The 72,089-nt window shown below is 38.1% G+C and overlaps 1 protein-coding gene and 1 pseudogene across 17 annotated transcripts; one reads left to right on the top strand and one right to left on the bottom strand.

The window, feature by feature from the left end:
* Positions 1-4,058: 4,058 nt before the first annotated feature.
* On the bottom strand, positions 4,059-6,726 carry LOC101425500 (myotubularin-related protein 10 pseudogene; annotated as a pseudogene).
* A 9,499-nt stretch (positions 6,727-16,225) lies between these two features.
* LOC101422108 (zinc finger protein 596-like) lies at positions 16,226-69,936 on the top strand. 17 transcript variants are annotated; one of them, XM_012525033.3, is made up of 9 exons: positions 16,226-16,443; positions 18,702-18,742; positions 38,916-39,173; positions 44,020-44,194; positions 57,060-57,238; positions 63,273-63,399; positions 64,166-64,258; positions 64,807-64,898; positions 65,347-69,936. In XM_012525033.3, the coding sequence occupies exons 5-9, from the start codon at positions 57,227-57,229 to the stop codon at positions 66,970-66,972; spliced, it is 1,950 nt and encodes a 649-aa protein (XP_012380487.1). In that variant the 5' UTR covers positions 16,226-16,443; positions 18,702-18,742; positions 38,916-39,173; positions 44,020-44,194; positions 57,060-57,226; the 3' UTR covers positions 66,973-69,936. The 17 variants fall into 17 exon arrangements, with proteins under 17 accessions (XP_012380487.1, XP_071068614.1, XP_004458308.1 ...); XM_012525035.3 differs by having other exon boundaries at positions 16,335-16,443; positions 38,928-39,173; XM_071212510.1 differs by having other exon boundaries at positions 16,335-16,443; positions 65,352-69,936.
* Positions 69,937-72,089: the final 2,153 nt, after the last annotated feature.

Below are 72,089 nucleotides of genomic sequence, written 5' to 3'. Positions count from 1 at the left end.
TGGTATTGTACTATAGAGCTATTGTGACTAGTAATGGAAGAAATTGTAGCACTGATGTGGAGAAAGTGGCTACGGTAGTTGCTGAGGGCAGGGAGAGGGAAGAAGAGATGTAATTTGGAGACATTTTGGGGACTTGGAGTTGTCCTAAATGATATTGCAGGGACAGATGCTGGACATTATATATCCTTCCATAACCCACTGAATGTACTAGGGGTGAGTTTACAATGTAAACTATTATCCTATAGGTTTTGACATATTGTGTTATCATTTTCATTCATCTCAAGATATTTGCTAAATTCTCCTGTAATTTCTGCTTTGACCCACTGATTATTTAAGTGTGTTGTTTAATCTCATATATTAATTTCTCTTTTACCATCTTTATCAATTTCCATCTTCATTCTGTTATGATCAGAGAAAGTGTTTTGTTTAATTTCAGTCTTTTAACATTTATTGAGATTTTCCTGTGACCTAGCGTGGGGTCTACCTTAGAGAAGGACACATGAGTGATTGAAAAAAGAAAGCTGTTTTGGGGTGCAATGCTCTGTAGATGTCTGTTAGGTCCAGTTAATTTATCTTATTATTCAAGTTCAATGTTTTTTTGTCCTCTGTCCAAATGTTCTATCTAATACTGAAAGTGATGTATCAAAGTCTCTAACTCTTAATGTAAAGACAGGTGTTTCTCCCTTTAGCTTTGCCAGTATGTGCCTCATGTATGTCAGAGTACTTGGCTCGGTATTTCTTCTTGGTGACTTGACCCTTTTATGAATATACAATGACCTTGCTCACCCCTTAAAACAGTTTTGCATTTAAATCTATTTTGTCAAACAGTAGTATCACTACTACAGCTTTTCTTGGTTATTTGCATGAAACAACATTTCACTTTTTATCAAGATTTGTCCTTATGTCTGATGTGAGTCTCTTGTAGACAAGGTATATTTATTTCATATTTTTTATCCATTCTATCAGTCTATTTCTTTTGATTGGGGTGTCCAAATAACATTCAAAATTATTAGTTTAAAGGCATTATTACTTCTTGCATTTTGTCCTTTTGCTTTGCACTGTCATATCATACTATTTGCACTTCAACTTACCCTTTCTAATAATCTTCATTTCTACATTCTTCTTAATCTCTTGCCTTTGTTTTTTCCCTTTCATGATGCAATACTCCCTTTGGCAGCTCTTGTAATTCTGATGTTTTGGTAAAATATTCTATCAGTTTTTGTTTGTCTGTGTAAAATTTGAAATTACCCTTATTTTTTTAAGGAGAGTTTTCTTGGACACAGAATTTTTGGCTGACAGTTTTTCCTTTTCAGTACCTTGGAAACATCATAGCATTTGTCCTCTCCTCCTTAATTTCTGAAGAGAAGTTAGCACTTAATCTCATTGCTGGTCCCTTATAAGTGATGCTTTGTTTTTCTCTTGCTGCTTTCAGAAGACTGTTTATCTCTGTATTTATCCTCTGAATAGTATCTGTCTTGAGGTAGGTCTATTCGGAATTATTCTGTGTGGAGTATCTTGTCCTTCTTGGCTATTGATATTTATGTCTTTCATAAGGGTTGGGAAGGTTGTGGTCATTATTTTCTTAAATATTCTTTCTGGGACTTTTCCATTCTCTTCTCCTTTTGGGATACCGATAATGTGAATGTTTGTGTCTTTGGCACTGTCACTCGATTCCATGACACCCTGTTTCATTTTTTCCATTCTCTTTTCTTTCTGTTTTCCTATCTTTTCCAGTTCAGATGCTTTACCTTTGAAATCACTAATTCTGCCTTTGAGCAATTCAAATCTGCTCTTATTGCCTCTAGTGTATTTTTTTAAGGATTTATTTTATTTAGTTTTCTCCCCTTCCCCCCTGTTTTTGTGTATTCTTCTGGGTCCACTTGTATTCTTGGTGGCACCAGGAATCTGTGTCTCTTTTTGGTTGTGTCATCTTGCTGCATCAGCTCTCTGTGTGTGCAGTGCCACTCCTGGGCAGGCTGTGCCTTTCTCATGCCAGTGACTTAATGTGGGGTGCACTCCTTGCACGTGGGGTTCCCCTACATGGGGAACAGCCTTGAGTGGCACAGCACTCCTTTGCCCATGGCAGCACTGCACGTGGGCCAGCTCACCACATGGGCCAGGAGGCCCTGGGTTTTAACCTTGGACCTCTCATATGGTAGGTGGATGCTCTATCAGTTGAGCCACGTCTGCTTCCCTCTAATGTATTTTTAACCTCATCCATCATGACTTTCATTTCCATAAGGCTTGTTACTTTTATTTTCTGTCTTTCACGTGGCTCTTTATGCTCACCCAGAGTCTTCTTAATATCTCTTATCCCTTTAGTCACACTTTCTTTCAACTCTTTGAATTGACTTAGGAGATTTGTGTGTTATCATATCTTGTCTTAAATCCCATATCTCTTCTGGATATTTGGTTTGTCCATTTGCCTGGGCAATCTCATCCTCTTTCCTGATATGGTCTGTAATTTTTGCTGATGTCTAGGCATCTAAATATGTTGGTGAATTTATTCTAATGATCAGTTTCTCTCTCTGGCCTATTGTTTCTTTTTTCACATACCTTCTTTGATATTTGGTTCAACTTACTCTATGCTTTCAAAAGTGCTCACCTTAAGTTATCAAAATTCAGCCAAGGACTCTTTAATGGTGTGCATATTTTCTCCTAGGAGTTATGGTACAGAGATATCTCAATGCAGTTTTTTTCCATGAAATTTCCATACATGCCTGAAGATGGCACTTGCCAGTGCACCATTTCACATAGGTGTTTTCTGTGTCTTTGGTGTGACTAAAACTGAGTTTGAAATCAGACTGTACTGGCTGAATTCACTGAAGAAATTTCCCCCAATCCCTTTTATTTTCCCTGTAATAGCTCACAGGTAGAAATATGTTCCTCTCTCAGTCAGCTGCAGTAAGTTTCCCAGTTTCATATCCTGGGGTTTGGAAATGGAGCCCTTCCAGGCTGCCACAAGTGTTTGGTAACTTATGTTTGTTGTTTTAAATTCACCTCTCTGTCCCTTTCTCTCCTGGGAATTGTGAATCACTGTCCTGGTTTGCTGACCCCAAAAGCAGACCCCTTGGACAGCTTTTGGCGCTTTCTCCATTGTTTTTGTGAGAGAGTTGAGCACTCCATGCCTCATATGATGCCATCTTCTCATAATTCTGATTTCTGTTGTATATTAGTCAGTCAAAGGGGTGTTGATGTAGAATACCAGAAATTGGTTGGTTTTTATAAAGGGTATTTATTTGGGGTAGGAGCTTACAGATACCAGGCCATAAAGCATAAGTTACTACCTTCACCAAAGTCTATTTTCATGTGTTGGAGCAAGATGGATGCTGATGTCTGTGAGGGTTTAGGCTTCCTGGGTTCCTCACTTCCTGGGGCTTGCCTCTCTTTCTTCTGCATGCTTACCTCCTGGAGCTCCAGCTTAAGGCTTCAACATCAAACTTTGACATAAAATTTCCAACATCTAAAATCCCTCAACTCTGTTTTGCCATACATTTTGTCTGTGAGTCCCCACACCTTGGTGGGTGGGGACTCAATTCTCTAATGACATGGCCCTATTAAAGCCCTAATCAGGCAGTGGACTTGGCCCAGTAGTTAGGGTGTCTGTCTACCATGTGGGAGGTCTGCAGTTCAAACCCTGGGCCTCCTTGACCCATGTGGAGCTGGCCCATGCACAGTGCTGATGTGCGCAAGGAGTGCCGGGCCACACAGGGGTGTCCCCTGCGTAGGGGAGCCCCATGTGCAAGGAGTGCACCCCGTAAGGAGAGCTGCCCAGTGTGAAAGAAAGTGCAGCCTGCCCAGGAATGGTGCCGCATACACGGAGAACTGACACAACAAGATGATGCAACACAGATTCCTGTGCCACTGACAGCAACAGAAGCAGACAAAGAACAAGCAGCAAGTAGACACAGAAAACAGACAACTGGGGTGGGGGAGGGAAAGGGAGAGAAATAAATAAATAAATCTTTAAAACAAATAGAGCCCTAATCATAACCACACCCAGGTACAGACAAGTTCACAACCATAACCTGATATGTTTTTTTGGATTCATAACCATATCAAACTGCTGCAAATTGTAATATTAAGAAATTTCTCCTTTGATGAAGTAATTAGTCACTGATGGGTCCATTCTTGAAGGAAGACAGCAGTCCTATTATTGTGAAGTTCTAGCTTATCTTTGCCCATTTTAAAGATTTCATAGAGCAATTCTGTATTCAAGGCATGGTCTTCCCAATGTATAAGGCATTACAGAAAAAGGTGTGATACTTCGCTGTAAATTGAAAAGACCAGTCCCAAACCAATGTGAATTTTAAGCCCTTTTCATCACCCAACTATTTTCATATTCTGTGGTTTGCTTCACCCATTGATGAGGACAGTTGAAAAGCGACATTCCTAACAATAAGATGTGGATACTGTTGTAAAGGTCCACTAAGGAAGCTTCAAAGAATTTGAACATGGCTGGATATTGTTCTAACAGTTGCCATGTGGCATCCAAGAATAGCAAAAATAAGGGAGATTCTTTTTCTGATCTCTTTAAATGGTCGCATCTCTCCAGGAACTGATGGCCAGCCATGATCCACTCCTTCTGTATCAGACACTGAAATACAGAAATTGTCCTAATGCAGGGATCCAGCATCACCTGAATAAGAGAAAATATGAAGTAACTCAAATCTACTATTCCTCCTATTGTAGGATTACAGTGGTATTTTTGCTCTCCAGCATATACATAAGTTCTACTGAATGTTTAAGTGATGCTATTACATATTACAACCACCTAGTACATTCCAATGAAGATAGACATTTCTGTTAAATTTCTTCAAAATGCATGTTAACAAATAGTTTTTGCTTAAGTTTTAACACCTTCTGTATTTCTTGGATATTAGACAAGGTCTTATTCAAATCCAATTTGTAAACATCACTTCTCAATGGGTGATTTATAGTTATTGCATTACTCTGATCAGTTTGAGTTATTGCATTACTACAATCAGAGTTATTGCATTACTCTGATCAAATTGATACTCTGATCAATTTTTCTCTGCAGCAACACATCTTTTGTGGGGGCCATTCTCACCAAGAACTGCCATAAGGTTGTCTCCAGCACAGGAGTGGCACCCTTCTTCCAACAAATAATGGGAAATTTACTTTGGTTCTTGAACTGCTAAAAAACTTGTCAGTACAAAGGATTCTGGAAGACAAGTGGATATCACATAACCCTTGATAATGGAACAAACTCTCCACACAGAAACACCCATCCTATTGATTTCTCTGTCCCATTCTGAGTAACTTCCAAACAACCAGCTTTAACACCTCCTCCTCCACCTCCTGAGGGTAATCTATTTATTTTGTTGACTGAGTTGTGGTATTTTTCCCAGCATATTCAAATATAAAGACAAGCTGCAGATTTGTTGGCTGGGAATAGTGAGATATTGCAAGTTATAGTTTTCTGGCAGTTTTGGGCTATGATTTATCAAAGCAAAATCTGACATTCCTGGAATCTTTACAAAAAATAACTATCTCTGTTGGATTAAATTTCGGTTTTTGCTTTAGGCCTAGGACTTTCTGCTTCTTTTTGTGGACATTTACGTTGACAGTTTGCTCAATATATTTCAAAGGAACATCATGTTCACCAAGAAGAAGGTTTTGTAATGAAATTTCTGTCATGGCATAGAATCATCTAGAATAAAGGAAATTTTTAAAAAACTTTTTAAAAATTGATGTTTATCATTCATAAATGAACATCCATAAACAATAAGTGTACAGTAAAAGTTGTGAATTTACAAAACAAACATGCATATCATTATTCAGGGCTCCCATATATTACCCCACCACTAACACCTTGCATTGTTGTGAAACAATGTTACAAACTATGAAAGAGCATCATCAAAGCTTTACTACTACCTATAGTGAGCATCTTACATTAGGTGTATTTTTCCCATGACCCACTGGTTACAGACACCCTGTATTAGTATTTTATACTTGTTATAGTTCATAGGAGAATGTTCTCATATTGGTTCATTTAACCACAATCCATCTTCCACCAAATATTTCATTGTGTTATACAGTCCCATGATTTGTACAATCCATCCAAAGTATACAATAAGTTGCTGTCATATTCATCACAGAGTTGTACTGTGTCATCACTCTATTTTCAATCATTTTCATGTCTCCAAAAAGAAAAATCCCATAACCCTTTCTACCCCCAGGAAATAGAATATGGGTTGAGAATGGAAGCTGATGCTTAATGTATGTAGACTTTTTAATAATGTTTACTGTAAATGTATGGAAATGAATAGATTTGATGGTAATACATTAGAGTGAGTATAAGTAACACTGCTGATTTATAAATGTGCTTGTGACTGAAAGAGGTAGTCCTGGATGTAATATTTTAATTGAAAGAAAGGTAGAGAATAATGAGGAGCTGTATAATATAGTGATTTTTGTGAGGTATGAAGATTTTGGTTAATAGTATAAGAATATTCTTTTATGAAGTGTTAATAAAGGAAACTTTAAAATTACTGGATATCAGCTTTCCCCACAAATCATATTGATTTGTGTCTGTTACAATGCATTTTTGTACAAAATTGACTTCATTTATATCAATTCTCCTGGCAAAAAGACCTGCTTCTGTTTTTTAATATTTGGTTCCAAATTAAATCTATCATCAGATCAGGTCAGCATTAGGGCATAGGATCTGAATGTGGGTCTGGGCAGCTTGAAGGAGAACATTTTGCCTCCACCTCTTCTCCCAGGATCTGCCACTACCAGTGGCAGCACTGAGGCCTCCCAACACCTCCAGACACCTCTGGGCATAGAGCTCCAGTTGCTGAGCCCTTGGTCTGTCTGGAGCATGGCTGTGCAGACTGACAGTCCAGGACATGAAGGAGCAACTGCCTAAGTGGAGCAGGGACAGGAGAAGGTCTATGTTGCTGTAGATGCCCATCATCTGAGGGGGCCTATCACCCCACTATGAGAGACTACACACAGGGCTTGTGACCTGCATCTCAGGACCTCTCACTGCTTGTATTTGAAGACCACATTGGGCAAAGTTTTTGACTTGCAAAAATCTATTAAATCAAGGGGCTTTGAGAGTGCAGGGCTAGCAAAGTTGATGTTGCTGTAATTTGACCAAAGAGCCAGAAACCAATTAGTAGAATGAAAGCCCCAATTAATGGCTGCTGAATGTAAAAGCTCCCAACAGTCCAAGGTTTTGCTCAGATAGGTGATGAGAAGGACTCTGTTGCAAAATGGTTTTAAATCATATGGCCAAATTTGGGAGTGTGTAGCTAATAATGTGTCAGTTTGTTTGGTAATTAAAATATTCGCGACTGATATTGGAACTCCAGCATTAGCCTGTAGTCAGCTCCTCCAATTTATCCAATTCCTGTGGGTCATTTGTGTCAATTGTTTGTTCAACTGGAGATAGTCAATTCAACAAGATATTTGTACTGCTGGGCTTGTATTGTCAAATTCGAGGGCATATGGATCTCAGCATTTGACATCTTTGTTAGTAAGAATGGCTTATTTGGAGGATTTGAGTCTCTGGATTGCAAATCAATGAAAGCATCCAAAATTATAATAATTTAAAAAACAATGGAATTGTGTAGCTCTGCATTCAATAGGCTTTTTCTTGGTTCATCATGTTTCCCTTCCTGGTATGAATTATTACCAATAATGATATTACAAATAAAAATATTGCTAATATTGTCTGGTTTCATCATAGTGGGAGAGGGTTTTTCCTCCACGTTATTTTCTAACGTGATTATCATTTACCAAGTGGAGTTGCTAATCTCCCTTCTTGGTGGCACATACCTTTAGGTAAATAGTCCTGGAGAACGAATTTAAATTTACTAAAGGATATTCATAGGGAAAGAGTAATCATCCATCTCATATATGCTGAAAAATATGTTACATTCCTAGGTGGTACGAATTTAGGTTTAAATGTGTCCTATAACAAATAGTCCCATAATATATCCTGCGACTGTATGATAATCTGTCATTAATGGGCCCAGGTGAGTACCTATCTCAATGTTTTCTCCAGTCCTTATCGGTTGTAGACAAAATAGAAAACTCATATTCATGAGGAAAGCTACTATGGAATGGTCTCATGTATACAGAATCCTCATAAAAATGAAGATGAGACATGCCCCTTTTAAATATAGAAAAGAAGAGTGGAAATATTTGTAAAAATTAGTAAGTGATGTAAGTCTTCCAAAAGGCCTAGGGTTAAGAGAAATTAAATTTTGGGCAAATGTGAAACCCAGGCTAGAAAAATCAATTCTGAGAGTTCTGGGAAGATGGCACCAGAGTAGCTCAAACAGGATGCAGATCTCATAAAATAATGAGAAAGCATAGATAACTTCCCAGGGAGATAGTTTGGGGACCTGCAGGAAAGAAGAGTGTAGCATTCATCATTTAAGAGAACTGGGGATGGAGAGACTACAGGCCCAAAAGGAAAACTTTGAGTTGCTGATTCCACAACTGGCACCCATCCCCCACCCTCAAGGAGAACAAGCTCCATAAAACCTGCAGCTCAGCATTGAACAGAGTGGGAAAAGGACATAACCCTCCCAGGGAAAAGAGAGGGTATAGCAGAGGCCTGAATGTAGTTTCTGTTAAGGAAGGTTAACAATATAGTTATTCTGAATCTGTGGCTCAGAAGTCAATGAAAATGGAAGGATTCATCACAGTGGAAAGATTTGACAAAGAACACCATCTTATGGCCAGCCAGGAAAACAAAAAAAAGACAGGCCTTTTTTGCCCCTGATTATTTCACAGTCACCTTAGATCTATTCTATGCTCCCATTAGTGGATCCCTTACCCTGTTTTGATAACTTAAACAGGGAAAACTTAAAGTTTTAGAAAAAAATTGAACCAGAAATTAAAGAAGAGTTGTGAAGAAACCACTAGATAAGAGAAACAAATTGATGAAGAGAGTAAGATCACCAAGATGATTATTGCCTAGATATCAACAAAAAAAAAATAAGAAAGCATACTAAGAAATAGGAATATATGGCCAAGCAAGGAAACAAACCAAGAATCCAGATGAGACAAAGGAGTAAAGATAACTAATCAGTGATGTTCACACAAATCTCCTTAATCAATTCAAGAAGTTGAAGGAAGGTATGACTAATGAAATGAAGATATTAAAGTGACACTGTGTGAGCATAAAGAACAATTTGAAAGCCTGTAAAGAAAAGTACAAAATTTATGGAAATGAAAGATACAATACAATAGATTAAAAATACATTAAAGGAATATAATAGCAGATTTGATTTGGTTGAGGACAGAATTAGTGAATTAGATGGTAGATGGTAGAGCATCTTAACTTGAAAAGACAGATGAACAGAAAGAGAAAAGAATGGAAAAGGTGAGTGTTTCCAGGATTAGTATGATAGCATGAAACACACAAACAAATGCATTATAGGGTTCCAAGAAGTAGGAGAGAATGGAAAAGGGGCAGAAAGAATTTTTAAGGAAATAATGACTGAAAAATTTCCAAACCTTATGAAAAACATGAATATCAATATTCCAGAATTACAACTAACCCTAAATAGAATAAATTTTAATATATTTTCTCAGAGACATATACTACTCAGAATTTCAAATACAAGAAATAAAGAGATTTCTTAGAGCAGCAAGAGAAAAGCAATTTATCACTGACATGATGGAGGAATAGAATATGGATTAGAGTGGACTTACTGATATTCTATTCATGAACTATTGTGATTAGTAATCGAAGAAAATGTGGCATTGGTATGGAGAAAGTGGCCATGGTGGCTGCTGGGCGTGGGGAATGGGAGGAAGAGATGAGATGTGGAGGCATTTTTGGGACTTGGAGTTGTCCTGGGTGGTGCTGCAGGGACAATTACCGGACATTGTATGTCCTCCCATGGCCCACTGGATGGAACGTGGGAGAGTGTGGGCTATGATGTGGACCATTGACCATGAAGTGCAGCAGTGCTCAGAGATGTATTCAACAAATGCAATGAACGTCTCATGATGATGGAGGAGAATGTTGCTATGGGGGCAGTAGTGAGGTAAGGGGGGTGGGGGGTATATGGGGACCTCATATTTTTTTAATGTAACATTAAAAAAATGAATAAAGACCTAAAAAAGTCTAAGTGCTGATGTCTCATCAGAAGCAATGGAGGTAAGGAAACAGTGACAATATATTTAAGATAATGAAAGATAAAACTTCCAGCCAAGAATTCTGTCTCCAGAAAAACTATCCTTAGGAAATGTTTGAAGTCTTCATGACAAAGAAAAACTGAGAGCATATTATGAAGAAACTGTTTCTACAAAAGATACTATATGGTATATTACAGCCTGAAAGGAAACAACAAGGGTGAGAGGCTTGGAGAAGAGTTTAATAATGAAGATAATAAATAAGGGTTATTGGAATGGTTAAGAAAGAAAATATTAAGATATGATAACAGAAAGCCAAGGCATAAAATGGACAAGAAAAGTAATGCCTTTACAGTAATAACATTGAATGCTAATTTATTGAACTCCTCAATCAAAAGACATAGAATGAGAGAATGAATAAAAAATATGAGTCATATGTTCATTGACTACAAGAGACTCACTTTATTTTTTTTTTAGTTTTATAAGGAGGTACTGGGAATTGAACCCAGAACCTCATACATGGGAAGCAGGCACTCAATGACTGAGCTACACCTACTGCCCAAAAGACTCACTTTAGATGCAAAGACACAATCAGGCTGGAAGTGAAAGTTTAGTAAGAGCTATTCCATGCAAATAGTAATCAAAAGAGATCTGCATTGAGCCTGGGACCTCATAAATGGGAAGCAGGTACTCAACCACGTGAGCTACATCCAACCAAAATGTATCCATAAAATGCAATGAATGTGCCACACCAATGAAAGAGATTGTTTTGTGGGAAGAGTCGGGGGGGGGGGGGAGTGGGGTATATGGGAACCTCATATTTTTTAAGTAAGATTTCCTGTAATCTATGTACTTTAAAAAAGATTTTAAAAATCTAGAATAGTGATACTAATATCAGACAGATTCTAAATGCAAAACTGCTATAATAGATGGAGAAGGTAACTATAAATTAATAAAAGGGAAAAGTAAACAAGAAGAAATAACAATAAATATTTATGCACCTAACTTAGTGCCCCAAAGTACATGAAGCAAACACTGAGAAAACTGTAAGAAGAAATTGATGTCTCTACTTTCAGAATTGAATAGAACACCTGGACAGAGGGTAAATAAGGAAAAAGAGAACTTGAATGAAATGATAAATGAAATAGATCTACGTTTATAGAACATTACACCCCAAAACAACATGATACACATTCTTCTCTAGTTCTCATTAATCTTTCTCCAGGAGAGACTTTTTGTTGGAACATAAGTCAGATATCAATAAATTTAAAACACTTGAAATTAGAGAAAAGACTGTCTCTGATCATCATGGAATTAAGTTGGAAATTAATAACAGTTGAAAAAAGGGAAAATTCACAAATATATTTAGATTAAACAATACACTTAAATAATAATTCAAAGAAGAAATTGCAAGCAAAGTCAGTAAATATCTCAATATGAGTGAAACAAAGACATACCATATAAATACATGACCGGGAAGCAGTTGTGGCTAAGGCAACTGGGCTCCTGCCTATCACATGGTGGGTCACTGTTTCAGATTCCCATGCCTCCCAAAGAAGACTGCACACTAGCAATGATGGGTAGGCATGGCAAGATAACAAAACAAGAAACACAAGAAGAAAAAGCATGGTGAGGGAAACAAAAGAAAAGTGAGCAGAGGTTTCTGGTACCTCCTAAAGAAGACAGCGAATTTATGTGATAGGCAGTCTTGGTAAGGGGATACAACAAGATGATGCAACAAGATATGTGGGGAGGAAAAGCAGAATAAGAGGCACAAAAAAGCAGGGAGCAGAGGTGGCTCTAGCAATTAGGCACCTCCCTCCCACATCAGAGGTCCTGATTTCAGCTCCCAGTGCCTCCTAAAGAATCAAGGATGGTGAACAGGCATAGCAAGTGAAAAACAAGGGGGTGGGCAGAAATAAATAAATAAATAAATCTTAAAAAAAAACTTAAAACAGGAGAGCAGATGTAGACTACATGGTTAAGCATCTGCTTCCCATGTATGAGGCCCTGGGTTAAATCCTCTGCACCTCCTAAAAAAATTATGGCATTGCTCAGAATGGAATTCATAGCCTTCAATGCTTAATTTAAAAAGAATAAAGAGCTAAAAATTAAGCCTAACTGTACAAGTGGAGGAAGTCAAAATAGAGCTGCAAACCACACCAAAAGCAAGCAGAAGAAAAGAAGCAAAGATCAGGGCAGGAATAAATAAAATAGCTAATAAAAATAGATAAGAGAGAGAATCAGCAGAACCAAAAGATGTTCTGCTGATTGGTGAATATTAAAAAAATATGTAAAAATCCTTAGCTATTATAACAAAGGAAAAAGAGAGACAATGCAAGTAAATAAAATCAGAAATGAGATGGGGGACATTATACTGAGTGAGCAGAAATTAAAATATCAAAGGACGGTACTATTAACAACTGTATGCCAACAAACTTGACAATGTTCATGAAATGGATGAATTCCTATAAATCCATGAAGCCTCACTGGCCCTAGAAGAAATCAAAGACCTCAATGAGCCAATGACAACAACAAAAATAACATTCTTCAGAAACCTCCCCAAAATGAAAAGCCCAAGTCCAGATTGCTTCACAGGGAATTCTGAATTCTACCAGTCATTCAAAGATGACATAATAATGGTCTTTTTCAACCTATTCCAAAATTTGAGCAGGAAGTACCACTACGAAACTCTGTCTCTGAAGCCATCACCTTAATACTAAAGCGAAATAGAGATAATATGAAAAAAGAAAATTATACACAAATATCTCTAATCAATATAGATGCAAAAATCTTCAACAAAATACTTCCTAACCAAATTAAAAAGCACATTAAAATTATACATCATGATAATATGGGTTGTTGTTTTTTTTGAGGTACTGGTGCCAGGGATTGAATATAGGAACTTGTATATGGGAAGCCAGGACTTACCCACTCAGTCACATTGGCTCCCCTGAGTTAGTTTTTTTAAATTTGTTTTCTTGTTTTAGTTTTTAGTAGGCACTGGGAACTGAATATGTGGGAAGCAGTTGCTTAACCATTTGACCAATATCCACACTCTGATCATATGGGTTTTATAACAGGTATGCAAGAATGGTTCAAACTAAAAAAATCAGTGTAATATACCACATTAATAAGTTGAAGATTAAAAAAATCACTTGATTATCTCAATTGATCCAGAAAAGGCTTTCACAAAATACAACATCACTTCTTGATAAAAACTCCTGAAATATAGCAACAGAAGGAATCTTTCTCAATAGGATAAAGGGCATATGTGAAAAACCCAAGACTAACATGATAATGAATGGTGAAAGATCATTTTTCCCAGTGAGATTGGGAAAAAAATAAGGATGTTCGCTATTTCTGCTGCTATTCAATATTGTGCCAGATGTTCTAACTAGAGCAATTATGCAAGTAAAACATATAGAAGGCACCCAAATAGGAAAGGAAGAAGTAAAACATTCACTATTCCCCATGATGATATGATCCTATCTTAGAATGTCCTGAAAAATACACAACAAAATTACTAGAACTAATAGACATTATCAGAAAGTGGCAGAATAACAGATTAATATGCAAAAAGTTAATACAGTTTCCATACACTACTAAAGAGCAAACTGAAGAGGAAGGTAGGGAAAAAATTCCATTTACAAGAGTGACTAAAAGAATCAAACATTGAGGAATAACCAACCAATGACAATTAAGGGCCCGTATTCAAAGAACTACAAAACATTTAAAAAAGAAACCAAGGATGAGTTCAATAAATTGAAGAACATTCCATGTTCATGCATTGGAAAACTAAATATCATTAACATGTCAGTTTTATCCAAAGAGAATGATAGATTTAAATGCAGTGCTGATAAAAGTTCAAACAGCCTTTTTTTTTAAATTGGAAAAGTCAGTTATCAAATTTATCTGGAAGGACATGTGCCCCTGAATAGTCAAAACTATCTTAAACTAGAAGAATGAAGTTGAAGGACTCTCACTTCCTGACTTGAAAGCATATTATTTACCTAAAGTGGCAAAAAACACACAAAACAACAAAACCCAACATGTACTTGTATAAAGATAGATAGAGTGATGGGATCAAATTAAGATTTCCAAAACAGACCATCATATCTATGGTCAAGTGATTTTTGATAAGGTTGTGAAACAAACAGCTGAATCAGAACCGCCTATTCAAGAAATAGTGCTGGGAAAACTGGATATCCATAACTTAAAGAAAGAAAAGGATCCCTATCTCACACCTTATATAAAAATTAACTCAAAATAGGTCAAGGTCCTAAATGTAAAAATTAGAATCATAAAACTCCTAGAAGAAAATGTAGGGAAACAACTATTAGATCTTGTGGTAACTGGTGGTTTCTTGGCCCTTACACCCAAAGAACAAGCAATAAAAGAAGAAATAGATTGAAAGGACTTAAGACTTCCTCAAAATTAAACATTTTTGTATTTCAAACAATTTTTGTAAGAGGGTGAAAAGGCATCATATTCACTGGGAGAAAAATCAACAAGGGTTTTATTTCCATGTTTTATAAATAGATCACATACCTCAATGACAAAAAGTCAAACAACCTAATTCAAAAATGGGCAAAAGAATTGAATAGACCTTTTTCCAATGAGGAAATACAAATGGCCAAAATAGCACTTGAAAAGATGCTCAGCATCACTAGCTATTGGGGAAATGCCGATCAAAACTACAATGTGATAATATTTCATGCCATACCGATTGGCAATTATTTTAAGGAAAAAAGAAAACTATGGTTGTTTGAAAGGATTTGGAGAAATATGAACACTATTTCATTGTTGGTGGGAATGTAAATAGCGTTGCCTCTGTGGAGGATGATCTGGTGGTCCCTCAGGCAGCTAAATATAGAAATGTTCTATGATACAGCAATTCTACTACTAGGACTACATACAGAAGGACTGAAAGAAAGGATGCTAACAGATATTTGCACATCATAGAGACATTACTCACAATTTGCACATCATAGTGACATTACTTGCAATTGTTAAAAGATGGAAACAACTTAAATGCCCATCAAACAATAAATGGATAAACAAAATGTGGTATAAACTTACAAGATAATACTATTCATATGTAAGAAGAAATGAAATGAGAATGCATGTGACAGCAAAGATTAACCTTGAGGATACTATGTTGAGTGAAATAAGATAGAAACAAAAGGATGAATATTGTATGTTCTCTCTGACTTATACTAAATAGTATTAGTAAGCTTATGAAATTACGCTATAGACTACAGGTTAGTAGGAGATGGAATGCTGGCTAAGAAAGGGGATATGATATAGAATGTATGTAAAATGTTTAATAAGGTCAATTGTAAATATGCTGTAATGGATAGAGTTGAAAGTAGCACCTTATAATAACTATTACACACACTGCTTATTTATAACTTAGGATTGTAGTTGAAAGTTGTACTCTAGGGAGCTTAATGTTAATTGAAAGACAGTATAGGATAGTATGGGCTGTATAATATATTGATTTTGGTGGTAGATGAGGATTGTGTATAAAAATATAAACACAAGAATGTTCTTCAACTATAAGATGTTAAGAATTTGGTAATAAGAAAAAAAATCAAGTAATATAGACTCTAATTACCAATAGTTTTGTAACATTTTTGTAAGAAAGGCAAAGAAGGTATTATATCATTGCTAAAGGTAAAAAAAAAATGAGTTTAGTTTTATGAGATATGAATATGATTAAATATTTTTTCTTCATTTTCTTCATTATGAAGGAAACATAGGTCATATCATTTAACCAATCTCTGCTCATTTATGTATATTTCTGAAAACCGAAGAAATAATTGAGTTTGCTTTTAGGATTAAATATGATAAATGTGACTGGACAGAAATGTCTAGATTACTCCTTTCATAATTTGTTAAGCTGCCTTTTGTATATTATTTTACTTTTTGAAGTTGAGAAAAAGTTAGAAAAAATCATTGAGGGAGTGGATGTAGCTCAAGTAGTTCATTTCCTGCTTTGCATGTATGAGATCCTCGGTTCAATCCTTGGTACCTTCGAAAACCAAAACAAAAAAATGAAAGAAACCAACTCTCATTGGAGAGTGGATCTAGCTCAGTGGTTGTGTGCCTCCTTCCAATGTAAAAGGTCCATAATTTAATCTCTGGTACCTCTTGGGAAAAAAAAAAAAAAAAAAATCAGTGGTCGAGGGGTGACGTCATCAACCAGCGACGGAAGCAATACCCTGAAAAAAACGGCCGCAGATACCCTGGAGGATGGCAGAGACTGGAGAAGGGCTCCACAAATGCCAAATTGAAGAAAGAGAGAAGTATCAGGTAGGAAACTTCCACCCGGGAGATATTGGTTCTCTACACTTTCCTCTCAGAGGGTCCTGTGCAAAAATTCTGGGTTCTCCAGAGGCAGCAAGCAGCCTGGATCATTCTCACGGGGGGCACTAACAGCATATTTTAGAGGCACTAACAGCATATTCAGGTACCGAGAACCAGTGCTGAAAACAAGCTCTAAGGAGTGCTGAACACAAAAGGGTCCCCATTTGGGGGAATTGGGGAGTAAAATCATAGCAGAATGGCTGTGGCGAGTGGTGCACTCGCTACATCCCATTTCTGTTGGTTGAATTCCCTAAATGCAAAATGGACTTTTCTGGGGGTCCCACCTTTCTGCAATGACACTCTGACTCTCTGAGGCAGGATAACCTAGAAGGGAAGAAACTTTAGGCAGAAAAGCCTCACAAAGAAAAACTGAGAGGGAGCATTAAACTGACCTGCTGTTGGACTGGAGAGTTTCAGAAATGTAAAGTGTAAGGAAAATGGGGCCCTGAGTGAGGAAGAGACTAAACAAATCATAGAAGCTGGGGACAAAATTCTACACAGAAACAAAGAGAACAGATCAAGATTCCTGGAGAAGGAAGCAGGGACAGAAACTGGCAGGTTATGGCAGGTTGTTATGTTTCAGGTTCAGGGGAAAGGAGCACATAAAGGGATAGGAATGAAGTTAAGCTTCAGTTTGCTGATGTAGGGCTTAGCATAAAGGTCTCCACCAAGGGTCTACTTAATTTGTTTAACAGTTTACCCTGGTTTGATCTGGCTCACAGCCATTTAGAGTGGTAATAGAAAATTTAAGGTGTTGAACCCATTTTCAGGTAATGCCTAAGGTCATGGGGTAATATTTCTGGTTGTTTACATGTTGTGCTCATAGATAGTCATGATGTCATTTTTCCCATGATCATAATTTTTAGGTCATCTCAGACATAAAGAAATCATTTGCTGGGTCTCAGGTGGTTGGGGACACACATTCAAAACTCTTGGGGAAAAAAAAATAAAAGAAACCAATGCAACAGGGAGATTATAATGAGTACTATGAGTGATAAAAGGTCCAAATGCCTGCCATGTAATATATGCCTAAGTCCAGTTCCTATGATTTGACCCAAATAAAATCAAAGTGATCAAATCAGGGCCTTGAGGAAGGCCTTACTTGGTTTAAATCATGTAGTGCATTTAATTATTTCATGCAATTGTGCCTTAACTTCCACAGAAGTGTGTACCCAAATACAACAGGTGTTGTTGGCAAAGACAAAAATGCCTCCGTTACAGCTTATAAGTAACAAGTTTAGCTAATACATCTAATGACTTCCTGTGCAGTTACAGCTCTAGCAATAGATTCAGTAATTTCTTCTATTGTGATTGATAGAGATCTAATTCTGATTTCATTTGTGATAACCTCAAGCTAAGGTAGCAGCAATCTGCCCAAAGAACCAAACCCAGAATCATTAACTCCCTGGGTAAATCCTCTTTCCCCTGAGACTGTAGATTGAGGGGAGTAGTCCTGTGAGAAGTCTCAGATTTATTATAAATTCCTAAGGTTCTATGAGGTGACCAAATGCACTTTCCCCAGACATTTTATCACCTATTAAGGTGCTTTACAAGCCAGTCAAATATCTGATAACATTTCCAAAATAAAAATATTTCCTGGGGAAATGGATGTTAGTCAAGTGTTTGGGCTCCCATCTACCATATAGGAGGTCCAGGGTTTGATTCCCAGGGCTGCCTGTTGAAAGGTAAGCTGGCCATCATGGTGAGCTGGCCTGAGTGGAGTGCTGGTCCACACAGGGTGGTGGTCCATGCAGAGTGCTGGTCTGTGCAGGAGAGCTGGCCCATGCAGAGAGCTGGCACAGCAAAATGATGCAACAGAAAGAGACACAGAAGAGAGGCAATAAGAGATGCAGCAGACCCGGGAGCTGAGGTTGCACAAGAGATTGAGCACTGCTCTTCTACCCTGGAAGGTCCCAGGATCAGCCTGGTACCACCTAAAGAGAAAATAAGCAGACATAGAAGAACACACAGAGAGTAGACAGCAAGTGCAAAACAATGGGGCTTGGAGAGAAATAAATAAAATAAATCTTAGAAAAAAAATTTATATGTGTTTCCCAGCAGAACAATGTAAATACAGTCAAAGTGATGCTGTTTATAGATTTATAACTAGGAATACCGTCATTTGTCCTTAGTATCCAAGGGTCTGTCTTTTTGAGACTACAGATGAGAAGCTGACAAAAATTTGTGTTGTGAATATTTTGCAGCTCCAGTACCCTAAACCTGAAAGTGGACATGCATTGTTAAGGTAACTTGTACTTGGTGGAAGTATGTGGACTAATATAGTAAGTTTTCCAACTGTTTCATGATGTCTTTATAATTCTCTCAATCAATTGTGTCTATTATGTGGTTGACACTGAACAAAAACAGGTTGTTTCTTCCAATACACTTTATTTTTTAAAGATATTTTTATTGTCTTTGTTTTTAAAAAGACACATAGATCACACAAATGTTAAATTAAAAAACATGAGGTTCCCATAATCCCACTCCCCACCACACCCAGTCCTCCCATGTCAACAACCTCTTTCATCAGTGTGACACATTCTTGCATTTGATGAATACATTTTGGAGCACTGCTACATTGCATGGATTATAGTTTATATTGTTGGTAACACTTACGCCCAGTCCATTCAGTGGGTTTTGTCAGGATATACGATGTCCTGCATCTGTCCTTACAATATCATTCAGGACAACTCCAAGTCCTGAAAATGCCCCCATATCACAGCTCTACTTCCCTCTCCCTGCCCTCAGCAACTCCAATGGCCACTGAATCCACATCAATGATACAATCACTTCCATTGCTAGGAGTCACAGTAATTCTTTAGTAGAATATCAATAAATCCACTCTAATCCATAGTTTATTCCTCCACCCTGTGGACCTAGGATGGTGATGTCCACTCCACCTGTAAATCTAGAGGTGGTTTAGATCCTACATGGCTGATAGATGGGATTCTCCTGCTTGCAGTTGTGGATTCTCTCAATTCCTGGGTGTGGTGGTTGACCATTCTCACCTTCCTGTTGCCTGACCTGGGTAAGTCCAATGGATCAGAGGGGAGGTTTAGCAACCCTGCTGAGGCTCAGGGCCCAGATGGCACATGGACAGACCAGAAATTCAGGTCTCCTGAGCATATACCAACCCAAGGGCCAACCACAGGTTCAGTAAAAGTGACAGAAGAGGCATGTTTAGAGAGGTCACATCTGAGTCCAACTCCATTATGGCCACTGGCAAGGTACTGAACTCCAGAGCCATCTGCCATGACTGTAGGATCTGGGTGTTTCCATAACCCTCAGGAGCACCACTACCTGAAGTTGTATCTACTTTGGCTGTCTCTGGGATTCTGCTGAGATGTGCATAAGTGCCACTGCTCTGATGAACTCCTGAATCATTTCGAAGTCACTTAAACATATAAACTCATTTGTCTTTACCATTTCCTCCTTTTATTCAAGGTATTTTTCTAGTTGCATCACCAGCTGGTTCTTGGTGGTAATCCCTTGGGGCTGGGGAGGCTCATCCCAGGGAGTCATGTCCCATGTTTGAGGGGGAGGTAATGCATTTACATGCTGAGTTTCCCTTAGAGAGTGGTCACATTTGAGCAACATCGAGGCTCTCAGTAGGTAACTTCTAGGCACCTTTCAGCTCTAGGGCTAACTGAAATTTCAAACACATGGCTCATGAGTATAGTCATCAGTATCAAGCGTACATCATTGGACAATCCTTCTTCACTAGTCTTTGCCCTTACACTTGGGGGATTGTTTCTATTCCATGGGGAATGTGACAGAGCTCATCAAAATGGGACCTCAGCACTCCCTCAGTTGTCGTGTGTAACTCTGCCCACTATGTCAGTACCCAACAAACATAAGAACATATCCATATACCCTTTATGCATCCCTTGGGAACTCCCTACCACCCATGCATCACCCATCAATGATATCCCACACCAATGCTCCCCCCTGCCACATTTGACCCCGTCTGTGATCCAAAACTTCTTCAAAAATGAAGCCGAATATAGTGCCAAATTTAATTAGTGAAAAAGTGAAATAGTAATGGTAGGTTTAATGATTATAAATAGAAGATATAAAAATATAGAAAAACTAAATTAGAGTAAAAAGTAAATTTGGTATTAAAAATGAAAAATATAAACCTTTTTTTTGATGTGTTGCCTTTTATCACTGTAATATATGTTACCCTGTATGTACAGTGGCAAGGTAATCTCTTCCATTTCTTTCTCAGTGTCTGTATCCTTTTCTTAAAATTTTTTTTATTATGTCTTCAAAAAAGTTTTAGGTCACTGTCAAGTCATATATAGAATATAGGGGACTCCCATGTAGCCAACATCAAACCATTTTCCCCCTTCCCCAGCAATAGTCTTTTTAATATGGATCTTACATTTGCTAGAACTGATGTACAGATACTAAAACATAGCTACTGAGCGTGGTTCCATTTTGATTTACATTATAGTTTATATTTTAGACTGCATACTTTTATAAATTTTGGTTACCTTATGGTTTACCTTATGGTTTACATTTTAGACTATACATGTTTATAAGTTTTTGGTGAAATTTAACATGGCCTGTATCCTTCATTGCACTGTTTTTTTTTTTTTTTTTTTGTTTTTTTTTTAAATTTTTTTATTTTTTATTGACTTTGTAATAATACTACATTAAAAATATATATGTGAGGTCCCATTCAACCCCCCCCACCCCCCCTCTCCTCCTCCCAACAACACTCGTTCCCATCATCATGACACATCCATTGGATTTGGTAAGTACATCTTTGGGCACCTCTGCACCTCATATACATTGATTCACATCATGGCCCATACTCTCCTCTATTCCATCAAGTGGGCCCTGTGAGGATTTACAATGTCCGGTGATTACCTCTGAAGCACCATCCAGGGCAGCTCCATGTCCCGAAGACGCCTCCACCTCTCATCTCTTCCTCCCTTTCCCCATACCCTTTGTCCATTATGTCCACTTTTCCCAATCCAATGCCACCTCTTCTATGTGGACATTGGATTGGTTGTGTCCATTGCACCTCTATGTCAAGAGGAGGCTCAGATTCCACCTGGATGCTGCATGCAATCCTCCCATTTTCAGTTGTAATCACTCTAGGCTCCATGGTGTGGTGGTTGTCCTTCTTCAACTCCATCTTAGCTGAGTGTGGTAAGTCCAATAGATCAGATTGTAGGTGCTGGAGTCTGTTGAGGCTCAGGACCTGGCTATCACATTGTCAGTCCAGAGATTCAAATCCCCTAAATATATCTTAAACCCCAACATTAACTGCACCTCCAGCACATTAGCATGAAAGTCTTATGAAGGGAGATCCCATCTGAGTCCAGATTCATCACACATAAACACCATTTCCAAAGAGGGGCCATCTGCCCTGGTAGTTAACCCCATCGGCCATGACCATAACTCCCATGGGTCTCTTTAGCCCTCAAAGGAACCAATATCTGGGGGTTGTATCTGCTTTATCTGTCTCTCTGACTCTGCTCAGTTGTGCATGAGGGCAAACCTTCTGCCAGCCTCCAGACTCTTTTTTAGAAACTCGTAGCCATATAAACTCATTTCTCCTTTCCATTTCCCCCTTACTTTAGGTCAAACAGCATTTTAAAGTCATGGTATTTTATGTAGACATGGATATTCTGCTGATCCGCATTGAACCTTCCGTATAAGGTCATTTTCCAGTTGCATCATCAGTTGGTAGTTGATAGTGGTCCCTCGTTGCCAGGGAGGCTCATCCCCGGGTGTCATGTCCCGCGCTGGGGGGAAGGCATTGCATTTACATGCTGAGTTTGGCTTCGAGACTGGCCACATTTGAGTAACATGAAGGCTGACAGAAGGAAATTCCCAGGCACAAAGTTGCTCTAGGCCTTGTTCTTATTTTGGGTTTATCAGCTCACAAGCATAGTCATTAGCATCTGGGGCTCACTGTTGAACCCTCACTCCCTCCCGGTCCCCACCACTGTACCTGGGAGACTGTCGCTGCTCCCCTAGGGACCACGACAGAGCACCACTGGCCAGGAACCCAGTACCCCCCCTACTGTGGTTTTTAATTGTTGCCACTATGAGTATATCCAAACATTACCATGCACCCTGGACATATGTTCTGTACAGCTCCCTGTCAGTCATATATCACCTGTCATTGGTATCCCATACCAGTATCCCTCCATTGCCATTGTTGAAACACTCTGTGATCCAGAACTCCCCGAAATTTGAAGCCCAATATAATGTCATGGTCCCTTACTAGGGAATGGCATATAGCGATGAGTTTAAAGGATAGATAAAGAACTTGGATAAAGTTAGATAAAGAACTTAGATAAAGAATGTTGACTTGAAAAAATTCCACATCCTATTTTTTTCTTCTTTTTTTTTTTCCCCCCCCCCCCCTAATTATTCAGCTTTTCTTCACAGGAGTCCTAGACCACAGCAATGTATATATATAATATACAGCACTCCCACCCATCCACCAGAAAACCTTTTCCCTTCCACAGTGATACTCTTACGCCCTATTCATATCATATTTACTTAAAGTGATGTACAGAGTCTGAGACATTAGCTTTCTAACAAGGTGACATCTGTGCTTACATTATGGTGCATACTTTAGGATACACAGTTCTTTACATTTTTAGTTATCCTATGTTTTACATTATGGTTTACATTACCAGTCTGTCATCTCCTATATGTTATGGTGTAATATTACATGTTTTATATCCATCTTTGTGTACTCTCAAGAAACTCCTCTCTTACCCCCCATTTACTTTGGTTCCACACATTTAACGTCCATTTTCCCTTCCACCTTGGTGCCCTCAGTGATAGCCAACCTCCGTTTCCTGAGGAGCCACTTCCAGAGATAGATGGAATAGTGTTCAGGGCCTAACTTGCTCAACTGCCCCAATGCCCTGGGAGCCACCCTTTCTCTCGAGGGATACAGTTCCCTCTATTGGATGGCATTAGTCCTCCCCAGGATGTGGGTCCACCCCCACTCTCACTACTTGGGTTTCTACCCCATGGTGTCACCCACTCTGGCAGAATGAGCATTTAGACATTCCCCAGGAGCCCGTCCTGCATCAGACCCTCCCCTCCGAGCATTCTAAACAGGTAACCCTCTTTATTATATTTTGATATGATTTTCTCGGCATTTTACTCTCCACCAACACCTGACCCTCTCCTGGTTCGTATGCTACCCCTCCCTCCCCCCACTTTTGGGCAACGTTACCCATCCGTCCCTCCCCAGCCACCCTCAAACCCGCAAAGCCCCAAGCAAAGGCAACCCCTTGCCCCCCTTTTATCTCTTCTTTGTGTTCATACTTACCACCATCTCGTCTTAAATTCCACCCCTGCAGACATCGGCTCATATCCTTCCTCCACCCTCCGATTTCCTGCAAGCCTATCGTTCAGTCTCTTGCTATCTAGGGCAGCTTGTTTATTTCATATCATTGAGGTCATGTAGTATTTGTCCTTCAATGTCTGGGTTGCTTCACTCAACATAAGGTTCTCAAGATTCATCCATGTTATCACATGTGTTTGTAGTGTGTTTGTTCTTACAGCCGAGTAGTATTCCATTGTGTGTATATACCACATTTTATTGATCCACTCGTCTGTTGATGGGCATTTGGGTTGATTCCAACTTTTGGCAATAGTGAACAAACATTGCACTGTTTTGTGGAACACTTCCATTGCCCCCCAGTTAATCCCTCTTCCATCTATTCTATTTCTCTCTCCTCCACCTTCAGGGCCCAAAGTGACATCTAGGCTTGAAGGACAAGGTTCATAGATACTTGTAACAATGCTGAGGGATTGGCACACTAGTCTGTCCTCCCCCTTTTGGAGCCACCCTTGCTCTTAAGAGACATACTTCCCTCTGTGAAAGAACATCAGGACTCCCCAGGGTGGGGATACAACACATTTCACTCATTGTAAGGGTCTCACCCAGTGCTATAACACACTATGGCAAGATGAGCACTCACACAGTCACTAGAAGCCTGCCCCAGTACCCTCTGTGCCAGATACCCCCATCAAACACCTATAACCAGTAAACCTACCATATAATATTTTCTAAAGAGTTTTCTCAACATTGTAGTTTCAGCCATGTACCTGACAATATCCCATGTTCACCTGCTCCCCCAAACATCCCCCCAATTCCATGGAACACCTGACCCCTCCTCCCAACCCTAGCCCCCCTCAAGCATGCACAACCCCATCCAATATTATACCTATGCCCCAGTCTTATCCTTTCACAGCACAAACTACTTACCTCCACTTTATCATAGATTTCACCCATGTAGGTGTTGGTTCACAACCTTCTTCTACCCCCTCTTTCCTATATCTTCTAGTCTCTAGTTCTATGAGACTGCTTGATTTGCTTAATTCATATCAGAGAGGTCATGTAGTAGTTGTCCTTTAATGCCTGGCCTGCTTCACTCAACATAAGGTCCTCAAGATTCACCCATTTTATCCCATGTGTTAGTACTGTGTTCCTTCTCAGAGCTGAGTAGTATTCCATTGTGTGTATATACCACATTTTGTTTATCCATTCATCTGTTGATGGGCATTTGGGTTGATTCCACCCTTTGGTAATAGAGAATAAAGCATCTCTTCATGTGCTTTTTAGCCATTTGTATTTCTTCTTTAGAGAAGCATCTGTTCAAATCTCTTGTCCATTTTTTAAATGGGTTGTTTGTCTATTTTTGAGATACAGGATTTCTTTATATATGCTGGATATTAGGCTCCTATTGGATATGTAATTACCAAATATTTTCTCCCATTGTGTAGGCTGTCTTCATTTTCTTTCTTTCTTTTTTTAAATATTTATTTATTTATTTATTTATTTATTTTTCTCCCCTTCCCCCTGGTTGTCTGTTCTATGTGTCTATTTGCTACAGTTGTCTTCTTTGTGTGTTTCAGTTGTTGTCAGCGGCACAGGAATCTGTGTCTCTTTTTGTTGCGTCATCTTGTTGTGTCAGCTCTCCATGTATGCAGTGCCATTCCTGGGCAGGCTGCACTTGCTTTCGCACTGGGTGGCTCTCCTTACGGGGCGCACTCCTTGCGTGTGGGGCTCCCCTATGCGGGGACACCCCTGTGCGGCAGGGCACTCCTTGGCCTGCTTCCTCTTTTCACTTTCTTGATAAACTCCTTTGAGTTGAAAAAGGCTTTTAATTTTGAGGAAGTCTCATTTACCTATTTTTTCTTTCATACCTCAGTTTTTGGTTGTAAAGTTCATGAAGTCATTTCCTATTACAAGGTCCTGTAGATGCTTCCCTATATTTTCTTCCAAGGTGTTTATGGTCTTGGCTCTTATATTTATATCTTTAATCAATCATGAGGTTTTTTTTGTATAAGGTATGAGATGTTGTTCCTCTCTCATTCTTTTGCATATGGACATCCTGTTCTTCATGCACCATTTGTTAAAGAGGCCATTCTTTCCCAGTTGAGTGGACTTGGTGGCCTTGTCAAATATCAGATGAAAGTATATGCAAGGATCTACATCAGAACTCAAAATTGAGTTCCATTGGTCAATATGTCTATCCTTTTGCCAATATCATGCCATTTTCACCACTATAGCTGTGTAGTATGTTTTTAAGTCAGGTTGTATGATGATTCGGCTATTGTGTCAACTCAGCCAGGTAACTGTGCCCAGTCGTTTCATCAAGCAAGCACTGGGCTAACTATAATACAAGGGCATTTATGGACTTTAGTCACCATTGACTTTTGCAGTGATAAATCATAGATAGCTGGTTATAAGTACCTCAGTCAGGGAGACTGCCATTAGCAGTGAGTGATGCTTAATCCAATCAGTTGAAATCCTTAAAAGGGGAGTGATTCCAGCATTGAGAGAGAATTTCTCAGCTCATCTTTGGACAGTCAACATCTCCCAGAATTCGTCAAGAATCTTCATTGAACTTTCATCGGAGTTTCTCGTTGAAGCCTGCCTGCGGAACGTGGACTTGTGCATCCCCATTGCTGCATGAGAAACTGGAAAATCTCTTACTATCTACAGATATCCCTTGTTGATTCTCTTTCCCTAGAGAAACCTGACTAATACAGGTAGTGTGAGTCCTCCAATTTTGTTTTACTTTTTAAATATGTCTTTGGCTAATTGGGGCCTCTTTCCCTTCCAAATATATTTCACAGTTACTTTTTCCAGTTCATTAAAAATGCTGTGTTGATATTTATTGGGATTGCATTAAATCTATAATCTGTTTGGGTAAGATAGATACCTTCAGGGTATTTAGTCTTCTTATTCATGAACAGCAATATTCTTACATTTATTTAACTCTTCTTTGATTTCCTTGAACAGTGTTGGGTAGTTTTCTGTGTATAAGTCTTTTATGTCTTAATTTATTCCTAGATATTTGGTTATTTTATTTACTATTGTATGTTGGAGGTATGGGCCTGAAGCGTATATCGGAAATAAAAGAAAGAGAAAAGGGGGAAGGAAACAAAGAGAAAGAAGGAGCAAAAAAGAAAGAAAGAGAGAGCTGGGATTAAGGAGTCTGGGAGTAGAGACTCATCAGACAACTATATTGTTTACACTGGGCTCTCCAAATACCCCAGTCTAGGTGACAACAAGCAGCAGGCAGTTAACTATTAGCATTACTAAGGAACTCAAAAAGTCTTATCTCAAGGTACAAAGTTTAAGTGTTCTATTTACTACAAAAGGTCTGTGCTGATCTTTTCTTTTAGCCTTTAACAGCTTTATCCTGCATTCCTTAGGTTGCCAGGATAGCCATGGAAACAGCACATCTCTCTTTTTGAGACCACTGTGCCTCAGTTTCCAACAATTGTAAATGGTATTTTTTCTTGATTTGCCCCTCAGATTGCTCATTATTGGTGTACAGAAATGCTGCTGATTTTTGCACATTGATCTTATAACCTGCAACTTTACTGAACTCATTTATGTGTTCTAAAAGATTTGTTGTACATTTTTCAGGGATTCCTATTGATAAGATCTTGTCCTCTGCAAATAGTGAACTTTTGACTTCTTCCTTTCCTATTTGGATGTCTTGTATAACTGCTTCTTGCCTCAGTGCTCAAGGAACTATTTCTAACACAATGTTAAGTAAGAGGGGTGATTGTGGGCATCTTTGTTTTTTTCCTGATCTTACAGGGAAATATTTTAGGATTTCAGCATTGTAAGTGATGTTAGCTGTGAGTTTTTCATATATATATTCTTTATCATGTTCAGAAAGTTTCCTTCTATTCCTATCTTTTGCAGTGCCTTTTTTTAAAATTAATTAATTAATTTATTTATTTCTCTCCCCTTCTCCCCTCCCCCCACCCCAGTAGTCTGTTCTGTGTCTATTTGCTGCGTCTTCTTTGTCCGCTTCTGTTGTTGTCAGTGGCACGGGAGTCTGTGTTTCTTCTGCATCATCTTGTTGTGTCACCTCTCCGTGTGTGCGGCACCATTCTTGGGCAGGCTGCTCTTTCTTTCACACTGGGTGGCTCTCCTTACAGGGCTCACTCCTTGTGCATGGGGCTCCCCTACGCAGGGGACACCCCTGCGTGGCAGGGCACTCCTTGCGCGCAGTGGGTCAAGGAGGCCTGAGGTTTGAACCGCCGATCTCCCATGTGCTAGACGGATGCCCTAACCACTGGACCAAGTCTGCCGCCCCCTTTTCAGTGCTTTTATCAGGAAAGGGAACTGCATTTTGTCAAATGCTTTTTCTGCACCTATAGATATGATCATGTGATTTTTTTTCCTTTGATCTGTTTGTGGGGTGTATTACGTTAATTGATTTTCTTATATTGAGCCATCCTTGCATATACCGGGGATGAAACCCATTTTTACATGGTGTGTAATTCATTTTTTATGTTATTGAATATGATTAGCAAGTATTTTATTGAGGATTTTAGCATCTAGGTTCATTAGAGAGATTGGGCTCTAATTTTCCTTCCTTTTGGTGTCTTTGTTTTGCTTTGGTGTTAGGGTACTGTTGGCATCATAGAATGAGTTAGGCAATGTTCCTTCTATTGTGAGTTTTTGGAAGAGTTTAAGCAAGATTGGTGTTAGTTCTTTCTGGAAAGATTGGTAGAATTCACCTGTGAAACTGTCTGTCCCAAGGCTTTTCTTAGTTGTATGGTTTTAATGACTGATTCTATCTCTTTACTTGTGTTTCCTTTGTTGAGATTAGCAATATCTTCTTTTTTCAATGTAGGCTGCTTATGTGTTTCAAGGAATTTGTCCATTTCCTCTAAATGTCCTTCTTATTGGTATACAGTGTTTGAAAGTGTCCTCTTATGATACTCTTTATTTCTGTGGGTTCAGCGGTGATATCACCTTTTGCATTTCTTATTTTGTGTATTTTGCAACTTCTTTCTTTTCTTCTTTAAGGTTTTGTCAATTTTATTGATCTTCTCAAAGACCCAGCTCATTGTTTTATTTTTTGTAGTGATTTCTTATTTTCTATTTTATTTAGCTCTGCTCTGATCTTTGTTATTTCTATCTTTCTTCTTCCTTTGGGGTTAGTTTGTTGTGTTTTTTACTTATTCCTCCAAGTGTGCAGTTTTGTTTTCAATTTTAGCTATTTTTTTTTTGATGAATGAATTTATGGCTATGAATTTCTCTCTCATACTGCTTTTGCTGCATCCCTTAAGTTTTGATATGTTTTGTTGTCATTTTCATTGGTTTGAAGGTAGTTACTAGTTTCTTTTGAGATTTCCTCCTTGACTCACTGTCTTAAGAGTGAGTTGTTTAATGTCCATATTTGTCCCTATCTAGTTCTCTGGCCCTTGCAGATTTCCAGCTTAATTCCACTGTGGTCAGAGAAATTATTTTGTATGATCTTAATCTTTCTGAATGTATTGCATCTTTCTCTGTGGCCTAGCATGTAGTCTCTCTTAGAGAATGTTCCACATATACTTGTGAAGAATGTATACCCTGCTGTATTTGGGTGTAGTGTTCTGTATATGTCTAGTAGGCTCAGATCCTCTAATATATTATTCAAAGTCTTTGTTTCCTTATTGATTCTCTGTTGAGATGTTCTCTCTAATGGTGATAATGGTGTATTTAAGTTCCCCACTATAATTGTAGAGGCATGTGTTCCTCCACTTTGTTTTACCAGTGTTTGCCTCATGTATTTTGAGGTGCCCTTGTTAGGTACAAAAATGTTTATGATTGTTCTTTCTTCTTGAAAGAGTATCCCTTTTACTAATATGTAATGTTCATCTTTGTCTCTCACAGTAGTTTTGCATTTAAAGTCTGTTTTGTCCAATGTTATTATAGCTACTCCTGCCCTTTTTTTGGTTACTGTTTGCTTGTAGGATTTTTTTTTTCAGCCTTTCCCATTCAACCTCCCTGAATCCCTGGGTCTAAGATGAATTTCTTGTAGACAGCATATAGATGGGTCATATTTCCTTATCCATTCTGCCAACCTATTGCTCGTGACTGGTGAGCTTGATCCCTTACCATTCAGTGTTATTAGTCTCAAGAAATTACTTAAACTAGCTGTATTTTCTTTGCATTTGTGTATGTCCTATGTTGTTTTTATTTCTCTTTTCATTGTTTTAGTTTTTCCTACACTCCCCTCCAAGTCTGTCTCTCTTATTTTTTTCTTTCAACATGCAGAACTCTCTCTAGTATTTCTTGAAGGGCAAGTTTCTTATTGGCATAGTCTCTTAGTTTCTATTTATCTGTGAATGTTTTGAACTCTACATCATTTTTGAATACCAGCTTTACTGGATAAAGTATTCATGGCTGGAAATATTTTTCTTTAATACCTTTTAATGTCATACCACTGCTTTCTTGTGTCCATGGTTTCAAATAAGAAATCAGCACTAAATTTTTAAAATTAATTTATTTTTAATTGTCCTTTTTAGAATGATACATAGATCACAAAAGATGTTACTGATAGTTGTGTTTCAAAATCTGTACATCAGCTACAGAAAATATGACATGAACATCTAAAAAGATCATTGCCGGGAAAAGGGGAAAAGGTTTGATGTTGGATATCTGGGAGTCCACTATACTGTGTATGTGAATTATTGTAATCTAAAACTTTTTTGAAGACAAAATTAAAAATTAGAAAAAAAAAAGGATGTAGATACTGAGGAAGTAATGAAAGTGCAGTACCTATTACAGTGATGAAAGGGAAAATGTTAGAAAAAAAGCTTGATAATATTTTTCATTTTATTAATACACCAATTTATTTTTACTTTATTTTAGTATTTCTAAGTTACTATGTATTCTATTTCTAAACTTTAAACCATCACTATATTTTAATTTCCTATTAATTGAATTTGGCAATATATTAGGTTTAATTTATGAAGACTTTTTGGACCACAGAGAGGTTCAACTATGGCAGGGCAGGAACTCTGGTGTGGAGTGTTATTGATGGGGGGAGTTCTCCAGAGTATGTATATAGGGGATATAAATATGTTATGATATATGTTGGGTATTTTTATAGTAGTTAGTTATAAACGTCAACTGAGGGAGTGCTGAGTTCCCACCCAGGGGAGCTCTGTCACATTCCCCAATGGAACAACAGTAATCCCCCAAGTGCAATGGCAAAGGTCAACAAGGAAGGATGGTCCAATAATGAGCCCTTGATACTGGTGACTGTGCTTAGGAGCCTGTGTGCCTGTAATATGAACCAGACCTAGAGCTGTTGGGTGCCTAAGAGTTACCTCCTGAGAGCCTCCCTGTTGCTCAAATGTGGCCAGTCTCGAAGCCATACTCAGCATGTAAATGCATTGCCTTCCCCCTAGTGTGGGACATGACTCCTCAGGATGAGCCTCCCTGCTGCCGAGGGATTACTACCAATCACTAACTGGAGAAACAACTACAAAGAGACCTCAAATAAAAGGATCAACTCAGACCAGCAAAATATCTCAGCCTACATGTTGGATCAAGTGTTACAAACTGCTTTTTGACCGTGAATAAAAGGGGGAAATGGCAAAGACAAATGAGTTTATATGACCAAGAGTCTTCCAAAAAGAGTTGGGAGGTCATCAGAGGGGTCACACTTATACACACCTCAGCAGGGTCCCAGAAAAAGCCAAAGTAGATACAACCGTAAATACTGGTTCTCCTGAAGGCTACGGAGATCCACAGGGTATATGGTTATGGCATATGTATTTGGAGTTCTGTGCCATGTCAGAGGGCCCTACTTTGGAATTTGTGCTCCTGAGTGTGATGGAGCTGGACTCAGCTGTGACTTTTCTACACATGCCTCTTCTGTCACTTCTACTGAACCTGTAAAAGTGGGGATGGCCCATACTCAGGAGAATTGAATCTCTGGACTGCCCATGTGCCAGCTGGGCCCTGAGCCTCAGCAGAATGGTGATTCCTCTCTTGCTCATTTATCTTACCCAGGTCAGCTAACAGGGAGGTGAAGATGGTCAGCCACCACACCAGGGAATCAAGAGTGACTACAACTGCAAACTGAGGAATTGCATCCATTATCCATGTGGAATCTAAGCCCTCTTGATCTAGAGATGGAGAGGACATCACCATCCCAGGGTTCCCAGAATGGAGCAATAAAATATGAACTAGAGTGGATTTACTGTTATTCTACTATAAAACTATTGTGACGAGTAATAGAAGAAATTTTAGCATTGAGGTGGAGAAAGTGGCCACGGTAGTTCCTGAGGGCAGAGAGATGGTAGAAGAGATGTGATATGGGGGCATTTTTGGGATTTTGAGTTGTCCTAAATGATATTGCCGGGTCATATGCTGGACTTAATATATCCTGCCATAAACCACTGAATGCGATGGGGGAAAGTGCAAACTACAGGGTAAACTATTATCTTTGTAGGGCAGCAGTGCCCCAAATGTGTTCACCGAGTGTGATGATTGTGCAACAATGATGGGAAGGTTGTCAATGTGGAAGGAGTGGGGTGGGGGAGGTGGGGTATACAGGAACCTCTTATATTTTTTAATGTAATATTTTTTGTGATGTGTATATCTTCAAAAATATATAATTTATAAAAATGATGTGGGGGGGTGGGAAGTGGGTTATATGGGAACCTCTTATGTTTTTTGTTTTTTCCTTCTATTTTTTAATGTAATGTTCCTTGTGATCTATTAACTTTAATTTAAAAAAATACAAGCAATTAAAAAAAAGAAAAAACTATATATAAGAGTTTCCTGTATACCCCACATCCCACCCTACCCCACTCCTTCCACATCAACAACCTCTTTCATCATTGTGGCACAGTCATCATACTTGGTGTATACATTTTGGAGCACTGCTGCACCACAAGGATTGTAGTTTACATTCTTCCCCAGTACATTCACTGGGTTATGGAAGGATATATAATGTCCAGCATCTGTCCCTGTAATATCATTTAGGATAACTCCAAGTCCCAAAAATGTCCCCACATCACACGTCTTCTTTCCTCTCCCTGCCCTCAACAACTACCATGGTGACTGTCTCCACATCAATGATAGAGTTTCTTCCATGGCTAGAGTCACAATAGTTCTATAGTAGACTACCAGTAAGTCCACTCTAATCCATATTTTATTCCTCTACCTGTGGCCCCTGGGATGGCGATGTCCACTCCACCTCTAAATCAAGAAGGGCTTAGATCTCACATGAATGATGGATGTGATACTCCTGCTTGCTGTTGTAGCACTTAATTTTATTGAGCTTCCCTTGTACGTGATAGTTCTCTTTTCTCTTACTGCCTTCAGTATTTTCCCTTTGTCTTGAGCATTGAATAATTTGACAAGTTATGTCTTGGAATAGGCAAGTTGGGATTTATACTGTTTGGGGTGTGCTTCACTTCCTGGACTTGTACCTCCATCTCCCTCAATATGTTTGGGAAGTTTTCAGCCATTATTTCCTACAACACCCCTTCTGTCCCCTTTCATTTCTCTTTTCCTTCTGGGATGCCTATAATGCATATATTTTTGTTTTTTGTTTTTCCAAATTCTACTCAATTTATTCATTTTTTAAAAAATATTACATTAAAAAAATATGAGGTCCCCATTCACCCCCACCGCTCCCACCCCACCACTCCCCCCACAGTAACACTCTCCCCCATCATCATGACATATCCATTACATCTGTTGAGTACATCTCTGGGCATCACTGCACCCCATGTCCTGTGGTCCACACCATAGCCCACACTCTCCCACGTTACATCCAGTGGGCCATGGGAGGATCTACAATGTCTGGCAATTGTCCCTGGAGCACCACCCAGGACAACTCCAAGTCCCGAAAATGCCTCCACATCTCATCTCTTCCTCCCGTTTCCCGCACCCAGCAGCCACCATGGCCACTTTTTCCACACCAATGCCACATTTTCTTGATTATTAACCACAGTAGTTCATGAATAGGATATCACTAAGTCCACTCTAATCCTTACTGTATTCCTCCTTCCTGTGGACCTTGGCTTGGTTGTGTCCATTCCACATCTATGTCAAGAGGGGGTTTAGATTCCACATGGATACTGGATGCAATTCTGCTTTCAGTTGTAGGCACTCTAGGCTCCATGGTGTGGTGGTTGACATTCTTCAACTCCATGTTAGCTTCCTACCAAATCAATGTCCAGACACCTCCTGCCCTGCAAAATCCCAAAACAGCCTGGTCCCAAAGAATTTCCAACGCTGCCCAGCCGCTTCTTTGCAGGAGAGATTATCAGGTGCGCTCACTCAGCCACCATCTTGCCCCGCCCCCCAATGCATATGTCTATGCATTTTGAATTGTCACTCAGTTCCCTTTGTCTGTGCTGGATATGTTCTTTCTTTTTATCTGTCAGTTCTACTATCTGTTTGATTGTTGTACTGTCTTCCATTTCAATAATTCTTTCTTTTGCCTGTTCAAATCTGTTGTTATTTGCTGAGAGTGTATTTTTGATTTCTTGGATTGTGCCATTCATCATCATCATATCCATTATCTTTTTGAGTATGTTTATAATTTCTTCAGTATGCTCTGCAAGTGTTTTTTTTTTTTTTTTAATATCCTTTATATCTTCCTTCACTTCATTAATTTGGTCCATGATATTTATTTAGAGAGCTTTGATTAGTTGCTCGATGATCTGCTCCTCTTCCTGGGTTTTAGTTTGTTCATTGGACTGGGCCATGTCTTACTGATTATTGGTATGGTTTGTAATTTTTTGTTTTTTGTCTGATCATCATTTTATCTTAATGGTTTGTTCAGTTGATTAGCTTCTATGCCTAGTCTCAGGTTTTATTTAGGTATTGTTTGTGTGTGTGTGTTATGCTTTCTCTTTAAGACTTTGTTCTTATTCTACTTCTTTGTTGTTTAATTTCCCTTGAAGGAAAAAGATTAGTGCCATGGCAATCCAAAGAGGTGAGAAAAGAAAAAGTATAATAGTAGAATTGATAATAAATCTTAGCAGAAGAACTGTGTAAAAATTCAGAGAATGAATATTAAAGTCATATAAGCAGTGTAGAGTTATAGCAATAGAAAAGGTGGAGTACTTACAATGAAATGGGAAACTGAATATGGAGAATATAGTATGAATTCAAAGGCCATTTTGATGAGGAGACAGGGAAAGAGAAAAGAAGGGACAATAACAGAAAGTTGGTAAAAGATAGAAAACAGAATATAAGTGTTAGAAATGAAAAGCCAGATAAGGTGGCGGCCAAATAAAGAGATTTAGAATGTAAGAGCAACTACTGAAGTTGGAAAATAGAAAGATATAGAAGGAAAAAAGATAGTGTTGGTAGCCAAAATCAGTACATACAGAAAAGAGGAGATACACAGCAAATGGGAAACAAGCTGGCATCCCCTAATTAAGAAAAAGGGGTGGGGATAAAGAGCAAAGAAAGATAAGAAAACAAAAAACAGACACATCCACAGGCAGGGAGTCAACCAAACATTAAGAAAAATCAGGCTTCTTTCTTAAGCCCCTGTGGAGATTTTCAGGCTGCTGGTATTTATCAGTTACCCTGCAGCTTTGCAGATTTTGAAGTGAGTTTTAATGAGTAAACTAAGTTAAATTATGTGATAAAAGTAATCTTTTTTTAGGAAAAATTTGAGACCCACCAAAAGCTCATACAAGGATAATGTCTATGTTTTCCCTGTCCTAAAGTATCAGCTAAATGTGTATATCCCTATGGGTCACTGCTCTCAGAGGAGCTGAAAATTGTACTAGAGAACTTGCGCATTTAAAGCTGAAACTCCTACACTGAGGTAAAATTTCTTTCTGGGTCCATTTGCTCTTCCAAAACAGCCCCTTTCCCCATGGCTGGATTGACTCTTTTCAATTGGATAAACTGCTAATTAGGACTCTATCCTTCCCCCCCCCCCCCCACACACACACACTTTTTTAGCTGCTTTCTCTCCCCGGGTGACAAGAAGCAATGACTTGTGTGAGAGTTCCCTTTTGAAATTCAATGAGACCCTGATGAATTAACTCACCACGGAAATAATGACTCTCAGTCTCTTTGAAAGAGAGCATCCACACCTTGTTGGGAAACCTAAATATGCTCTTGGAAGCTTATTAAGCACTTCTTACTATCCCCCTCCCTTACCTGTGTTGCACAGGATTAGTTAATTGCCTGTTTTCACCTTCTCCCATATGAATTTTCCCTATCCCAGGGAGGTTAGTTAAATCAGGCTGCCTCAGCAGATTCACCTCCCCCCTTCCTGGTTTCTCTTCAAGCCAGCTAGTATGCTCCTCAAAACTCCATAAAGGAGGTCCAAACAATTGAACCCACACTTGTGGTACTCCTCTCCACTCTTCACCGGAGTCCCACTCTCAGAGTTTGTCTCCTCTGGCTGTGTGGCCATCAGGGTTCAGGGAATGCCCTGGCTTCCTGACCTGATGGAGGGACTTAGCTATGCCACAGTTCCAGCCTCAAGCACCAAGAACTCATTGTTTTACCTTGGGCAATCACTCTTTTTTTGCACTCTCTCCAAACCAATCTCCTGCTTTGTGGTCCCCAAAACAGCTCTCTCAGGCAAGATGTTGTCCCCACTCAGCTGGTTTTTGGGGGAGAGATGATGTGGGTGCACTGACTGACACCATCTTGCCCCTCCTTCTTCCAATACACTTTAAAGTCCAATTTCTGAGACACTGAGGTTCCAAGTGAGAAAATTTATTTGCTAGGCATGCAAAGTGATCATTGGTTTTAACAAGGGCCCAAAAATCTTCCTCCTTGATTTTGAGGAGTGTAGCGTTTCTGTAGTTTCAAACGGGAGAGTGGAGTGGTTACAAACACAATAGGAAATATTCACAAGCCTAGTTTCCAAATAACCATAAATAAATGTAAGATTAGTCTAGAATAGACACCACAATAGTAAGAAAACACAAGGATGAGCCTAGTTTTGAAATTACCTTAAACAAAGGTAAGGTCAGACTGGAATAACCATCATAATATCATGTATACAGAAGGGTGTGCCTCCTTTGAAATAATCATAAAGAAGGGTGAGGTTGACCTATCCAGTTTCAGTAGTTTCAGGTATTAGCTTTGGGCTATTCTATAATTTGCATTCCAGAAGTTAGGGGTACTTGGCAGGATTCCTTTTAATGAGGATCTAGGGCTGCAAAAGGGATCCTTGGAACAAAAATGGTTAAGAACTTATGTTATAACTGTTAACAGAATTTCCTTCTGATAGAAAGCAGTGTTGGGTCAGAGTCAGTGTTCATCCTTTATGGTAGAAGAAAGTTGTGGATGGCTACCTTATTCAATCAGTATGTGGTTGATAGTAAAGTGTATATGTTGTAGAAGTCAAGAGAGGTTCAATTATTTGTGTATAGAAAGGCCAGGACTCAGGAATAATTTTGGGAAGGAAAAAGGATTTATTTGTGACCACCTGGGCTCAGAGCTTCTCATTCAAAATCCAAACCCTGAACAAGATTTTTGAATTCTTTTTATACAGAAGAAGGGCCAAATCCGTCTTTGTTTCAGTGCTTAGTAAGCTTGAAATAACATGTATCTTCCACATCCTAGGTAAGCTTTTAGCATGGACTTCATACATTCTAGATAAACTTTAGCACATTTGGTTTGCATTTTCTCTGACTACTTAAAGTTTATAGAGTTTGCATTGCTAAACTGTTTTTCTGGGACTGGAGTTGTTGTCATGGTTACCAAGGGCAGGGCTGCAGTTCTCACTGTCCCAAATGCACAGCTAGGACACATACAGTTCAGATAATCTTCAAAGAGATGAACAGCCCCCCCCCCATAGCCTACATCATTTCCCACCTTTATGCTAGCTTATTTTGCTAAGCTTTGGCATAATTATTGTTTGAGCTATGAGATAGGTGGCTGTTGGGTTGTTTTGATTGATTAGTCCACTTATCAATTTCCCAGTGACGGCCCAAGACAAAGTTCCTGGGTAACATCCAGGGTTTATCCTGTTTTCAGAAGTTCTCTTCCTGGACAGTAGAATCCTGGGGGTTATTGGTGCTTATGTAGATTTCTTGCTAAGTTCCAGATCCATCTATTAATTTTATTTTACCCTTAGAGAGTTTACACCTTTAATCTTAAAGGGGTCCTGAAGGGAGATGATCTGTTTTTTTTAACTACTTCCTGCTGGCCATGGGTTGTAGTCCTTACCTAACAAGGTGAAAAACTTTGTTATTTTATTTTGACTGGAGGAAGGTAGATCTGGCATTCTGTACAAAGCTGGATGAAGTTTTCATATGGTTAATAAGATGTTCATTCTGAAAGAAACAAAATTAAAATTTTTGGAATACCTGTTTTTTAAAAGAGGACATTGGATTACAGAGGTCAACAAGGTTAGGTGCCTATAAAGATGGCACCCTTTTTAAAAGTTAGTGGAGAACTATATATATATATATATATATATATATAAAGTTTTTTATTTTCAGAGAGAAATTATAATAGATAATCGAATTCGGTACTTAGCTTGTTTTGAAGATGCATTTTAGGCTGTTTAATGATTGGCACTTGTGCTCTGTCAGGTGCTTCTGGTGAATTGGCAACTTTTGGACAGTTGTTTTTGTTGAGGATTAGTGTTGGAAATTCCCTTAAGTTTTTTAGCTGTGGGAATGATCAGAACTACAGAATAAATTATTTTTTACAATTCAGTTTCAATTGAATAATTTCTGGTAATTTTGACTGTTCAATAGGTGACCCATTACTAGCAAGCAAGCCTCATTTTGCTAACAATAGAGTAGTAGGGTGGCTGAGCCTGGCACCAATTAACCGGCTACCTGCAAGCCACTGGTGGCCCATTGTTTTCAGCTAAGACCACCACCTTATTTTATAGACATGTTTATTAACTATTTAGAAAATGAAGTTACCAGGAATTTAACATAATTAATGTACTTTTGTATCTGATCCAGAATAGAAAAGATAACATTATAATTGTTAGGCATATATTTAGAAGAGGATAGAAGTACAGCACTTAATATTAATTAATGTATTACTTAATGCATAAGAATTCTGAGTTGTAAATTAATAGTTTTTAAGTTTCAGGTTTGTAATACCTTACATGTTATTCTCTTCATGGGAGCAGGCCATAATGCCAATTGTGTTTAAGTTTTATTTACAGTATCCTGATAATCATGGCTCCAGTTAGCATGTTCTTCACACAGTGAACAAGTCACAGCATCGTTGATCCTAGAGAGAGTTTCCAGTATTTTACTGTCCTGGTGCACAGCACTCTCTAGCACTATGGAACAGTGCCAGTCTGGAGGTGATATCCAGTGTATGCTTGGCTGTACCAACCCATCATTGGCTGCTGCAGGATCTTGAAACTGCAATGTAGTTTCCATCCACTTCAGGAGCAGAACTAGAGGTGAGATATAGTAAACATTTCTATTTGAGGGATCAGTGACCAGCCTAGCCAATAACTCACATGGAGAGGCAACCTGTAATATATTCAAGACCTGGTTTGAATGCACAAGAGAGTTTGACAATGTTAAAGTTTATCCTTTGTTTATATATAATATATATTTAAACATTTTTAATGCAACACATTATGCATCAAATGACTTTATTTTTTACACTTTTACCATGAAGATCCTAGCATGCCTTTTACCTTAGTAGTAGAAGGAAAATAAAACTATTTTTCATTATTAAAATGAAAATGGATGATTTTGAATAGAATTAAGGTAACTTTTCATTACCATTTACTTCAATATGAACCTTGTGGTGACCTTCAAACAGGTTTTATTATCATGAAGTTATTTTTTGCCATCAATACCAATCCAGGTTTTTAGTTAACAATGGCTTCTAGAACTCAAACCATTTAAATGTTTCAGTTTGAGATGTTTTTACAAACTTTTTACAATTAACCACAATCACATAGACTAGTTACCTTATATTTAAATAAACTTACTAAATTACAATTACCAACCAAAGAAGTTTACTTTATTCATTTAAGAGAGCATATCAACAATTTTCCTTAGGTTAATTTCATTAACATGAACTTAAAATTTTCATTAGTCCAAAGATTTTGTACATATAATGTTAACTTATTTAATGGGTATTTTATAAACCAAGGGAAATTACACTCAAGTTAAATAAAATTGAAACCATTATAGTTTATGTAAAGAATGTTCTCTTTCCTTTCTTTACAGGAAGCTAAAACCTCTTTTCTTTGTTTACATTCTGAAACGGAATAATTTTGAAAGCATACTTTTAGGCTCTGGAATATGTTATAATTGCATAATTTGTTTAATCATAATTTAGGAAAGATTTTTCCATAGCTTTTATGGACTTTCTTTTACTTACTGAAATTTGGTAATAGAATTATTAACCACCCTTATTTTAAGACTGTTGAAAAGTTTAAACTGGGGAATTACAGGGCAAACTGATTCTTAATTCTCCAGCCTTTTAATCTGCTACACCTAGCCCCTCCCTCAAATCTCTTGCAAAGAGAACACCTTTTCCCAATAGTTCCTATAATCAGATTTCTATGACCTTTCCATCCTGCGTAGTCTATTTGGCCTCCAGGAATATTTATTCACATATATAACTGCATCTTTACTTTTTAACAATTTGAACAGAGCTCTTTTAAGAATTTTCATTTGTTAATTTGATAGTATCATCCCAATATGTGAAGATATACACTGAGCAAATAGGCAGACACAAATAGTTTTACACAGAAACACAACTCATTGATGTTACATTTTGCATTATTTTATATACCGTTTAGTTTAAGTTGGGTTCTAGAAATATGTACTACTTATATAACTGCATATTTAAGCACAACAATTTGAGCAAATAGGAAGACATGAATATTTTGACACAGAAACATAACTTAATTTTACTTAAAACTTTCATTTTTTAAAATAAAATAAGTGTAACTGCAAAACATTTGAAAGACTCATGAAAGGGTTTTTTTTTACCCGTAATTTGCACTATGACCATGCAGTTCTGACAAGACTTTTGTTTCTTAACTAATGGCTTGTAACCAAAATGTTCCCAATGTTTTAATACAGTTTTCCTTTGTTTCAAAACCTTATATTTTACTTCGACTTTAGCAGATTTTTGATGAGTAAGACTAATTCTATGTATATTCACCGAGGCTATTGAAGCCTCAGGGAGGCTGGTTTCTCTCATGAATTGCTACTTTTAGGAACCCTGACAGTCAAGGCAGGAGGCCTCCTTCATTTCCCAGTCCTTGGCGATAAAAACACCCCAGTGGACGTTCACCCCTGAGGGTCAAGAATTCCCCTAGCAGCAATTTAGTTCACACTTGGAATCATGAGAGAAAGCAGGATTACTAATACCAGTAGGACAGGAGACAGGGATGTCTCATGTATGCTTTTCCCTGAGCTGTAGGGGCAGAAACTGTTATGAAATAACCATAAGCAGAGGCAAGAGGTGAGGCTAGGCTTGAAGTGACCATAAACGAAGGTAAGGTTAGTTTAGAATTTACGCTTAAAATAATAGGTTCAGACTAAATTCACCCAGTTATAATTTCAGTTATTATACTTCTGCTGTTTTATAATATAAATACATCTATAAATGATCTTAAATCTTAGTTACAGTTTTCATTAAGTTGAATTATTAAAGGGTGGATCAGATTTCCAAGAATCACAAGTAAATTCAGTCTGCAATTACCATCACAATAGCTGAAATCCAGGCTACATTTACTCCATTGCAATACCCCAGCTACCAAGTTTTATACACACACACACACACACACACACACACACACATACATACATACACATAAGGGTACTTATGCAATGATTCTAAGTCTTAGCTATAGTTCTTAGTATGTTTTGCTTTGAGATGAATTGGACACCTTTATTAATTAAGTTACAAGAACTTGTTAGTAATAACCCGGCATAGTTTTCCTGTTTTTTTTCCTGCAGTATTTCATGACCCTTACTGCTGACTACTTTCAGCTAAACCATTAAAAGGGCTATCAAGTGATTAGAGGTCTGTTGTTTTCAAGCAATAGCCTCCTTCCTTTAGACAAGTTTACAGCTTTAAAACATTTCAAAGCATTTTTACATAGGCTCACAGGGAGAGAGATTTGGAAAGGCAGAACCTGGGCAGAATGCAATTTTTTTTGGCCTTTACACCTTAGGGGGGGAACTTTATTGCATTAATTTTGATCCTGCTCTGTGTCCCCTTCACCTCCCCCCTTCCAGGCAGTCAGGTGCATAGTGATTAAATAGGAATGTGGCTTACAAATAGAAGGTGTGGACTCACTGGAAAGGAGCAAGCCGCTTCCCCCTTTTCAGCTCTCTGCTAAAATGGCTTGAAAGAACTTTTCACATTTGGCACCTTTCCCATGGATGCCTTGTCCTGGCAGGGCTAATATTCAAGTCACTGACTCCACCAGCCACCCTGACTGGGCCAACTTCAACAAACTTGGGTGCATGATGTGGACATGGACACAGACAATCCCTGAGTTCTGGCAAATGGGGCTGACCCAGAGAGGCAAGACAGCAGAGCATGCGCACACACATTCACGCCATGGTTTTGCTTTATAAACTGAAATCAATTCACTTTTCTGCCAATGGCAAGGGAGGGTTCCAGATTAACCAAATTTTACCACTTTACGTAATTACACAATTCTAACACTAGCATTGAGCTGACACAGACAGAAGCACAAAACTTATTAATCTCACTTACAACTTCTATATATACTTTCTTCAGCACAGCTGCCCCAACAGCCATTACAAACTTTTGAAAGAGAGAACTCTTAACATTAACGTCTGATATGAAGTGAATTCATTCATAATTCAGCACTATAACAAAAGATTCCAGCTAGATCTTTTTTGCTGTTTAACTTTACACCCAGACCAAGCTTAACTAAAAAGCTGATTCATTTTCTTGTAGCCAAGTTTTTCAAAATCCAAACCAATTTCCAGGACGTTAGGACTCGAACCTCTAAGCATCCCTTCTTATTGTAATCAAGCCTTCACTATTTCAGTGGAGACAAGACCAGTACCAAATTCTAACATGCAGTTAGACAAACCCCAAACACGAGGCTTTTTCCCTTTTTTCTCTTTTTTATTTTTTAGACCTAGGGCTTCCCCCAAATTTCTGGAGGTACTGGAGTTCCCTTGGAAGGTGATCAGGCTCCCCTTCCTAGCAATTAAAGCTAGAGTTTTCCTGACTATGCTCCCCAGGGGGTCTTACCACCTTCTCTGTTTGGAGTCTTTTTAGTTCCCAGAATTTTTTTTCAGACCTTCCATTGTCTTCGATTTTCATTAGGAAGATTCTGGTGGAGCCCACATCTTTTCTGAATTAAATGTAATCCAGGCGTCCCCAGACTGGGGTTCACCTGAGTCCTCCTGGCTTCCTCAGAGATCCATCCAGAAGGGGTAGTGAAATGCTATCTTCTCTGGCCTTCATTTGCAAATCTCAGACGAGTCCCCAAAAATGTGTAGAAGTTGAGAGAGCTTCAGTTATTTGTGTATAGAAAGGCCAGGACTCAGGAATAATTTTGGGAAGGAAAAAGGATTTATTTATGACCAGCTGGGCTCCAAGCTTCTCATTCAAAATCCAAGCCCTGAACAAGATTTTTGAGTTATTTTTATACAGAGAAAGGGCCAAATCATTCTTTGTTTCAGTGCTTTATGAGCTTGAATTAACATGTATCTTCCACATCCTAGGTAAGCTTTTAGCATGGACTGCATACTTCTAGATAAGCTTTAGCATATTTGATTTCATTTTCCCTGAATACTTAAAGTTTATAAAGTTTGCATTGCTAAAAATGTTTTTCTGGGACTGGAGTTATTGTCATGGTTACCAAGGGCAGGGCTGCAGTTCTCACTTTCCCAAATACACAGCTCAGGACATGTACAGCTCAGGTTATCTGTGAGGAGATGAACAGACCGCCCCCCCCCCCAAGCATAGCCTACATCATATACACTCTAGAACAATGAAAATTTTCCTTGATTTTTCAGCACAAATATTTTTACTTACATGGTCACATTGGTGACTTAGAAAATACTGGTAGATTTCCATTTCTCTTAGATATGCACATTAGTAAGAATCATTTTGTTATAGATGCTTTAGAGTACTTGCCCAGGACAACCAAAATTCATAAAAGTATGATATATCTTTGAAAAAGCAGGAAGGTTGGTTTTGAGAATTTTAGAGGGAAGTAAATGACACAAGGTGTGCCTTGAGTAGTTTTATCTTGACAAACATCTGTGTATTTTGATTTGTAGGACTGATGATGTTGTAACTACATTATGAAAGAGTTTGCCATCAAAATGGTGGTTTTTCTAGAGAGAATGAAGCTCTGAACTACACTTGTGATGAAAATAGCTTCATTAAGACTTGAATTCCTTGTATTCTTAGTCCGCTTGGATTCGCATGGATACGGGAGAGAATTTTAACCAGGTGGGAGAGTCCTCATTTATTTGGTAAAAGATTTATTGTTTAATCAGAATGTATTATTTTTTTAATTAAAAAATGTTTTAAAATTTCTCTCCCCTTCCCCCTCCCCCCAGTTGTCTCCTCTCTGTGTCCATTCTCTGTGTGTCCTTCAGTGTCCGCTTGTATTCTTGTCAGCAGCACTGGGAATCTGTGTCTCTCTTTTTTGTTGTCATTTTGCTGCATCAGCTCTCCATGTGTGCAGCACCACTCCTGGGCAGGCTGCACTTTTTTCACAGGGGGCAGCTCTCCTTATGGGGAGCACTCCTTGTGCATGGGGCTCCTGTATACCGGGGAACACCCCTGCAATGCACGGCACTCCTTGCATGCATCAGCACTGTGCATGGGCCAGCTCACCACACCAGTCAGGAGGCCCTAGGTTTGAATCCTGAACCTTGCATGTGGTAGGAGGACACTCTTATCAGTTAAACCAAATCCACTTCCCCGAATGTATAATTTTTGACCAAAGGCAGTTGGATGAAGGCCAACTGAGGTCAGGTTAACTTATTGTGGATGTATAATATTTCTGGATTTATAACTATTTACTCATATTCAAAAGGAAACTCATTTAATATATTACCACTCAAGGAAGGGTTTTATGCAATTGGACTAGGGAAGAGACCAAAATATGAAAAAAAGCAAACAAACATATAATTCTATAATGCAAAATTATATGAGTGACCCGAAGGAATAGTAGAATTTTAATATAGCCTATAGGAAGGGCAAAGGATACTGTTGGTTGTAGTGAAGATTCTGAGGAAATGACAAAAAAACACTAGAACATGAGTATGAAGTGGGAAGTTTTTTGAGGGACTACCATGAAAATGAAGGGTGATTATAGTGTTCAGTGCTGAAATAATAGCTAGTAAGAATATATTTGTGTGTTTCTGAGTAATGAATTCTTATTTAATCCTTAGGTGCCTGAAGGAGTCCTTACTTAATTTGAAGGAAAATATTTTATTAAAGTGGCATACCTTGATTATATTCATCTTGATTGACATCTAGGTTAATCAAAGAGCTAGCTCTAGAAAAAGGATTTTTATTTTAGATTTCTGAGCTCATGCTGGTAGTAATGTCTTGAGTTATATTGGATTTTTTTGCCTTTGCCTAATGAAAATAGAGATGTACACTCTCATTTTTGAGCCAACAGTAGTGTAAAATGAAGCAATTGAATAAATATGTGATTGCCATGATAGTATAGAGAAGTGAGAGAGAAAGGGGGCTACAATTCAGTCTTGAGATGTTCTAATAATACTGTTTGAGTCCTGCCATGCAGAACACAAGAAGAAGCAATACACTCGGGACTGAGATATCAGAGAAGTCTAGGAAAAGAAAATTCCCAGAAGGCCCAATATTTTAGTTCCAAGTTATAGACTGAAGCACACACCCTGGATTTATTCATGGGGAGCTTATTGGAGATGGTATCATGATTTACTTAAGAGGAAACCTGTCATGTTACTGACTCATCATTTAAGGTTGTGTGAATAAAGGGTAAAAGTGCTCATGTAGGTTGATTGTGAAAGAAGAAAAAGGAGATCAGGCATAAGAGATGAAATAGGCACAGCGGGCATTTGGGTTCATAATAGAAGAGAAACAATAAGGTTAAATGATGAGGTGATTATGATAAAAGAGACCAGTTGTTGGTAATTATTTAAAAAAGAAATAGGAAGACCAGGAATTCAGTTGGAGACATTCAACTTAATCAGATGACAAGACCCTTCAGTGAGAGAGAAGGAGTAACTAATGGGTATGAATGCAGGAATATCTGTAGACATTGTGGTGCTAGTTTGAGGTGATTTTTAAAAATTACATCGTTTGCCTGGTTATTACAATGGTAATCTCATCTGGTAAAAGTAATATTAAATGTGAGAATACGTGGTACTCCAAACATCGGACTCGAAGTGATTATGGAAGATGGAAGAATGACTCAATAAGATATAGTCTTTTTTTCCAGATGTATTTGAAAACACCAGGATTTGTGATTCTGTATTTACTCATAAAACAAGAGCTTAGTAATGTGCTGTGTGACATGCAGTAATAAACCTGACACAAAATTAGAGTCATCTCTGTGGACAGATAGAGAAAATAGTAAGATATCTATTGGCACATAGGGTAAATGCAGTGATAACAGAAATGTTTTTGGAAAAAGACATTGACCCAAAACGGGAATAGTTTATATGGCCAAGGGACTTCAAAGTGAGTCAAGAGATTATTCCAGAGATTATGATTATATCTGTCTCAGCAGGTTTTCCTTGACAGCCAAAGTTGATACTATCCAAAATAGCAGGGCTCTTGAGAGCTCTAGAAACATCCAGACACTATAGTCAGGTCAGATAGTTCAGGAGCTTGGTGCCTTGCCAGTGTGCTCTACTTTGTAATTTATGCTCCCCAGGGTGATAGAGTTGGACTCAGTTGTGGTTTCCCTACACATGGCTCTTCTGTCCTTCTGTTTGAACCTCTAATTAGTATTAGAGTTGGTACGTGTACATCCAAGAGTCTTAAATCTTTGGGTTGTCCATGTGCCAGCTGGACCCTGAAAGTCCATTGAGTTGCAATACTTACTCTCCAGTTCATTGGCCACACCCAGGACAACTAACAAGGAGGTGGGAATTGTTGATTTCCATACCACAGAACTGAGAAGGTCTACAACTCAAACAAGAGAGTTCCATCCACCAGCCCAAATGGATAACAGCGCCTTCTTAATTAGAAATGGAATGGACATCAGTATCCCAGAATCCTTAGGACTGGGGAGTGAACTGTGAACTAAAGTAGACTTACTGGTATTCTGCTATAGACTTATTGTGATTCTAACAGTGGTAGAATTTTTTTTTTTATTAATATTGACTACTTGATAATTTTTTATTTTTTATTTTTTTTGTCTTTATTCATTTTTTAAAATATTACATTTAAAAAATATGAGGTCCCCATATACCCCCACCCCCCTCACCCCACTACTACCCCCATAGCAAAATTCTCCTCCATCATCATGAGACATTCATTGCATTTGGTGAATACATCTCTGAGCATAGCTGCACCTCATGGTCAATGGTCCACATCATAGCCCACACTCTCCCATGTTCCATCCAGTGGGCCATGGGAGGACCTACAATGTCCAGTAATTGTCCCTGCAGCACCACCCAGGACAACTCCAAGTCCTGAAAACACCCCCACATCTCATCTCTTCCACCCATTCCCCACACCCAGTAGCCACCATGGCCACTTTCTCCACACCAATGCCACATTTTCTTCAATTACTAATCACAATAGTTCATGAATAGAATATCAGTAAGTCCACTCTAATCCATATTCTATTTCTCCATCTTGTGGACCTTGGATTGGTTGTGTCCCTTCCACATCTATGTCAAGAGGGGGCTTAGATTCCACATGGATGCTCTATGCAATCCTCCTGCTTTCAGTTGTAGGCACTCTTGGCTCCATGCTGTGGTGGTTGACCTTCTTCAATTCCATGTTAGCTGAGTGGAGTAAGTCCAATAAACCAGAGTGTAGGAGCTGAAGTCTGTTGAGGCTCAGGGCCTGGCTATCATATGGTCAGTCCAGAGAATCAGATTCCCTGGGTATATATTAAACCCCAGCACCAACTACAATTCTGGTAAAGTAACAGGAAAGGCTTGTGAAAAGAGAGCACATCAGAGTCCAGCTCCATCACACATAAACATCAACTCCAAAGTAGGGCCAACTGGCATGGCAGTGAACTCCATCTACCATGACCATAAAATCTGTTGGTCTCTGTAGCCCTCAGAAGAACCAATACCTGGGGTTGTATCTACTTTATCTGTCTCTGGGACTCTGCTGAGGTGTGCATAAGGGTAACCCCTCCGATAACCTCCCGGCTCTTTTTGGAGACTCATAGCCATATAAACTCATTTGTCCTTTCCATTTCCCCCTTGATTTAGGTCAAAAAGCATTTTTAACTCCTGTTATTATATGTAGACAGAGATAATCTGCTGGTCCGAGTTGAACCTTTTATTCAAGGTCATTTTCTAGTTACATCATCAGCTGGTATTTGGTAGTAATCCCTCGGCACCAGGGAGGCTCATCCCTGGGAGTCATGTCCCACACTTGGGGGAAGGCAACGAATTTACATGCTAAGTTTGGCTTCGAGACTGGCCACATTTGACCAACATGGAGGCTCTCAGGAGGTAAGTCTTAGGCACACTGTTGCTCTAGGCCTTGTTCTTATTTCAGGTGCACAGGCTCACAAGCATAGTCATTAGTATCAGGGGCTCATTGTTGGACGTTCATTCTTTTTTGGTCTTTGCTGTTGCACTTGGGGGATTGTTGCTGTTCCTTTAGGGATTGTGATAGAACTCCCCTGGCTAGGATCTCAGCACTCCCTCAGTTGTTGTTTTTAATTGTTTCCACTATGAAAATATCCAAACATTTTTATGTACCCTGGATATATGTCCTGTAGAACTCCCTGGCAACCATGTGTCCCCTGTCAATAACAGTCCACACCAGTATTCCTCCGCTGCCATTGTTGAACCTCTCTGTGACCCAAAACTTTCTGAAAAGTGAAGCCCAATATATTGCCAGGTTCCCTTCATAGTAAAATGGAATATAGTGATGAGTTTAAAGGTTAGATATAGAATACATATTAATTTGGAAAAATTCTACATCCTATCTTTTTCTTTTCTTTTTTTCAATTATTAAGCTTATCTTCACAAGAGTTTTAGATCACAGTAATTCATATATACAATATACAGTACTCCCACATATCCAATGTAAAACCTTTTCCCTTCCACAGCAATAATGTTTTAACATATTCATACCATATTTACTGAAACTGATATACAGATATTGAGACAATAGCTTTCAAACAAGGTAACATTTGTGTTTACATTGGGGTTTATATTTTAGACTATACAATATTCTAAATTTTTAGTTATGTTTTACATTATGATTTATATTTTAGCCTATCAGCCCCTATATATTTTTGGTATAATTTTATATGTCTTATATCCATCCTTGTGTACTCTTGTGAAACACTTCTATTGCATACACAGTTACATTGGTTCCACCTATTCAATACCTATTTCCCGCTCCCCTTAGGGCCCACAATCTTCATTTATTGAAGAGCTTTGTTCAGAGATACTTGGAACAGTATTGAGGGTTTGACATGCTCACCTGCCCTGATGCCCTAGGAGCCACCATATCTCTTGAGAGATACAGTTCCCTCTACTTGATGGCATCAGTCATCCCCAGGATGTGTATATACCTTCACTCTCATTATATGGGTCTCTACCCAATGATATAACCCACTCTGGCAAATGGAGAATTCACATATTCCCTAGGAGTCTATCCTGTGTCAGATTATCCCCTTTAAGTATCTTAAACAGGTAACTTTCCTTATTATATTTTTGAAAAGATTTACTCAGCATTATAGTCTCAACGAACACCTGACAATCTCCTATGTTCGTGTATTGCCCCACCCTCCCCCCAATTTCTTGGACAGTATTACCCATCCTCCCATCCCTAGCCCCCATCATGCCTGCAAAGCCCCACCCAAAGGTAACTATGCCCCCATTTTATCCCTCCCTTGTATGCATACTTACTTCCAGCTTATCATAGATTTCACCCATGTAGATGTCATCTTACATCCTTCCTCTACCCCACAATTTCCTGTAAGCCTATCATCCAGTCTCTAGCTCTCTGAGGCAGCTTGGTTTACTTATATTTCATATCATTGAGGTCATGTTCTATGTATCATCTGCAAATAATGAAATTTTGACTTCTTCCTTTCCAATTTGAATGCCTTTTATATCTGGTTCTTGCCTCAGTGCTCAAGCAAGTATTTCTAAGACAATATTAAATATTAGAGGAGAGAGTGGGCATCCTTGTCTTGTTCCTGATCTTAGAGGGAAGGATTTTAGGATTCCAACATTGTAAACAATGTTGGCTGTGGATTTTTCATATATACTCTTTATCATGTTCAAAAAATTTCCTTGTATTCCAATCTTTTGGAGTGTTTTTATCAAGAAAGGGTGCAGTATTTTGTCAAATACTTTTTCTGCATCTATAGATATAATCATGTGATTTTTTCCCTTCAATCTGTTTATTATGGTGTATTACATTGATTGATTTTCTTATGTTGAACCATCCTTGCATACCCGGAATGAATCCCACTTGGTCATGGTGTATAATTCATTTAATGTGTTGTTGAATACGATTAGCAAGTATTTTGTTGAGTATTTTTGGGTCTAGGTTCATAAGAGAAATTGGTCTGTAATTTTCCTTTCTTGTGGTGTCTTTATTTGGCTTTGGTACTAGGGTAATGTTGGCATCATAGAATGAGTTAGGCAATGTTCCATCTGTTTCGATTTTTTGGAAGAGTTTCAGCAGGATTGGTGTTAGTTCTTTCCGGAATGTTTTGTAGAATTCATCTGTGAAGACATTTCACCCTGGTCCTTCTTATTTGGTAGGTTTTTAATGACTGATTCTATCTCTTTACTTCTGATTGGTTTGTTGAGATCATCAATTTCTTCTTTCATCAATAGAGGCTGCTTATGTGTTTTTAGGAATTTGTCCATTTCCTCTGAATTGTCATTTTTGTTGGAATATAATTTTTCAAAGTATCCTCTTATGATAGTCTTTATTTCTGTTGGGTCAGTGGTGATATCTCCTTTCTCATTTCTTATTTCTTATTTTGTGTATTTGCATCTTCTCTCTTTTTTTCTTTGTTAGTCTCACTAAGGGTTTGTCAATTTTATTGACCTTATCAAAGAACCAGCTCTTGGTCCTGTTTATCTTTTCAAGTCCTTTCTTCTTTTCTATTTCATTTAGTTCTGCTCTTATCTTTGTTATTTCTTTCTTCATCCTGTGGGGTTACTTTGGTTTTTTTTTACTAATTCCTCCAATTGTGCAGTTAGCTCTTCAATTTTTGCTCTTCTTTTTTGATGTATGAATTTATGGCTATAAATTTCCCTCTCAGTACTGCTTTTGCTGCATCCCATATGTTTTGGTATGTTGTGTTATCATTTTCATTAGCTTCAAGGTAGTTATTGATTTCTTTTGAGATTTCCTCTTTGACCCATTGTTTTTCTAATAGTGTGCTGTTTAATTTCCATATCTTGGTGTGAAATCTGGGCCTCTGGCCCTTGCAGATTTCTAGCTTCTCTCCACTCTGGTCATAAATATTTTGTATGATTTCGATCTTTCTGAATTCATTGAGGCTTTCTTTGTGGCCTAGCATATGGTCTGTCTTGGAGAATGATGCATGTGCACTTGAGAAAAATGTATATCCTGCTGTATTCGGGTGTAATGATCTGTTTCTGTTTATTAGATCCAGCTCCTCTAATATACTGTACAAATTTTTTGTTTCTTTAGTGATTCTCTTTTGAGATGTTCTGTCTAAAGTTGATAGTGGTGTATTAAAATCTCCCACTATAATTGTAGAGGCATCTATTCTTTCACTTAGTTTTTCCCGTGTTTTCCTTATGTATTTGGAGGCACCCTTGTTAGGAGCATAAATATTTATGATTGTTCGTTCTTCTTGAGAGATTGTCCCTTTCACTAATATATAGTAGCCTTCTTTGTCTCTCACAATTGTTTCACATTTAAAGTCTATTTTGTCTGATATTAATATAGCTACTCCTGCTTTTTTTGGTTACTGTTTGCTTGTAAGATTGTATTCCAACCATTCACTTTCAGCTTCCATGAATCTCTGAGTCCTAGATGTGTTTCTTTTAAACAGCATATAGATGGGTCATATTTCCTTATCCAGTGTCCCAGTCTGAATCTTTTGATAGGTGAGTTTAATCCGTTGACATTCAGTGTTATTACTTTCAAGGAATTTTGTTAGCCATATTTTGATTGGACTTGTGTTTGTCATATTTTGTTTTTTCCTTTTCTTTTTGTCTTTTTTGTTGCTCTTACACTCTCCTCCAACTCTGCTTCTCCTGTTTTTTCCTTTCTTCCTGCAGAACTCCCTTTAGTATTTCTCAAAGGGGAGGTTTCTTGTTGGCATACTCTTTCAATTTCTGTTTATCTGTGAATATTTTGAACTCTCCATCATTTTTGATTGCTAGTTTAGCTGGGTAGAGTATTCTTGGTCAGAAATTTTTTCTTTTAGTACCTTGACTATATCATACCACTGCCTTCTTGCCTTCAGATGAGAAATCAGTGCTTAATCTGATGGAGCTTCCCTTGTACGTGGTGGTTTTTTCTCTTGCTGCTTTTAGAATTTTCTCTTTGTCTTGAGGATTGGATAATTCGACAAGTATATGTCTTGGGGTGGGCCTGTTGGGGTTTATGATGTTTGGGGTGTGTTGTGCTTCCTGGACATGTACATTCATCTCTCAGTAGATTTGGGACATTTTCAGCCATTATTTCCTGCAACACCCCTTCTTTCCCCTTTCCCTTCTCTTCTTCTTCTGGGATGCCTATAATACGTATGTTTGTGCGTTTTGCATTGTCATTCAGTTCCTTATGTCCTATCTGGATTTTTTCTATCTTTTTATCGATCAATTCTACTATCTGTTTGATTTCAGATGTACTGTCTTCCATGTCGCTAATTCTCTCCTCTGCCTCTTCTAATCTGCTGCTCTTTGCTGAGAGTATATTTTTGATTTCTTGAACTGTGGTGTTCATCTCCATCATATCTGTTATCTTTTTGCATATGTCTGCAGTTTCCTCTCCAAGTGTTTTCTTCATATTGTTAAACTCTTCCTTTACTTCATTAAGATGATCTCTAAAATATGTTTTGAGATCTTTAATTACTTGTCCAATGTTCTGCTCCCCTTCCTGGTTTTTACTTTGTTCATTGGATTCAGCCATGTTTTCCTGATTATTGGCTTGGTTTGTAGTTTTTTGTTGCTGTCTGATTATCATTTTATCTTGATGGGTTTAATCAGTTCCTTAGCTTCTTTATCTAGTCTTGGGGATCAATTAGTTGTTCTTGCGTAAGTGTTATGTCTTCTCTTTGTCGCTTTGTTCTTCTTACTCTAATTTCTTGTTGCTGGCTAAGTTCACTTTGAAGGAAAGTATTAGGGCCAGGGAAAGGAAATTGTGTAAGAAAAGGAAATGTGTAAAGTAGTATTGGTAATAAATGTTAACAGAGCAACAATGTGAGATCTGGGAGATTGGATATTAGACTCATGTAAGTTGTGTAGATTTATAGCAGTAAGTAGAGTACCTATAATGAGATAGTTGACTGAATATAGGAGGAATATAGTATTAATTAAAAAGCCAGTGTTTTCATGAGAGAGGGAACGAGAAAAGAAAGATAATAATATCAAGAGTCGATAAAAGACAGAAAACAGAACAAAGGTATTAGAAATTAAGAGTTAGACAATTTGGGGACCAAAGGAAGGGATGTGGAATGTAAGAGAGACAGTAGATGATGGATGATAGCAAAATGTGGTGGAAAGGGGATAGTGTAGGTGGCCAAAATAAATTTACACAGAAATGCGGAAAAATAGATAATGAGAAAACACAGCAAATGTGAGGCACTCCCTACAGCACCTATTGTATAAATAAAATAAAATAAAGTAAGAAGTAAAAGAGAGAAAAGAAAAAAAAGAGAAGAAAAAAAGGGGGGTGGGCAAAGAAAAGGGAGGGAAACATGCAAGAAAAAGAAAAGAAGAAACAAACCTAAGTAAATGAAAAAGGACCTTAGGGGATACAATGGGAGAAAAGACCAGGAGATAATGCAATATTAGCAATCAAGACAATTAAAAAAAGAAAGAAAAAAGAAACAAATGCCAAGGGCTAGGACAATCAAGGACCTCAGATGGACCTCATTGTGTGGTGGATTTAGGGATGGGAAGTCTGTGATATTGCATACTCAAGAGGTGTGAGTCACTGGAGTGTGGGTCACCAGGGCTTTGGGGACACAGACCTGGGAATCATGCATCCTGTTAACAGGGAGCCTGGGAGCACCACAGTGCAACACAGCCTTCAGGGATCCCTGCAGCTGGGTGCCAGCCCCAGGGGGAGAGTTCACACCTGGAAACTCTGACCTCTGTGTCAGAAACCCAAAAGTCCACCTCTCACAACAGTCTCTTCAGTCACTGTCTCACCAAATCGACTTCAGGACACCTTCTGCCCTGCAAACCCCCGAAACAGCCTGCTGGGGGCGCTGCTGTACTACAAACAATTTAGGGACCACCGCAGCCGGGCCGCCAGCCCTAAGGGGAAGGGCTCTAGTCGGAAGCTCTGACCTCCATGTCAGAAACCCAAAATTCCATGTCTTGCAAGTATCTCCTCGATCACTGTCTCACCAAATCGACTTCTAGGCACCTTCTGCCCTGTCAACCCCCCAAAACAGCCTGCTCGGGGCGCTGCTGTACTACAAGCAGTTCAGGGACCACTGCAGATATACTGCCAGCCCTAGGGGGAGGGGCTCTAGCCAGAAGCTCTGATCTCAGTGTCAGAAACCCAAAATTCCAAGTCTTGCAAGAATCTCCTCCGTCACTGTCTCACCAAATCGACTTCCAGACACCTCCCACCCTGCAAGCCCCCGAATAGCCTGCTCAGGGCTTGGGAATTCCCCAGCGCAGCAAAGCCTTCAGGAATCACCACCTCTGGGCCGCCAGCCCCAAGGGGAAGCATCCCATACACAGCCCCAATCTCTGTGAAAGAGACCCAAAATTCTACCTTTTACAAAAATCTTCTCTGTCACTGTCCCACTAAATTAATGTCCAGACACCTCCTGCCCTGCAAACACCCAAAACAGCCCAGTCCAGCCGGATTCCAACCCTACTTAGCCGCTTCTTTGCAGGAGAGGTTATAAGGTGCACTCACTCAGATGCCATCTTACCCCTGCCTCCAGAAGTTTTATCATTATTGTGGAGGCAGTGGCCACTGAAGGTTGTGAGAGATGGGAGAGGGAAAGACGGGCATTTTGGGGACATTGGAATTGTCCTGAATGACACTGAAATGACAGATACAGGCCATTATATATCTTGCCATAATGTACAGAATTGTGTGGGAGATAGTGTAAATAAAGTACAATGTAAACTTTAATCCAAGCTTATTGGCATGCTCCAAAATGTGTTCATTAATTGCAACAAATTTACACTCTAATAACGATGTTGTTAATGTATGAAAATGTGGGAGGTGTTGGGAGTGGGGCATGTAGAATCCCCTACATTTTAATGTAGCATTTATATAATGTAAATATTAAAAAAAATAAAATAAAAAAACATGTTCTCATGAAACATGCTGAAATATGCATGCTAGCTTGGGATACATCTGGCAGTTACTATTGCATGAGGTGGATGGTAATGCTTGCAAAATAGGTTTGAAGCAGGCTAAGTAGGGAATCAATAGATCTGGAACCTGGCTGAAAAACCACCACCATTAAACATGTAGATATTGGTACCTCCAACATGGCTGCTGGAAAAACTTGCAAGAATCCCATTCAGAATGAGGCATCCTCTGGAAGTCAGGAGAAGCCTTGGATACTCTTCTGGGGCCTTTTCATTGGTCCTTCCTGGGGAATTGATGGATGGCATAATCAATCAAAACAGCAAACAACTGGTACTCCTCCCCTGTCAATAGGAAAGGGGTGTAATAATGGTTCAAAAAGCAAGTGGAAAGGCCAAACCAGCCCTTTCTTGACTTTTGACCCCTGTTCTTATGTTCTGCCCCCTGCTCTGGCCTTCTTCACCCCTCACCTGGATTAATACACAAGTAAACCTGGGGATTTATAATTTATAATGGGGAATTGTAGTCTGTCAGTCAACCCTGTTTATCACTCTTCACCCCTTTCCTCTTTACTTGGGCCCCATGATCTGTTATTTTTTCACATTTCTCTTCTCACCAATCCTTAGTAAGTTACTGGCCTAACTAAACCACCTTGCTCTTGAAATTCATTTCTTGTCGCTTAGCCAAGAACAAAGAGAAATTATAGAAACAGCTTCAATGCAAAGGTTTTTTGAACAGGTTTGCTGTTCATGGTTGTAAGTGTAACACACTGTATGAAGAGGAAGTTTTGACAACAGGGTGAGGATCTGAATATCGAAATGAGGTATTCCATGTATTCCTAGGTGTGATATGTAATTTGAAATTGGTATACAGCAAGAAAAATTTCAAATTCTAGCTGTGTTTTCCAGTCATAAATTTGTCATTTTACTTCAGTTCTCTGAACCTCAATTTAGGACATTTGTGAATTGGGTAAATTAAACTTTATCAGTTGGGTTACTGAGAAAATTAAATTTTTAAAAATTTGTAATTCTCAAGCATGTGGAATACCATTATTTTCTTCCTGGACTCGGGGTACAAATGGCTTTGTTAATCTTGGGTCTGATACAACTCATAATAACATATATTCCTTTTTTTCTTTTATTTTAATAAATGTATATACTTAAGTTTCTTAGTTGATTTCCAAATATATTTGGGTGGGATGTAAAACTCAGTGTTGAATGGGCTGCATTATACATACGGAAGAATGAAGATGTTTTAGGACAAATGAATTGAGAAGGTCAGATTCATGGTAGAGCAGGAAGGGAGTGAGAATCAAGAAATCAGAAATGCATGTGAAAGAATGAATGCTATTTCAAAAACCAGTAATAATTATAACTGAGATATTCTAGTCTGCTTCCTTTTGTAGTGAGGACCCAATTCCAGATGTGATTTTCATCAGGGATTCCTATGTTTTAAAATCAACAATGAATTAAAAGTCTCTGAATATCATTGGCTAATAAAATGCAATTCATGAATTTTCATGTTCCTATCTGTAATATGACGGTATTCATATCTTTATTAGCCTAAGAAGAAAAGACCTACAACAACTTGACTCTGGAAAAGGAGAGTCTTCTCTTATTTTTATTTTTCTTGAGCATACCTCATGGTTCTTTTGTTGTTTTGGCAGGAGATACTTCTGGGTGAAACATTTGGCATTCATGACAGAGGGACCTGAAAATTGTGGTCAAGGCTTGAATCTTAAGAATTCTTTCTCCATTCTCAGCTTTGTTCTCCTGCTTTTCTGGTTGTGAGTGAAAATCCAGAGGAAGATAGGTGCCAGCCAAGGTATTGGCAATGCAAACACATGTGAGTATGTAATTCTTCTTCAACTCAAATTGCACCTCTGTTGTCAGGAGATGGGAAGATTTCTCCTGTTGGTTTGTGTATTTCAAGTGTATTCAGGAGTTATTCAAGGATCTTAGCTTAAGTTCATATAGGACTCTTTAATAATTATGGTAAGTTAGGTCCTGATCAATGAGTAATCTTCCAAGGTAAATGCAAGAGTTGGTTATAGATACTACAAAGGCTGTGTTTTCTCCGAGATGGTGACAGAACTTTTTGTTTTTTCACCCATCCCATGACCTCATTGGATAAATAATGAATTCATAGATCATTTTAGTGCCTGAGATTAGCCTGGGCATATGATGAATATTGGTGACAGAGATGAGTAAGACAAGATGTTTACAGTTAGAAGGAAAGTTAAGTTTTCAGCTATGTATTCAGTCAATCCAACATTATAGGTATTGGGGTGTAGGGAGTAGGTATATTCATCAGAAACACATGAGAGTTTTGTAAATTAAAGGAAATGAGGAGTAACATATTTATTTCCCCCAATTTTAATTTTCTTCCAGTTTTGATGGAATATATTTGTACATTTGGAAATACTTTTTTAAAAGATTTAAAAAATGTATTTATAAAGTCTACCTCATTGTTTGCACTCACTGTGTGCTTTCCGTGTCTTTTCATTGTGTGCTCATCTGTATAAGAGGAACCAGGAACTGAACCCAGGCCCTCCGATGTGGGAGGGAGACACCTGATGGCTTCAGCCACCTCTTCTGCTTATTGTCTCTCATTGTGTTTCCTCTTTGTTTCTCTTCACTGCATCATCTTCTTGCATCAGCTTGCCATGTCAGGCCATTACATCTTTGTCTCCTCATTGCATCATCCTGTTGTTCAACTCATATGCCAGCCCTTTGTGACAGTTTGCTGTCTTGGTCATCTTCTTTAGGGGAGCACCAGGAACCAAACCCAGGGCCTCCCATGTTATAGGCAGAAATTCAACTGCTTGTGCTATATACACTTCCCTTGAATTAATTTTTTAAAAATTATCACTCTTGTTCAAATTTCCCAACTTCAATTTACTAAATCAAATATATTCAAGTTTTCAAAATGGGTGTCATGTATAGGAATTATTTTTCCTTTATTGTATCTGTGGTTTCAGAAGCTGTATAATAGTTGGAATAAAATTTATGTCTCTGTCAAAATTTTTGAAGATTTGTAGAGGCTAGAAGCAATGACCAGGATACTTTTAGTCTCTCACAGATAGAAGAAATGAAGATAAAAGTGAAACAATGAAAATTGGTCTTTGTGCACTCTAGAAAATGTTGATATTGGGAGATCTCCTACCACAGGAATGGTCAGTCCAAGACCTTGTATCAGTACAACTGTCTCAGGAGTCCCTGGCTTGTTACTCTGAACCATCTGTATTTATACATTACAACAAATACCTGAGTTTCATAGCACGGAGGAAAGCAGGACTTACTGACTTGAAACTTACTGAGTTTTGCAGAGTTCTGGATATTTCTTCAAGATTCCCTGCCGTTTTAATGAATAATAGAAACTTGAATTGAATTTAGATAGAAAATAATTCACACTTTAACTGGCATTTGTCAAAATGCATAACATATTCAATGATTTTATTTTTACATTTTAAAAATCTTTTTTAAAGATACATAGATCACACAAATTGTAACATTAAAAAATAGAAGAGGTTCCCATGTATGCCACTCCCACACCACCCACTCCTCCAAAGTTGACAAATTCTTTCATTAACATGGTACCTTGATTGCATTTGATGAGTACATTTTGGAATATTGCTACACAGCATGAGTTATAGTTTATGTTGTAGTTTGTACTCTCCCCAGTCCATTCAGTGGGTTTTGGCAGGATATATATAATGTCCTGCATTTGTCCCTGCAATATCATTGAGAACAACCCTAAGTCCCCAAAATGCCCCAATATCACACTTCTCTTTCCCTCTCCCTGCCTTCAGCAACTCCTGAGCTGCTATCCCCACATTAATGATTTAGTTTCTTCCATTGCTAGAGTCAAAATAATTCTATAGTAGAATAACAGTAAATCTACTCTAATCCATACTTTATTCCTCCATCCTGAGGATGCTGGGATGATGATGTCCACTCCAACTCTAAACTGAGAGGGGCCTTAGATCCCATGTGGTTGATGGATGGAATTCTCTTACTTGCAGCTGTAGACTCTCTTGGTTCCCTTGTGTAGTGTTTGACCATCATCACCTCCCTGTTAGCTGACCTGGATAAGTCCAATGAACAGGAGAGTAGGTGGTGCAACTCTGCTGAGGCTCAGGGCCCAGCTGGGACATGGACAGTCCAGAGATTCAAGTCTTCTGAGCATACACCAAATTACAGTGTCAAGCACAGGTTCAGTAGAAGTGACAGAAGAGGCATGTGCAGAGAGGTTGCATCTGAGTCCAGCTCCATCACACTCAGGAGGACAAATTTCACAGTAGGGTCCAGTGGAAAGGTACTGAATTCCAGAGCCATCTGTCATGACCATAGCACCTGGGTGTCTCGGTAGTCCTCAGGAGAACCATTACTGGGGTTTTATTTACCTCAGTTGTCTCTGAGATCCTGCTAAGAGGTACATAAGAAAGACCCCACTGATGACCTCATGACTCATTTTGAAGTCTCTTAGCCATATAAACTCATTTGTCTTTACCATTTCCCCCTTTTATTCAAGGTCTTTTTCTAATTGCATCATCAGGTGGTGCTTGGTAGTAATCTTAATGGTTGGTTTACTTCTTGCTTGAGGGCTTGTCTGGGTTTTGTTTTCTTGTCTTTCCTTCTTTATATCTCACACTTTTTTTTTTTTTCAATTAGGTGATGCTGGCTTGATCTTGATTGCTGTGCTTCCTCATCTTCAATTGCATTTTTTTCTGTGTGTACAGATTTTGGCTACCAATACTATCTCTTTTCCTTCCTACATCTTTCTAACTTACACTTTTACTTGTTGCTCTTGCAATCCACCTCTCTTTGTTTAGCCACCAATTTTTTATGGCTTTTTATTTCTAACATTTCTGTTCTGTTTTCTATCTTGTATTAACTCTTTCTATTATTGCTCTTTCTTTTCTCTTTCCCTCTCCCCTGGTCATGCTGGTCTTTTAATTCATACTCTATTCTTCTCCATATTCAATTTCCCATTCCTTTGTAGGTACTCCACTTTTTTATTCCTAAACTCTATATTGCTAACGTGAGATTTTCATTCTCCTATGGTTCTTCTACAGCATTTACTGTCAATGGTACTATTATACTTTTTCTTTTCTTACCTCTTGCTTTCCCTGGCCCTAAACTTTTTCCTTTAAGGGAATTTAGACAACAACAAGAAAAGGAATAAGAAGAACAAGTTTTCAAAGAAATCTTAACACACACACACAAACAGTACCTAAATAAAATCTGAGGGTAGGGTAGACAGAGAAGTTAATCAATTTAATAATCCCATCAAAAATTGATGATCAGAGAATAAAAAAAAAAAAAAATTACAAACCATACCAATAATCAGGTAAATGGCTCAACCCACTGAACAAACTAAAAACCAGGAAGAGGAGCAGAACATCAAACAACTAAGCAAAATGCTCCAAACACATATCATGGGCCCACTTAATGAAGTGAAGGAACAGATTAAGGATATTAAGAAAACACTTGGTGAGCATACTGAAGAAATTGTAAACATACACAGAAAGATAACAGTTATGGTGGTGATGTACAGCACAATTCAAGAAATCAAAACTATGCTTTCAGCAAATGACAGCAGTTTTGAACAGGCAGAAGAAAGAATTATTGATATGGAAGCCAGTACATATGAAATCAAACAGGTAGTAGAATTTATTGATAAAAAGAAAAAATCCAGAAGCAATTTAGTGACCTTAATTACAATGCAAAGTGCACAAACCATATGCATTATAGGCATTCCAGAAGAAGGGAAAGAGGACAGAAGGGGTGTTGGAGGAAATAATGGCTGAAAATTTTCCAAACCTATTGAGGGAGATGGATGTACATATCCAGGAAGTGCAACACACCCCAAATAGTATAAATTCCAACAGGTCACCCCAAGACATATAATTGTCAAATTATCCAAAGCTCAAGGCAAAAAGAAAATACTGAATGCAGCAAGAGAAAAGAGAACCATCACATACATGGGAAGCTCAGTAAGATTAAGTGCTGATTTTTATTTTATTTTATTTTTATTTATTTCTCTCCCCTTCCTCCCCCCCCCCAGTTGTCTGTTCTCTGTGTCCATTTGCTGTGTGTTCTTCTTTGTTCGCTGTTGTCAGTGGCATGGGAATCTTTGTTTCTTTTTGTTGCATCATCTTGCTGTGTCAGCTCTCCATGTGTGTGGCACTATTCCTGGGCAGGCTGAACTTTCTTTTGTGCTGGGCAGCTCTCCTTATGGGGCACCTTCTTTGCATGTGGGGCTCCCCTACACAGGGGCACCCCTGCGTGGCATGGCACTCCTTATGCGCATCAGCACTGCATGTGGGCCAGCTCCACATGGGTCAAGGAGGCTCGGGGTTTGAACCATGGACCTCCTGTGTGGTAGGTGGATGCCCTATCCATTGGGCCAAGTCCACTCCCTTAAGTGCTGATTTATAATCTCAAATCATGGAGGCAAGAAGGCAGTAGTATGATATAGTCAAGTTACTAAAAGAAAAAAATTTCCAGCCAAGAATACTCTAGCCAGCAAATCTGGCTTTCAGAAATGATGGAGATTTCAAAATATTCACAGATAAACAGAATATAAGACAGTATGCCAATAAGAAACCTGGCCTTCAAGAATTACTGAAGGGAGTTCTACAGAAGGAAAGGAAAAAATGAGAGACAATGTTGGAGGAGAGTGTATGAACAACTAAAAAGACAAAAAGAGAAAGAAAAACCACATATGACATACAGAAATCTAAAAAAATATGGCTACTGTAAGTAATTCCTTGAGAGTAATAACACTGTCAATGGATTAAACTCACCTATCAAGAGACACAGATTGGCATAATGGATAAGGAAATATGACCCATTTATATGCTGTCTGCAAGAAACCCACATTAGACCCAGGAATTCAAGGAGGTAGAAAGTGAATGTCTGGAAAATAATCTTACAAGCAAACAACTAAAAAGTGCAGGAGAAGCTATACTAATATCAAACAAAATAGATTTTAAATGCAAAACTGTGAGATATAAAGGTGAGCACCACATATTAGTAAAAGGGGCAATCTTTCAAGAAGAAAGAACAATCATAAACATTTATGCACCTAACCAGGACACCTAAAAATACATGAGGAAAACACTGGAAAAAGTAATTGGAGAAAGATATGCTTCTACAATTATAGTGAGGGAATTTAATACACCATTATCACATTTAGAACATCTCAACACAGAATAAATAAGCAAGACTTTGAATAATAGATTTGAGGATTTGGACCTAATAGACATATACAGAATAATACAGTCAAATACAACAGGATATACATTTTCTCAAGCACATATGGATCATTCTACGAGAGAGACCAAATGCTTGGCCACAGAGACAGTCTCAATGAATTCAGAAAGATTGAAATCATAGAAAATAATTCTCTGACCACAGTGGAATGAAGCTGGAAATCTGCAAGGGCCAAATGATTTTATAAATTAGGAAAGTGAGCTCATCTATATATTCCTTTTTTAAAATGATACATATCATGGATATTTTACTTAAAATTGTTGAGCATGATTGCTTCAGTTATGATTGCTCAAATGAAAGATTTATAATCAGCAGCAAGCAGGTATAATTACATGTTTATTGGGCTATTCCTATGTGTATATCACACCCTGTGTCATGTGACTTTCTTTTACAATGGGTTCAGTGTGTGTATGTGTCTGTGCATGCATCTGACAGGGCCATGGCAGTTCAGCATGGATAATGATGTTACTTCAACCACATACACCTTTTAAGTTTTATATACACATTTTCTGCCTCTTGAGTGCTGTTATTTTGTACATTCCACTCAAGATATTGGTAAGGATAATCCTGTGTGAACAGAAATTTCTGTAATGTTTTAGGAGTTAGTGACCTTCAAGGATGTGATTGTAGACTTCACCCAGGAAGAGTGGAACCTGCTGGACACATCCCAGAGAAAACTGTTCAGAGAAGTGATGCTTGAGAATATCAGTAACCTGGTCTCAGTAGGTGAGACTCTCAAAATTTATCTAAGTCTATATCTATCTTTTATCTATCATCTGTCTAATCTATCTACCTATGTATTTATCATAAATAATCTTCCATTTTTAAATTAAGATATCCAAATAACCTTCTCTAAATTTTATCATCTTTCTCTAACATTGTTTTATTTTATAATTTTAATTCATTTATATTCTGTTAAAAAAAATCCCCAAATAAATTTGTTTCCTCATTTTTTATTTACATCTAGTTCATACCAATAGAATTTAATATTTGTAATCACAATTTAATGTGTTTCTTGAATGTCAATTTTCAGTGCTCAGGGCTGTGCAGAAATAAGTATTCTCCTCCAAGTGCTATGCTGAGACTTCAGGACTTTTACAGTAGTAAACTTTTATAGTAGTAAAAACATTGCATATATCCTATTCCATATAAAATTCAGATCATTCTGTTGGAATTTATGTTAATTAGGTTATTTTTGAACATAATATTCAATCACTTAGGAAACCTATTTCTCTCCATTTAGAATATAGACTATTATGCAGTCTCTCTTTTTACAGTGCATGAGTAACAATAACCAGTGGTCCTCATTGAATGGGCAGAAGGTCAAGAGTTACATTTTCTGTTGAAATATTGTCAATGATCTAAGTTCAAGTTATTATTGCATTGCTGACCTTCAATGCTTATATTATTCTTTGATAACTTATGATGTACCTCATGATCATGCCCTGTTACTGTAACTCAAAACCCAGGTAACTTTTTTTCATACAAACAGGTTATCAACTCTATAAAAGAAATGTGCTTTCACAGTTTGAACAGGAAGAAGTGTGGAGAGAAGGAATAGGTTTTCCTAAATACCAGAATCCAGGTGAGCTCTAAAGACCTGTGTATTAGAAAAGGGGTCTCATGATATAATATGTGCTTGAATATTTTAACTTCAGGATTCCTTAAGTGAATAATGATTTCTTCAGAGTTCCTAATATGAGATATGATTTCTAAGATATAGCTGAGGATATTGGGAAGATTTTAGTCACATGTGTTTGTTCCATACACTTCTCAATCTTTAACGAGTGTCATTGGCATTAGGAAAGGGATGTTCATTTGTTATTGCAAATTAAACCTTCACATAATCCTCGTTCTTGTCCTATTCTTGGAATATTTTTCCCTCTTTTTTTAATTCTATGACATCCCAAATTTTTTCTCATATTCCATGTCTCAAAATCTTTTCTAACTCTAATGTCCTAAAATTATCTTAATTTTGAATACTTATCCCTAAGTATTCATTGTTTGATATTCTTTCCCAGCTCATTGAGAATGTGGGAAACATACTAAAAGGGATACTTGGAACTTTCTAAACTTTCCTTCCCCTAATACTATTCTAGCAATTTATTCTCCTTTTTTTCCCAATGACTACAGGGAGGAAATGTGCCTTTAAAACATGGGCAATGATAGAAATGATATTCAATCAATGTACCTGTAGGAAAGACAATTCTAAAATCATGTCATTGGTAAGCTCAATTTTGTGAAACCTACTATTTCAAATAGATACCTAGGGGTAGAATAAATTAGGAATTCAGTAAAATCATGAATTTGTAATAATATTTGGATTAAGTGCTAATCCAGCAAAAATCTGTGATAGTTTTGAATTTTAGGTAAAAATGAACTTAAACACAAACTCTAACCTGAGGTCACATAAAAGCAAATTGTACAAACAGGTTTCATGAATGTAATCTTTGAAACATCATGAAGCCCAAAATTGATCACATACCTTGAATTAGATTGTTATAATAGATAAGACCTCTGTGTATGGAGTAGAATAACTTTTATATGAAACCAACATGGCAAATATTTTAATTGGAGTCTACCACTAGTGGATTAGTCTAAGTTTCTTATGTAGGGAAATTAATTCATATAAATGGATAAAAGTTTTACATTCTCTAATCTAATTCCCCACAGCACAGATCACACACCCAAAAGAGTTCCTTTAAGTGTTATTCTTTGCAAGAAGATTTTTCTCACACATCCACAGTGAGCCAATATGCATTGATTCACGTAACAAAGAAATCCTATTTCAGGAAACCACCTGCAACAGTCCTCAGTGACTATTCATCTTTTAAAGATCATAAGCATCTTTACCATATAAGTAAATCATGTGAACGCTACCAAAGTGCTAAAAATTGTATCCAATGCTCTGACTTCAGACAAGACAATACAACTCCCATTGGAGAGAAAACACATGCGTGCCAGCTCTGTGGGAAAACCATCACTACATACTCTTCCCTTAAACAACATGAGAGTTGTCACACTCGAGAAAAACTGCAAGAATGTCATTTTAATGGGAAAGCCTTCATTCAATCACATACCCTAAAACAACATGAAAGAACTCAAACTGGAGAGAAACCCTATGAATGTCATCTATGCAAGAAAGCTTTCAGTCGACACTCTCACCTTCAACAACATGAGAGAATTCACACTGGAGAGAAACCGTATCAATGCCATCTGTGTGGGAAAGCCTTCACTACAATCTCCTCCCTTAAACAACATGAGAGATGTCACACTGGAGAAAAATTACATGAATGCCATCTCTGTGGGAAAGCCTTCACTGCAATCTCTTCCCTTAAACAACATGAGAGATGTCACACTGGAGAAAAACTACATGAATGCCATCTCTGTGGGAAAACCTTCACTAGATTCTCTTCCCTTAAACGACATGAGAGCTGTCACACTGGAGAAAAACCACATGTATGTCATTTCTGTGGGAAAGCCTTCACTACATCTTCTTACCTTAAACAACATGAGAGATGTCACACTGGAGAAAAACCACATGTATGCCATTTTTGTGGGAAAGCCTTCACTGCAATCTCTTCCCTTAAACAACATGAGAGGTGTCACACTGGAGAAAAACCACATGAATGTCATCTGTGTGGGAAAGCTTTCAGGCATTATGCTTCCCTTAAATATCATGAGAGAACTCACACTGGAGAGAAACCTCATGAATGTCATCTTTGTGGGAAAGCCTTCATTGAACTATCTAAACTAAAACAACATGGTAGAACCCACACTGGAGAAAAACCATATGTATGCCATCTCTGTGGGAAGGCCTTCACTAGATCCTCTCACCTTAAACAACATGAGAAATGTCACACTGGAGAAAGACCACATGAATGCCATCTCTGTGGGAAAGCCTTCACTACATTCTCTTCCCTTAAACAACATGAGAGACGTCACACTGGAGAAAAACCACATGAATGTCATCTGTGTGGGAAAGCTTTTAAGGATTATGCTTCCCTTAAATATCATGAGAGAATTCACACTGGAGAGAAACCCCATGAATGTCATCTTTGTGGGAAAGCCTTCATTAAACTATCTAAACTAAAACGACATGATAGAACTCACACTGGAGAAAAACCACATGTATGCCATTTCTGTGGGAAAGCTTTCACTACATCCTCTAACCTTAAAAAACATGAGAGATGTCACACTGGAGTGAAACCCTATGAATGTTCTCTATGTGGGAAAACATTCACTTTTAGTTTTTCCCTCAGGAAACATGAGAGAATTCATGCTGGACAGAAACCATAATATATGTATGGGAAAACATTTCTTTTTCTAGCCTTAGACAATAGGAGATTACTCAAACTGGAGAGAATCCCTATGAAGATCAAAAATTTGATTACCATGCCTTTGTTATAACTTTTAAGATTGGGAAATGTGAGTCCTACAACTTTAGTCTTTTTCAAGATGGCCTTAGCTACTAAGAGCCCATTAGCCATCCTTATAAATTTTATGATTTCCATTTCTGAAATTAAATTTGTTTGTATTTTAATTGGGAATGCTTTGACTCTACAAATTGCCTTGGGTAGTATTGACATCAGGTTGATATCCAATCCATGAACATGGAATAGCCTTCCATTTATTTAGATCTTTTAAAATTTCCTTTAGCAGTGTTTTAATGTATTCTGTGTAGAATTCCTTTATATACTTGGTTTTATATATTGTTTTATATTTGTTGTTTTTTGTTTTGTTTTTTTTTTAAGGATTTTTATTTCTCACCCCTTCCCTGCCTCCCTCCCCCAGGACCCCGGTTGTCTGTTCTCTGTGTCTATTAACTGTGTCTTCTTTGTCCACTTCTGTTGTCAGAGGCATGGAAATCTGTGTTTCTTTTTGTTGCATCATCTTATTGTGTCAACTCTCCATGTGTGTGGCACCATTCCTGGGCAGGCTGCACTTTCGTGCTGGGTGGCTCTCCTTATGGGGCACACTCCTTGTGCGTGGGGCTCTCCTATGCTGGGGACACCCCTACGTGGCAGGGCACTCCTTGCACACATCAGCACTGCACATGGGCCAGCTGCACATGGGTCAAGGAGGCCCAGGGTTTGAACCATGGACCTCCCATGTGGTAGACAGGCGCCCTAAGCACTGGGCCTAAGTCTGCCGCCCTATATTTGGTTTTTTAATCTGTTACTTTGAATGGATGTTTTTTCTTCCAATTGTTCATTGTATATAGAAGCACTGCCGATTTTTGGCTACTGATCTACCCTGACATTCTGCTGAATACATTTATTAGTTCTAGGAATTTTCTTGTAGAATTTTCAGGATTATCTGGATATAAGATTATATCAAGTGGGAGGACTGGGGTGAAGGGGGTGGAGGAGGTATATGGGGGGACCTCATATTTCTTTTAATGTAGCATTTAAAAAATTTTTTAAAAAGTGAAGTAATAAAATAGTTAAGGTCATTTAATATATTCTAAGTTAAATGAACAATACTTAAAATGTTATAAAATTTTAAAAATTCTTTAACACTCTGTTAAATTTGTGTGAGTAAATCCTGTCATAACCCACTGAATGTACTGGGGGAGAGTGTAAACTACAATGTAAACTATTATCCATGTGGTGCAAGAGTGCTCCAAAATGTATTCACCAAATGCAATGAATGTGTCACACTGATGAGAGGTTGTTGATGTTGGGGTGGGGTGGGGTGTGTGTGGAGTATATGGAAACCTCAAATATTTTAATGTAACATTTTTTGTGATCTATGTATCTTCAAAGAATACACTTAAAAAATGATGGGGATGTGGGGGTGGGGAGTGAGGTATATGGGAACCTGTTTTGTTTTTTAATGTAATATTTTGTATGATCAATTAACTTTAATAAAGACATTAAAAAATAAATTTTTTAAAAGTCCCCCCGACAAAGATTATATCAAATGCAAATTGGGAATGATTTACTTTTTTCTTTTCAATTTGGATGTCTTCATTTCTTTTTCTTGCCTAATTGCACTGGCAAAACATTAGTACAGTGTTGAATAACAGTGGATAAAGTGTTCATCCTTGTCTTGTTCCTGATTTTAGATGGAGGACATTCAGTTCTTCACCATTAAATAGATTATTAGCTGTGTTTTTTCATGTATGCTCTTTTCATGTGGAGGAAGTTTCCTTCTATTCCTAGTTTTCTAAGTGTTTTTATAAACAAAGGGTGCTGTATTTTTTCAAATGCTTTTTCTGCTTTGATTGAGATGATCATGTGTATATTTTCTTTCATTCTGTTAGTGTGGTGGATAACATTAATTGAATTTTTCATGTTGAACCAAATTTGCATATCAGGGATGATAACCTCTTCATCATCCATCATCTATAATTATTTTAATACACCGCTGGATTCCATTTGGTGGTATTTTGTTGGGAATTTTTGCTTCTAAGTTAATGAGATTTTTTCTATCATTTTTCTTTCTTGTGTTTATCTGGATTATCTATGAAGGTAATGTTGGCCTCATAGAATGAGTTAGGTAGTTTTCCCTCCTTTTCTGTTTTATGTAAGAGTTTAAGCAGAATTAAATTGTCTTCTTTAAATATTAAAATTTTCCTGTGAACCCATGTGGTCCTGAACTGTTCTTTTTGGAGGGCATTTTGATTATGGATATAATCTATTTGTCATTGATTTGTTAGAACTTCTATTCCTTCTTCAGACAATGTAGGTAGTTTCTAAGAATTTGTCTTTTTCATCTGTATTATATCTTTTATTTTCATATATCTTATGACAGTTTGAAGTTCTTTTATGCACCACACACACAAAAGATTGAGTTTGTTAATTATCCCCTTCCTGTGAGTTTCAAGCCTTTTTGATTGGAGTACATCAGTGAAATGTGACACAATTTGGAATTCTGCCCTCAGGCTGGGCCTTATGTAAATAAGACAGAAAAAGGAAACTGTCATTTTTTTCCTGCCATGTGAGAGAAGGCTTCAGGATCACTAGCATTCAAAATTTAAATACAATACTCCCCGGGGGATGGGCCCACAGAACAGTTCATGAACTTTGAAAGAAAGCAAAACAACCAAGACTGGAGAGGAGGACCTGAAAGAGAGAATCTCTGTGACTGCTTGTCAATAGGTGAGCTATAGAGAATGGTGACCATCTTGCTTTGCTAAGTGGGTAAACCCCAATGTCACCAGTAGCTCACATTGGTGAAAAATGCATCTTTGTGGATAACTTGAGCCTCAGAACTGTACATTTTTACCTTAAATAAAATTCTTATTATAAAACCCAACCATTTGTGATATTTTGCATCAGCAGCTTGTGGCAAACTAAGACACATCTGTCCATTGAAGCCACTTATGGCCCTTTTATGTTTCTGTGAGGATGGTAGTAATATCTCCCTTTTCATTTCTGTTTTTCTTTATTTGTATCCTCTCTCTTTTCTTCTTTGTCAATCTAACAAGGTTTGTTGGTTTTATTGATCTTTACAAATAATGAACTTATGGTTCTTTAATGCTCTATTGTTTTCTTATTTTCTATTTCAATAGTCTCTGTCCTTATCTTTATTTCCCTCCTTCTGCTTGCTATTGGTTTAGTTTGCTCTTCACAACCTTCCAGTTTTGTAGTTAAATGTCTGAGTTGAAGTCTTTCTTCAATTTTAATGTAAGCATCTGGAGCTATAAATTCTCTCAGCACCGACTTGGCTGCATCCCGAAAGTTTTGGTATGTAATATTTTCATTTTCATTCACTTTAAGATATTTCCTAATTATGCTTCTGATTTCCTCTTTATCTCATTGGTTGCTTTAAATTAGATTGTTTAATTTCCACATATTCATGAATTTCCCCTTTCTCTCTCTGTTGTTTATTTCTGACTTCATTCTGTTGTGATCAGAGAACATGCATGGCATGATTTCAAAATTTTTAAGTCATTGAGACTTGCTTTGTGCCCCAATATATATTCTATCCTGGAAAATGACCCATGTGCACTTGAAAAGAATATGGACTTTGTTTTTGTTGGGTGCAGAGTTTTACATATGTCTATTAGGTCAAGTTGGTTGCATGAATCTTATTCAAGTCTTGTAATTCCTTATTCTTATTAGATGGTCTATTCCTTATTGAGAGTGGTATGTCAAATTCTCCTACTATTAATGTGGAACTTTTAAGTTTTCCCTTCAAATCTCTCAGTTCTTCATATATATATATATATATATTTTTTTAAAGCTTTATTTATTTATCTATTTATCTCCTCTTCCCCCTCACCCCAATTTTCTGTTCTCTGTGTCTTTTTGCTGCATCTTGTTTCTTTGTCCACTTCTGTTGTTGTCAGCGGCAGGGGAATCTGTGTCTCTTTTTGTTGCGTTATTTTGTTGTGTCAGCTCTCCGTGTGGGTGGTGCCATTCTTAGGCAGGCTGCACTTTCTTTTGCGCTGGATGGCTCTCCTTACGGGGCGCACTCCTTGTGCATGGGGCTCCCCTATGCAGGGGACACCCCTGCATGGCAGGGCACTCCTTGTGCGCATCAGCACTGCACACGGGCCAGCTCCACGCAGGTCAAGGAGGCCCAGGGTTTGAACCGCGGACCTCCCATGTGGTAGACGGATGCCCTAACCATTGGGCTAAGTCCGCCGCCCTTCGTATATTTTTGATCTCTGCTGTTACGTGCATATATATATTCATGATTGTTACACCTTCCTGTTGAGTTGTTCCCCTTATCAGTATGTAATGACCATCTTTGACCCTCATATATGTTTTTGATTTAAAGACTATTTTGTCCAAATGAGTTTAGCCACCTCAATTCTCTTTTGGGTATAACTTATGTGGTATATTTTTCCATCTTTTCACCCTCAACATATTTGTATTTTGAATGTAACATAAGTGTCTTGGAGACAGCCTATAGTTGGTGTGTGCTTTTTAGTGCATTTTAGTAATCTCTTCTATTTGAGAGGAGAGTTTATTCCATTTACATTTAAGGGAACCATTGGTAGAATAGAAATTTCTTCTGTTATTTCTCTATTTTACATTTGTAAGTTTTATACGGTTTTTATCTCACTGAAGTATATATGGCTTTGAATTTTCCCCACAACCCTTTCAGTTCTTTCCCCTTCTAGTCACAGAAACTTTTCATTTCTTAATAGTTACACAGCAATCCTTGAGAAATAACTGTAGCTCCTGACTGATAAATAAAATGTGTGCTTAAACTTCTCTCACAGAAACTCTAAGAATAACCTGATCTGCGAACTGCTTGACCACCTTTGTATCAATAGATTACTTAGCAATTACTATAAAGTTGTACCTTCAACCCTACTGACCAATATCGTAACTGCTTATTTTACACGGTTCCTGTTAATGTGTAACTTCTGCCCTGCTGGAAAATACTGTGAATGTCTGGGCATTGATTATCTCTCTTGAGCACTGTACTTTTAATCATGCTCCCTCCTCACATGC

The sequence above is a fragment of the Dasypus novemcinctus genome, chromosome 28 (genome assembly GCF_030445035.2).
Source record: "Dasypus novemcinctus isolate mDasNov1 chromosome 28, mDasNov1.1.hap2, whole genome shotgun sequence".
Lineage (NCBI taxonomy): Eukaryota > Metazoa > Chordata > Mammalia > Cingulata > Dasypodidae > Dasypus > Dasypus novemcinctus.
This window is presented reverse-complemented; position numbering and strand designations above follow the sequence as displayed.

Coding starts and splice junctions, on each gene's coding strand:
- LOC101422108 (XM_012525033.3), top strand. Junction 63,400..64,165: donor CAGTAACCTGGTCTCAGTAG/GTGAGACTCTCA, acceptor TCATACAAACAG/GTTATCAACTCTATAAAAGA. Junction 64,259..64,806: donor TCCTAAATACCAGAATCCAG/GTGAGCTCTAAA, acceptor CAATGACTACAG/GGAGGAAATGTGCCTTTAAA.